At 47.1% G+C, this 72089-nt stretch overlaps 1 protein-coding gene across 1 annotated transcript; it reads right to left on the bottom strand.

The window, feature by feature from the left end:
- Nucleotides 1-43707: 43707 nt before the first annotated feature.
- Nucleotides 43708-47190, bottom strand: LOC139394357 (galectin-1-like). Its single transcript, XM_071142405.1, has 4 exons — nt 47176-47190; nt 46173-46252; nt 44781-44952; nt 43708-43877 (listed from the first exon to the last, which is right to left on the bottom strand). Exons 1-4 carry the CDS (start codon nt 47188-47190, stop codon nt 43731-43733), a joined length of 414 nt encoding a protein of 137 aa, XP_070998506.1. The 3' UTR covers nt 43708-43730.
- Nucleotides 47191-72089: the final 24899 nt, after the last annotated feature.

Here is a 72089-nt window from a genome sequence, read left to right as displayed (position 1 = left end):
TTTGCTATGACATCAAATGTAAATGTGTAGGTAGATAGAAATGTCTTCTGTTTTACTTACTAAGTACCGTTACCATCCGGGTAAGTAAGACGGGTTGCCCAAATGAGTAGGTTCCATGAATCAGTAGATTAATTAAGCATTCAGATCACAGTAATGATTACTGTGTTGTTAAAACATAATGAGATGAGCTCGTTAGCGCTCTGAACACCTGTGAGTGTGAGGGGAGCAGTCGACTCCAGACAGAGAGCAGAGGGGGTGAGGGGAGCAGCCGTTTCAGACAGAGAGCAGGGGAGCAGTCGACTCCAGACAGAGATCATAGGGGTGAGGGGAGCAGTCGACTCCAGACAGAGAGCAGAGGGGTGAGGGGAGCAGTCGACTCCAGACAGAAAGCAGAGGGGTGAGGGGAGCAGTCGACTCCAGACAGAGAGCAGAGGGGGTGAGGGGAGCAGTCGACTCCAGACAGAGAGCAGAGGGGGTGAGGGGAGCAGTCGACTCCAGACAGAGAGCAGAGGGGGTGAGGGGAGCAGTCGACTCCAGACAGAGAGCAGAGGGGGTGAGGGGAGCAGTCGACTCCAGACAGAGAGCAGAGAGGGTGAGTGGAGCAGCCGTTTCAGACAGAGAGCAGAGGGGTGAGGGGAGCAGTCGACTCCAGACAGAGAGCAGAGAAGGTGAGGGGAGCAGTCGACTCCAGACAGAGAGCAGAGAGGGTGAGTGGAGCAGCCGTTTCAGACAGAGAGCAGAGGGGTGAGGGGAGCAGTCGACTCCAGACAGAGAGCAGAGAGGGTGAGGGGAGCAGTCGACTCCAGACAGAGAGCAGAGAGGGTGAGTGGAGCAGCCGTTTCAGACAGAGAGCAGAGGGGTGAGTGGAGCAGCCGTTTCAGACAGAGAGCGGGGGTCAACTGACCTCATCACTACCCTAACCCTACCTCATCACTACCCTAACCCTACCTCATCACTACCAACCGACCTCATCACTACCCTAACCCTACCTCATCATTACCCTAAACCGACCTCATCACTACCTTAAACCTACCTCATCACCACCAACCGACCTGATCACTACCCTAACCCTACCTCATCACTACCCTAACCCTACCTCATCACTACCACCCGACCTCATCATTACCCTAACCCTGCCTCATCACCACCAACCAACCTCATCACTACCCTAACCCTACCTCACATTACCCTAAACCGACCTCATCACTACCTTAAACCTACCTCATCACTACCAACCGACCTCATCACTACCCTAACCCGACCTCATCACCACCAACCGACCTCATCACTACCCTAACCCTACCTCATCATTACCCTAACCCTACCTCATCACTACCCTAACCCAACCTCATCACTACCAACCGACCTCATCACTACCCTAACCCTACCTCATCATTACCCTAACCCTACCACATCACTACTCTAACCTGACCTCATCACTACCAACCGACCTCATCACTACCCTAACCCTGCCTCATCACTACCCTAACCCTACCTCATCATTACCCTAAACCGACCTCATCACTACCCTAAACCTACCTCATCACTATCAACTGACCTCCTCACTACCCTAACCCTACCTCATCATTACCATAACCCTACCTCATCACTACCCTAACCCGACCTCATCACTACCCTAACCCTACCTCATCACTATCAACTACCTCCTCACTACCCTAACCCTACCTCATCACTACCCTAACCCTACTTCATCACTACCCTAACCCTACCTCATCACTACCCTAAATCTACCTCATCACTACCCTAACCCGACCTCCTCACTACCCTAACCCTACCTCATTACTACCCTAACCCTACTTCATCACTACCCTGACCCTACCTCATCACTACCCTAAATCTACCTCATCACTACCCTAACCCGACCTCATCACTACCCTAAACCTACCTCATCACTACCCTAACCCTGCCTCATCACTACCCTAACCCTACCTCATCACTACCCTAACCCGACCTCATCACTACCCTAACCCGACCTCATCACTACCCTCACCCTACCTCATCACTACCCTAACCCGACCTCATCACTACCCTAACCCTACCTCATCACTACCCTAAATCTACCTCATCACTACCCTAACCCGACCTCATCACTACCCTAAACCTACCTCATCACTACCCTAACCCTGCCTCATCACTACCCTAACCCTACCTCATCACTACCCTAACCCGACCTCATCACTACCCTAACCCGACCTCATCACTACCCTAACCCTACCTCATCACTACCCTAACCCTACCTCATCACTACCCTAACCCGACCTCATCACTACCCTAACCCGACCTCATCACTACCCTAACCCGACCTCATCACTACCCTAACCCGACCTCATCACTACCCTAACCCGACCTCATCACTACCCTAACCCGACCTCATCACTACCCTAACCCGACCTCATCACTTCCCTAACCCGACCTCATCACTACACCAACTGCACATAAAGACCATACATTCATGCATTTTACAGAAAATAATGATTGAAAAGGAAATTGCTTCGATGTGATGAATTCTGTCAATTGTTCCAGGAGAAAGTTACCCGAGACACTGTTTGGTAATACTTCATAAGAACAGGCACAGATATGCTTCCAGAGGGAAACAAACCCAGTCTGTCTGTATCCTAAATGAAACCCTATTCCGTATATAGTGCACTACTTTTGACCAAAATGGCACCCTATTCCATATATAGTGCACTACTTTTGACCAAAGGGTCTCATTTGGGACACATCCATACTCTCTCCCTGAGCTGTCACCCCAACTGTCACTTCCTGTGTCTTCAGCCGTTGTGATGCCAGATTACTCCTTCATGTATAACTACCTCATAGCCTGTTGTGAAACAGCACCAACCAACTTGAGCCATGACGGGCCAGCTAGCTGCTCTTCAGTAGGGTAGACGTGACCTATATGCATAGCCTAAGGAGGAAGCCGTATCACTTGATATTACGTCTGGTGAAGAGGGCATTAGCTACATCCTGTAGTACACAAGTCCGTACAGGTTAGCGTTTACACCCCCCCCCCTTTCTTTCTTCCCTGTTTCAGTGCTAGCACAGACAGGGCCACACACGGTAACATCCACCGTTGGTTGGTAGCAGTGTTGGCATAATGAATGTTTCCTTAGGAAAGACCCAGCTAGCATGGTTGAGAGCGCCTGTCAGGTTACATTAAAGGGTATGTGCTATAGTTGTGGTGTGGAAAGGGGGGGACCCCCTGTTGTGTATCTCTCGCTGTCACAACCTGTAATTATATAATGATATTGCGTCTCTCTGAGAGTCTGACAGCACCGTAGATGGTCAGCGAGGAACCAGGAGGACTTCCAGGTCAGGGGACCACGAAGTCAAGCCTTTTACTGAAGACCTCCATGGCTAGACCTGGTTGTCTCTCCAATAAAGAGAAGCGGAGAAAGGACAACATTCTAATGAGATACGTCTGTGTTGAGAGAACAGCTGAGGTGATTTGCCACAATACAGACTTCGTTAGGCTACATACAGTCAGTATAGAGGTGCAGTCCAGGTCTGAATGTTGGTCAAATGTACAATTCTCATGACTCAATCAAATATAGCAGGCTGAAAAGACCACTTGGTGTACATTAGCCAAATATTATATGTAGTCATAGCCATCAGGGGAACATTCTGTGTAGTCATAGCCATTATGGGAACATTCTGTGTAGTCATAGCCATTAGGGGAACATTCTGTGTAGTCATAGCCATTATGGGAACATTCTGTGTAGTCATAGCCATTATGGGAACATTCTGTGTAGTCATAGCCATTATGGGAACATTCTGTGTAGTCATAGCAGTTAGGGGAACATTCTGTGGAGTCATAGCCATTAGGGGAACATTCTGTGTAGTCATAGCCATTATGGGAACATTCTGTGTAGTCATAGCCATTATGGGAACATTCTGTGTAGTCATAGCCATTATGGGAACATTCTGTGTAGTCATAGCCATTATGGGAACATTCTGTGTAGTCATAGCCATTAGGGGAACATTCTGTGTAGTCATAGCCATTAGGGGAACATTCTGTGTAGTCATAGCCATTATGGGAATATTCTGTGGAGTCATAGCCATTAGGGGAACATTCTGTGTAGTCATAGCCATCAGGGGAACATTCTGTGTAGTCACAGCCATTAGGGGAACATTCTGTGTAGTCATAGCCATTAGGGGAACATTCTGTGTAGTCATAGCCATTAGGGGAACATTCTGTGTAGTCATAGCCATTAGGGGAACATTCTGTGTAGTCACAGCCATCAGGGGAACATTCTGTGTAGTCATAGCCATTAGGGGAACATTCTGTGTAGTCACAGCCATTAGGGGAACATTCTGTGTAGTCACAGCCATTAGGGGAACATTCTGTGTAGTCATAGCCATTATGGGAACATTCTGTGTAATCATAGCCAACAGGGGAACATTCTGTGTAGTCATAGCCATTATGGGAACATTCTGTGTAGTCATAGCAGTTAGGGGAACATTCTGTGTAGTCATAGCAGTTAGGGGAACATTCTGTGTAGTCATAGCAGTTAGGGGAACATTCTGTGTAGTCATAGCAGTTAGGGGAACATTCTGTGTAGTCATAGCAGTTAGGGGAACATTCTGTGTTGTCATCGTCATCAGGGGAACATTGTGTGTAGTCATAGCCATTAGGGGAACATTCTGTGTAGTCGCAGCCATTAGGGGAACATTCTGTGTAGTCATAGCCATTAGGGGAACATTCTGTGTAGTCATAGCCATCAGGGGAACATTCTGTGTAGTCATAGCCATCAGGGGAACATTATGTGTAGTCATCGTCATCAGGGGAACATTCTGTGTAGTCATAGCCATCAGGGGAACATTCTGTGTAGTCATAGCCATCAGGGGAACATTATGTGTAGTCATAGCAGTTAGGGGAACATTCTGTGTAGTCATAATCATCAGGGGAACATTCTGTGTAGTCATAGCCATCAGGGGAACATTCTGTGTAGTCACAGCCATTAGGGGAACATTCTGTGTAGTCATAGTCATCAGGGTAACATTCTGTGTAGTCATAGTCATTAGGGGAACATTCTGTGTAGTCATAGCAGTTAGGGGAACATTCTGTCTAGTCATAGCAGTTAGGGGAACATTCTGTTTAGTCATAGCAGATAGGGGAACATTCTGTGTAGTCATAGTCATCAGGGGAACATTCTTTGTAGTCATAGCAGTTAGGGGAACATTCTGTGTAGTCATAGTCATTAGGGGAACATTCTGTGTAGTCATCGTCATCAGGGGAACATTCTGTGTAGTCATCGTCATCAGGGGAACATTCTGTGTAGTCATCGTCATCAGGGGAACATTCTGTGTAGTCATCGTCATTAGGGGAACATTCTGTGTAGTCATCGTCATCAGGGGAACATACTCCTCGGAGTGTGGTGTCAGGAAAACAACCTCACACTCAACGTCAACAAAACTAAGGAGATGATTGTGGACTTCAGGAAACAGCAGAGGGAACACCCCCCTATCCACATCGATGGAACAGTAGTGGAGAGGGTAGCAAGTTTTAAGTTCCTCGGCATACACATCACAGACAAACTGAATTGATCCACTCACACAGACAGCATCGTGAAGAAGGCGCAGCAGCGCCTCTTCAACCTCAGGAGGCTGAAGAAATTCGGCTTGTCACCAAAAGCACTCACAAACTTCTACAGATGCACAATCGAGAGCATCCTGGCGGGCTGTATCACCGCCTGGTATGGCAACTGCACCGCCCTCAACCGTAAGGCTCTCCAGAGGGTAGTGAGGTCTGCACAACGCATCACCGGGGGCAAACTACCTGCCCTCCAGGACACCTACACCACCCGATGTCACAGGAAGGCCATAAAGATCATCAAGGACATCAACCACCCGAGCCACTGCCTGTTCACCCCGCTATCATCCAGAAGGCGAGGTCAGTACAGGTGCATCAAAGCTGGGACCGAGAGACTGAAAAACAGCTTCTATCTCAAGGCCATCAGACTGTTAAACAGCCACCACTAACACTGAGTGGCTGCTGCCAACACACTGACACTGACTCAACTCCAGCCACTTTAATAATGGGAATTGATGGGAAATGATGTAAATATATCACTAGCCACTTTAAACAATGCTACCTTATATAAATGTTACTTACCCTACATTATTCATCTCATACGCATACGTATATACTGTACTCTATATCATCGACGGTATCCTTATGTAATACATGTATCACTAGCCACTTTATACTATACTATGCCACTTTGTTTACATACTCATCTCATTTGTACATACTGTACCCGATACCATCTACTGTATCTTGCCTATGCTGCTCTGTACCATCACTCATTCATATATCCTTATGTACATATTCTTTATCCCCTTACACTGTGTACAAGACAGTAGTTTTGGAATTGTTAGTTAGATTACTTGTTATTACTGCATTGTCGGAACTAGAAGCACAAGCATTTCGCTACACTCGCATTAACATCTGCTAACCATGTGTATGTGACAAATAAAATTTGATTTGATTTGATTTGATTTGATTTGTTTGAACTGCAGATGGTTGATTATACACTGAACATTTTCTCTTGAATGTTTTTCCCGTGCTTATCAATGGTTAGTCTCCACACCCGGCGTACTTCTGGAGGTGATGGATCTACCTGTCTGTCAGCCAGCCAAGACTGAAAGGTGTCCTTCATTAAAACCCCTGTCCTGTCCTGTCAGTTCTTCCTGTGTGACAGGATACGTCCCAAATAGCAGAAGTAGTGCACTATACCGGGGACAGGGTGCCCATTCAGACAAAGCCAGTCTGTTGTAGTGTTTCACTGTAAATGTTTGATGACATGGGTAGCTGGTAGCTGCTAGGGGGTTGTACATATTTGATGACATGGGTAGCTTCTTGGGGGCTGTACATATTTGATGACATGGGTAGCTGCTAGGGGGCTGTAAATGTTTGATGACATGTGTAGCTGGTAGCTGCTAGGGGGCTGTACATATTTGATGACATGGGTAGCTGGTAGCTGCTAGGGGGCTGTAAATGTTTGATGACATGGGTAGCTGGTAGCTAATAGGGGGCTGTAAATGTTTGATGACATGGGTAGCTGGTAGCTGCTAGGGGGCTGTAAATGTTTGATGACATGGGTAGCTGGTAGCTGCTAGGGGGCTGTACATATTTGATGACATGGGTAGCTGGTAGCTGCTAGGGGGCTGTAAATGTTTGATGACATGGGTAGCTGGTAGCTGCTAGGGGGCTGTGCATATTTGATGACATGGGTAGCTGGTAGCTGCTAGGGGGCTGTAAATGTTTGATGACATGGGTAGCTGGTAGCTGCTAGGGTGCTGCTGACGGTACCTTGTTCAGGAGGATCTAGACTAATCCAGCGAACACATTGTCTTTAGTCTCTGAATGACTGTAATGGCTTGGACTGATTTACACGTTCATTCGTCACAGGCAGGTGTGACAGAGAGGCAGTTTACTCTGGTGTGTGTTCGTGTGTGTGTGTGTGTGTGTGTGTGTGCGTGTGATGTGTGTGATGTGTGTGTGTGTGTGTGTGTGTGTGTGTGTGTCTGTGTGTCTGTGTGTGTGTGTGTGTGTGTGTGTGTGTGTGTGTGTGTGTGTGTGTGTGTGGGTGTGTTGTGTGTGTGCGATGTGTGTGATGTGTGTGATGTGTGTGATGTGTGTGTGTGTGTGTGTGTGTGTGTGTGTGTGTGTGTGTGTGTGTGTGTGTGTGTGTGTGCGTGTGATGTGTGTGATGTGTGTGATGTGTGTGTGTGTGTGTGTGTGTGTGTGTGATGTGTGTGTGTGTGTGTGTGTGTGTGTGTGTGTGTGTGTGTGTGTGTGTGTGTGTGTGTGTGTGTGTGTGTGTGCGTGTGATGTGTGTGATGTGTGTGATGTGTGTGTGTGTGTGTGATGTGTGTGTGTGTGTGTGTGTGTGTGTGTGTGTGTGTGTGTGTGTGATGTGTGTGATGTGTTCAGTCTCTGGATGATTTATTCAAAGAGCCCGGTGTGATTTCGACAGAGTGAGTTTTTACTCTTGACGTCGTTAACGATGATTTTGCCACGTGATACTTTCTCCTTCTTCAAATAGCCCGGCCTCGAAAGAAAATATTTATTTCATTTAATCAATAAATCTCTTCACTGATTATGTACATTTGACAATATTTATTGACTGTTGTTGACCCGAAATACATTTGTGATGAATTAATTGTTATTATTATTCATGTTTGTGTTGCACAATAAATATGACACAACACGAAGAAATATGAAACATAAAACATTATATGACATAATAATGTAGTAATCCATACAGCCCCGTTGACGTTAACGGGGCCGTTAACGGGGCCCGGTTCGACTCGCCTTTTCCCATCAGTTCCCTTTGTCTCGCTCACATTGAGGGAGAGTTTGTTGTCCTGGCACCACACTGCCAGGTCTCTGACCTCCCCCCTACAGGCCGTCTCATCGTTGAGGGAGAGGTTGTTGTCCTGGCACCACACTGCCAGGTCTCTGACCTCCTCCCTACAGGCCGTCTCATCGTTGAGGGAGAGGTTGTTGTCCTGGCACCACACTGCCAGGTCTCTGACCTCCTCCCTACAGGCCGTCTCATCGCTGAGGGAGAGGTTGTTGTCCTGGCACCACACTGCCAGGTCTCTGACCTCCTCCCTACAGGCCGTCTCATCGTTGAGGGAGAGGTTGTTGTCCTGGCACCACACTGCCAGGTCTCTGACCTCCTCCCTACAGGCCGTCTCATCGTTGTCGGTGATCAGACCTACCACTGTTGTGTCGTCAGCAAACTGAAATGACGGTTGTTGGAGTTGTGTTTGGCCACGTGCGGTCGTGGGTGAACAGGGAGTGCAGGAGGGGACTAAGGGGGTTGATGTTATTCTGCCTGCCTGTGTGTGTTCTGTTGGCTGTTCTATATTCTCTAGGGGTTTGTTATTCTGCCTGTGTGTGTGTTGTTGGCTGTTCTATATTCTCTAGAGGCTTGTTGTTATTCTGCCTGTGTGTGTTCTGTTGGCTGTTCTATATTCTCTAGGGGGTTGTTGTTATTCTGCCTGTGTGTGTTCTGTTGGCTGTTCTATATTCTCTAGGGGGTTGTTGTTATTCTGCCTGTGTGTGTGTTGTTGGCTGTTCTATATTCTCTAGGGGGTTGTTGTTATTCTGCCTGTGTGTGTTCTGTTGGCTGTTCTATATTCTCTAGGGGGTTGTTGTTATTCTGCCTGTGTGTGTGTGTGTGCTGTTGGCTTCTTGTGTCTTGTTGTTTTAGCCAGAACTTCACCATATCAGGAAGTACTTGCTAATCAACCCATAGGGTTCTGGTCTAAAGTAGTGCACTATAAAAGGAATTAGGTTCGATTTGGGATGCGCGTATGTTAATTAGAACCCCACCAATTCAACAACACATTTGCATAATACTCTTCGCTAAATGCCATTCAGCAATCCATTCCAACATTCACAGGGCACAGCTAATGCATTGAAATCACTGGCAGTGTAAAGCACCGCCATTTATAATAAATGATTGGCTCTATGCAATCTTTTTTGTTGTTTTGTTTAAGAAGTGACTCTTCTCCACTCTGTAATCCAGCTCTAATGTGACCCCACTCTGTAATCCAGCTCTAATGTGACCCCACTCTGTAATTCAGCTCTAATGTGACCCCACTCTGTAATCCAGCTCTAATGTGACCCACTCTGTAATCCAGCTCTAATGTAACCCACTCTGTAATCCAGGTCTAATGTCACCCCACTCTGTAATCCAGCTCTAATGTGACCCCACTCTGTAATCCAGCTGTAATGTGACCCCACTCTGTAATCCAGCTCTAATGTGACCCCACTCTGTAATCCAGCTCTAATGTGACCCCACTCTGTAATCCAGCTCTAATGTCACCCCACTCTGTAATCCAGCTCTAATGTGACCCACTCTGTAATCCAGGTCTAATGTCACCCCACTCTGTAATCCAGCTCTAATGTGACCCCACTCTGTAATCCAGCTCTAATGTGACCCCACTCTGTAATCCAGCTCTAATGTGACCCCATTCTGTAATCCAGCTCTAATGTGACCCCACTCTGTAATCCAGCTCTAATGTGACCCCACTCTGTAATCCAGCTGTAATGTGACCCCACTCTGTAATCCAGCTCTAATGTGACCCCACTCTGTAATCCAACTCTAATGTGACCCCACTCTGTAATCCAGCTCTAATGTGACCCCACTCTGTAATCCAGCTCTAATGTGACCCCACTCTGTAATCCAGCTCTAATGTGACCCCACTCTGTAATCCAGCTCTAATGTGACCCCACTCTGTAATCCAGCTCTAATGTGACCCCACTCTGTAATCCAGCTCTAATGTGACCCCACTCTGTAATCCAGCTCTAATGTGACCCCACTCTGTAATCCAGCTCTAATGTGACCCCACTCTGTAATCCAGCTCTAATGTGACCCCACTCTGTAATCCAGCTCTAATGTGACCCCACTCTGTAATCCAGCTCTAATGTGACCCCACTCTGTAATCCAGCTCTAATGTGACTAAAAGGAGTAACATCATGCTATTAGTCAAGTGTTTTTATTGTCTAGTTGAGCCATTTCTGACCATCTGAATCTCCTCACCATTGGAACTACTCTGTCTGCGTCCCTGTTCTCGGGTGACCACATTTGAAATGCCCAAATGCGGGACAAAGGGCTGATTTGGCGGGACATTCGCGAGACAGTTTATAATTTTTTTGGGGGGGGGCAGCACTCCCCCTCCCTCCTTTCCCTCCGACCGTAAATTAATTTAGGAAAAACCTATTAATAAACATACAAGCGTAAAAACATATTTAAGAAAAGAAAACCCCATTGATATAAAGTAAACAACCTGCCTCCCACCCACAGCCAGCCAAGGTCATGGCGATGGTACTGCCGTGATGAAATGAGCATAGTTGATCAAAGTAGAAGAGGGCTAGGCAAATAAAATAAAAATCCCTGCAATTAATCCAAACCCCCATGCATAATACATCAAGTCTTGGACCTCACAGTGTGTCTGTGTATCGCTGGTCCTGGATCTGTCTGGGAGTCTGTTAGTCTTGTGTTGAGTCTCCGGCCTAGCTGTGTCTGTCTATCGCTGGTCCTAGATGTGGATCTGGGAGTCTGTTAGTCTTGTGTTGAGTCTGTGTATCTCTGTGAGTCTAACCCCAGCTGTGTATCTCTGTGAGTCTAACCCCAGCTGTGTATCTCTGTGAGTCTAACCCCAGCTGCGTATTTGTGTATCTCTGTGAGTCTAACCCCAGCTGTGTATCTCTGTGAGTCTAACCCCAGCTGCGTATTTGTGTATCTCTGTGAGTCTAAACCTAGCTGTGTATCTCTGTGAGTCTAACCCCTGCTGTGTATCTCTGTGAGTCTAACCCCAACTGTGTATCTGTGTATCTCTGTGAGTCTAAACCTAGCTGTGTATCTCTGTGAGTCTAACCCCAGCTGTGTATCTCTGTGAGTCTAAACCCAGCTGTATATCTGTGTATCTCTGAGAGTCTAAACCTAGCTGTGTATCCCTGTGAGTCTAACCCTAGCTGTGTATCTGTGTATCTCTGTGAGTCTAACCCTAGCTGTGTATCTGTGTACCTCTGTGAGTCTAAATCTAGCTGTGCATCTCTGTGTATCTCTGTGAGTCTAACCCCAGCTGTGTATCTCTGTGAGTCTAACCCCAGCTGTGTAGCTGTGTATCTCTGTGAGTCTAACCCTAGCTGTGTATCTCTGTGTATCTCTGTGAGTCTAACCCTATCTGTGTATCTCTGTGTATCTCTGTGAGTCTAACCCCAGCTGTGTAGCTGTGTATCTCTGTGAGTCTAATCCTAGCTGTGTATCTCTGTGTATCTCTGTGAGTCTAACCCTAGCTGTGTATCTGTGTACCTCTGTGAGTCTAAATCTAGCTGTGCATCTCTGTGTATCTCTGTGAGTCTAACCCCAGCTGTGTATCTCTGTGAGTCTAACCCCAGCTGTGTAGCTGTGTATCTCTGTGAGTCTAACCCTAGCTGTGTATCTCTGTGTATCTCTGTGAGTCTAACCCTATCTGTGTATCTCTGTGTATCTCTGTGAGTCTAACCCCAGCTGTGTAGCTGTGTATCTCTGTGAGTCTAACCCTAGCTGTGTATCTCTGTGAGTCTAACCCTAGCTGTGTAGCTCTGTATCTCTGTGAGTCTAACACCAGCTGTGTATCTCTGTGAGTCTAACCCTAGCTGTGTATCTCTGTGAGTCTAACCCTAGCTGTGTAGCTCTGTATCTCTGTGAGTCTAACCCTAGCTGTGTATATCTGTGAGTCTAACCCTAGCTGTGTATCTCTGTGAGTCTAACCCTAGCTGTGTATCTCTGTGAGTCTAACCCTAGCTGTGTATCTCTGTGAGTGTAAACCCAGCTGTGTATCGCTGTGAGTCCAACCCTAGCTGTGTATCTCTGTGAGTTTAACCCTAGCTGTGTAGCTCTGTGTATTTCTGTGAGTCTAACCCTAGCTGTGTATCTCTGTGAGTCTAACCCTTGCTGTGTAGCTCTGTGAATCTAACCCTAGCTGTGTATCTCTGTGAGTCTAACCATAGCTGAGTATCTCTGTGAGTCTAACCCTAGCTGTGTAGTTCTGTGAGTCTAACCCTAGCTGTGTATCTGTGAGTCTAACCCTAGCTGTGTATCTCTGTAAGTCTAACCCTAGCTGTGTAGCTCTGTGTATTTCTGTGAGTCTTACCCTAGCTGTGTATCTCTGTGTATCTCTGTGAGTCTAACCCTAGCTGTGTAGCTCTGTGTATCTCTGTGAGTCTTACCCTAGCTGTGTATCTCTGTGAGTCTAACACCAGCTGTGTATCTCTGTGAGTCTTACCCTAGCCGTGTATCTCTGTGAGTCTAACCCCAGCCGTGTATCTCTGTGAGTCTAACCCTAGCTGTGTATATCTGTGAGTCTAACCCTAGCCGTGTATCTCTGTGAGTCTAACCCTAGCTGTGTATATCTGTGAGTCTAACCCTAGCTGTGTATATCTGTGAGTCTAACCCTAGCCGTGTATCTCTGTGAGTCTAACCCTAGCTGTGTATATCTGTGAGTCTAACCCTAGCTGTGTATATCTGTGAGTCTAACCCTAGCTGTGTATCTGTGAGTCTAACCCTAGCTGTGTATATCTGTGAGTCTAACCCCAGCTGTGTATCTGTGAGTCTAACCCTAGCTGTGTATATCTGTGAGTCTAACCCTAGCTGTGTATATCTGTGAGTCTAACCCTAGCTGTGTATATCTGTGAGTCTAACCCCAGCTGTGTATCTGTGAGTCTAACCCTAGCTGTGTATATCTGTGAGTCTAACCCCAGCTGTGTATCTGTGAGTCTAACCCTAGCTGTGTATATCTGTGAGTCTAACCCTAGCTGTGTATATCTGTGAGTCTAATCCCAGCTGTGTATCTGTGAGTCTAACCCTAGCTGTGTATATCTGTGAGTCTAACCCTAGCTGTGTATATCTGTGAGTCTAACCCTAGCTGTGTATATCTGTGAGTCTAACCCTAGCTGTGTATATCTGTGAGTCTAACCCTAGCTGTGTATATCTGTGAGTCTAACCCTAGCTGTGTATATCTGTGAGTCTAACCCTAGCTGTGTATATCTGTGAGTCTAACCCTAGCTGTGTATCTCTGTGAGTCTAACCCTAGCTGTGTATATCTGTGAGTCTAACCCTAGCTGTGTATATCTGTGAGTCTAACCCTAGCTGTGTATATCTGTGAGTCTAACCCTAGCTGTGTATATCTGTGAGTCTAACCCTAGCTGTGTATATCTGTGAGTCTAACCCTAGCTGTGTATCTCTGTGAGTCTAACCCCAGCTGTGTATCTCTGTGAGTCTAACCCCAGCTGTGTAGCTGTGTATACCTGGGACAGAGCGAGAGGTGTTGTCCCAGGATTTTCCCCCTCATAAATGTTTAATGTCTGTCTGTAACAAACGCTGTGAGTTGCTTTCCTTCATTCTCCCTTGTCCTTCCTGTTCTGTCTCAGGAAGTGAATCTGAGATGATATAGTGCTTGTCCACAGAAGGCTCCAGAGCTGCACCCAGAAGGCCTAGCAGAACATTTGTCCTCCGCTCATGGTCAACATGATGTTTTCCTTCCCTCTGTTACTGACATAAACAGGGTTCTGACTGACGCCTCAGACCAGAGAGTTACTGCAGTCAGGGAAGCCCATCTGACATTTAGTGCCTCGGATATGAGCTGTGGTCGATTAAACTGGACATGTCTGCTTTATGGCTCTGCTTTCCACTACGGCTCTTTGTGCTAGCTGCTTCAGTTCAACACTATGACCTCTCTGTTACTCTGTGCTAGCTGCTTCAGTTCAACACTATGACCTCTCTGTTACTGTGTGCTAGCTGCTTCAGTTCAACACTATGACCTCTCTGTTACTGTGTGCTAGCAGCTTCAGTTCAACACTATGACCTCTCTGTTACTGTGTGCTAGCTGCTTCAGTTCAACACTATGACCTCTCTGTTACTGTGTGCTAGCAGCTTCAGTTCAACACTATGACCTCTCTGTTACTGTGTGCTAGCTGCTTCAGTTCAACACTATGACCTCTCTGTTACTGTGTGCTAGCAGCTTCAGTTCAACACTATGACCTCTCTGTTACTGTGTGCTAGCTGCTTCAGTTCAACACTATGACCTCTCTGTGGCTGTGTGCTAGCTGCTTCAGTTCAACACTATGACCTGTCTGTTACTGTGTGCTAGCAGCTTCAGTTCAACACTATGACCTCTCTGTTACTGTGTGCTAGCTGCTGACCTCTCTGTGGCTGTGTGCTAGCTGCTTCAGTTCAACACTATGACCTCTCTGTTACTGTGTGCTAGCTGCTTCAGTTCAACACCATGACCTCTCTGTTGCTGTGTGCTAGCTGCTTCAGTTCAAAACTATGACCTCTCTGTTGCTGTGTGCTAGCTGCTGACCTCTCTGTTGCTGAGTGCTAGCTGCTGACCTCTATGTTGCTGTGTGCTAGCTGCTTCAGTTCAACACTATGGCCTCTCTGTTGTTGTGTGCTAGCTGCTGACCTCTATGTTGCTGTGTGCTAGCTGCTTCAGTTAAACACTATGGTCTCTCTGTTGCTGTGTGCTAGCTGCTCATCTCTCTGTTGCTGTGCGCTAGCTGCTGACCTCTCTGTTGCTTGTGTGCTAGCTGCTGACCTCTCTGTTGCTGTGTGCTAGCTGCTGACCTCTCTGTTGCTGTGTGCTAGCTGCTGACCTCTCTGTTGCTGTGCGCTAGCTGCTGACCTCTCTGTTGCTGTGAGCTAGCTGTTGACCTCTCTGTTGCTGTGTGCTAGCTGCTGACCTCTCTGTTGCTGTGTGTTAGCTGCTGACCTCTCTGTTGCTGTGTGCTAGCTGCTGACCTCTCTGTTTCTGTGTGCTAGCTGCTGACCTCTCTGTTGCTGTGTGCTAGCTGCTGAAAAAACATTCCCCCTCATTTCTCATGTTTCATACCTCGCATCTCATACCTCATACCTCATATTTCATACCTCATATCTCATACCTCATATTTCATACCTCATATCTTATATTTCATACCTCATACCTCATATCTCATACCTCATATCTCATACCTCACAACTCATACCTCATATTTCATACCTCATACCTCATACCTATATCTCATATTTCAGACCTCATATCTCATATTTTATACCTCATATCTCATACCTATATCTCATATTTCATACCTCATACCTCATATCTGATATCTTATATTTCATACCTCATACCTGTTACCTCATTTCTCATGTTTCAACTTTGCATCTCATACCTCATATTTCATACCTCATATCTTATATTCATTACCTCGTACCTGTTACCTAATTTCTCATGTTTTATACCTCATACCTCATATTTCATACCTCATATTTCATACCTCGCATCTCATACCTCATATTTCATACCTCATATTTCGTACCTCATATCTCATACGTTATATCTCATACCTCATATATCATATCTCGTATCAGTGCATTTGCCAAGTGTATTTATTTATTCCTATTTGATTGTGTTTGGTAAGCTAAAGCTCATTAATTTGTTAATTAATCATAGCAAGTAATATGTAAAGTTTGTGCTCACAACACTTCATTTAACAGCTGTCCTGACATGAATAATGAATAGTCGAGCACAGGACATATTGTTTGAGACGTAATGTGCAGAAGAAATCAATGATCTTTGTGAAAAACCCTGGAGTACAGAACCACACCTATATTTAGGCATGCCTCAGCACTCCAACAGATGAAGATGCCGCATATCAACTCACACGTACACTGAATTAAATCAGCTGAAAATTGATCGCTGCAGCTGTGCATAGTCTATCGGTAAATAGCCCACCCAATTTTACCTACCTCATCCCCATACTGTTTATATTTAGTTACTTTTCTGCTCTTTTGCACACCAATATCTCTACCTGCACATGACCATCTGATCATTTATCACTCCAGTGTTAATCTGCAAAATTGTAATTATTCGCCTACCTCCTCATGCCTTTTGCACACAATGTATATAGACTCTCTTTTTTTTCCGACTGTGTTATTGACTTGTTAATTGTTTACTCCATGTGTAACTCTGTGTTGTCTGTTCACACTGCTATGCTTTATCTTGGCCAGGTCGCAGTTGCAAATGAGAACTTGTTCTCAACTAGCCTACCTGGTTAAATAAAGTGAACCGCACTGAGAAGTCGGAGTCCAAGGAGACCTCTGTCACAGCTAAGATTTAGTTGGTACCCCACAGCGATGCGTTATGTCTAGGGGTCCAAGGAGACCCTCTGTCACAGCTAAGATTTAGTTGGTACCCCACAGCGATGCGTTATGTCTAGGGGTCCAAGGAGACCCTCTGTCACAGCTAAGATTTAGTTGGCACCCCACAGCGATGCGTTATGTCTAGGGGTCCAAGGAGACCTCTGTCATAGCTAAGATTTAGTTGGCACCCCACAACCATGCGTTATGTCTAGGGGTCCAAGGAGACCCTCTGTCACAGCTAAGATTTAGTTGGCACCCCACAGCGATGCGTTATGTCTAGGGGTCCAAGGAGACCTCTGTCACAGCTAAGATTTAGTTGGCACCCCACAGCGATGCGTTATGTCTAGGGGTCCAAGGAGACCTTCTGTCACAGCTAAGATTTAGTTGTTACTCCACAGCGATGCGTTATGTCTAGGGGTCCAAGGAGACCTCTGTCACAGCTAAGATTTAGTTGGCACCCCACAGCGATGCGTTATGTCTAGGGGTCCAAGGAGACCTCTGTCACAGCTAAGATTTAGTTGGCACCCCACAGCGATGCGTTATGTCTAAGGGTCCAAGGAGACCTCTGTCACAGCTAAGATTTAGTTGGCACCCCACAGCGATGCGTTATGTCTAAGGGTCCAAGGAGACCTCTGTCACAGCTAAGATTTAGTTGTTACTCCACAGCGATGCGTTATGTCTAGGGGTCCAAGGAGACCCTCTGTCACAGCTAATATTTAGTTGGTACCCCACAGCGATGCGTTATGTCTAGGGGTCCAAGGAGACCTCTGTCACAGCTAAGATTTAGTAGGCTAGGGGTTCAAGGAGACCTCTGTCACAGCTAAGATTTAGTTGGCACCCCACAGCGATGCGTTATGTCTAGGGGTCCAAGGAGACCTCTGTCACAGCTAAGATTTAGTTGGCACCCCACAGCGATGCGTTATGTCTAGGGGTCCAAGGAGACCCTCTGTCACAGCTAAGACTTAGTTGGCACCCCACAGCGATGCGTTATGTCTAGGGGTCCAAGGAGACCCTCTGTCACAGCTAAGATTTAGTTGGCACCCCACAGCGATGCGTTATGTCTAGGGGTCCAAGGAGACCTCTGTCACAGCTAAGATTTAGTAGGCTAGGGGTCCAAGGAGACCTCTGTCACAGCTAAGATTTAGTAGGCTAGGGGTCCAAGGAGACCTCTGTCACAGCTAAGATTTAGTTGGCACCCCACAGCGATGCGTTATGTCTAGGGGTCCAAGGAGACCCTCTGTCACAGCTAAGATTTAGCTGGCACCCCACGGCGATGCGTTATGTCTAGGGGTCCAAGTAGAAAAACAATAAACAGGCTTTTACATTACACAGGCCATTCGCAGAAACTGTGCAGGATACTCGGACATAAATGAAAGTTGGACTCATTACAAATCTCCCATTAACTGGAATACTTTGTTACCCACCCTGACTAACCGGAGAATACATGAAACAAAAATATTCAAAACGTAGAATAAACTACTACAAAATAGTTAATAAACTACTACAAAATAGTTAATAAACTACTACAAAATAGTTAATAAACTACTGCAAAATAGTTAATAAACTACTACAAAATAGTTAATAAACTACTACAAAATAGTTAATAAACTACTACAAAATAGTTAATAAACTACTACAAAATAGTTAATAAACTACTACAAAATAGTTAATAAACTACTACAAAATAGTTTATAAACTACTACAAAATAGTTTATAAACTACTACAAAATAGTTTATAAACTACTACAAAATAGTTAATAAACTACTACAAAATAGTTAATAAACTACTACAAAATAGTTAATAAACTACTACAAAATAGTTAATAAACTACTACAAAATAGTTTATTTAAATGTTTTTAATTGTTTATTGCGTTGTAAGGTTGATATATAGAGCTGTAGCTGTGTGCCTCCAGACCTGCGGTAGCTCGTCCCCCTGTGACAGACAGACAGACAGACAGACAGACAGACAGACAGACAGACAGACAGACAGACAGACAGACAGACAGACAGACAAGACAGACAAGACAGACAAGACAGACAGACAGACAGACAGACAGACAGACAGACAAGACAGACAGACAGACAGACAGACAGACAGACAAGACAGACAGACAGACAGACAGACAGACACAGACAGACAGACAGACAGACAGACAGACAGACAGACAGACAGACAGACAGACAGACAGTAATGCTATATTATCTAAATAGACAGACTGACAGACAGGCTGTAATCTCCAGACCTGCAGTAGCTAGTGCCCCTGTGACAGACAGACGGACAGACGGACAGACAGACAGACAGTAATTATGCAGATCCTTTTTGGGGGTCTCCACACCCTTCCTCTCACACCCCTCTACCCCCCTCCTCATCCCCTCCTTTTCACATCTCTCTCTCTCTTTTTTTTTGGAGTCTGAGGCGGTTGTCATGGAAACATGGTGCATGCCAAGCACCCCCCCCCCCCTCCCTCCCCACCCACTTTAAATTAAATGAACGTGTGGCGTGATGTATTCCTTTTTTAGGGAGGGAGGTGAGGTGTTAATATTTCCTCCTGGTCTGATTTTTTTTCCATCTCCCCGTTTCCCTAAAAATACGTTGCCGTAGCAACGTTTCTGGATTATATTCAGGGAAGATTAACGAGACGGTATAAAAGGGGGAATGAATCACTTCAAATAGATAACTGTGTCGTTTGGTGCACATGGTTTTACATACGGTTAATGGTTATCATCACCAAAGCTTCTACTGGCAGACTGCACATCTATAGACATACAATAACCCTGCTTTGGCACGTTTACAATCAAATAAATATATATAATAATAATAATACGCTTCTTTGAAATTAGACGTCATTTAAGTATTTAATCCGTTTCCCCAATCGAAAAATGTCAAAATCTAAAGTTTTAATTCTTCATAGGAGACTTTGGCACGTTTTCAGTAGAAATAACCGTTTTCTAAAAAAGGCAATCGTTAAAAATCGACCATTTGTTTTAATATAATTAGGAATTGATAGTAATTTCAGAATAGTAGTTTTAAAAGGATCTCTATGCATTTGTCTCTTCTCTATAGGATGCCCAGAGAGATCTATGGGACACTATAGGACAGTGTTATTCTGCCTCATTAGTCTCCAGCCGTACACTCTTAGGGGGAAGAAGAGTTCTTCGGCTTCCCCACACAGGACTCCAGACTCACATTAAGCATCTCCAATCCGAAATTAAATCTAGAATCGGCTTCCTATATCGCAAAACAAAGCATCCTTCACTCACGCTGCCAAACAGACTTCGGTGACGTCATCTATAAAATAGCCTCCAACACTCTACTCAACAAACTGGATGCAGTCTATCACAGTGCCATCCGTTTTGTCACCAAAGCCCCATACAGCCCCATATTTATTTATTTATTTAACCTTTATTTAACTAGGTAAGTCAGTTAAGAACAAATTGTTATTTTCAATGACGGTCTAGGAACAGTGAAAGAACAAGAAAGAAAAATCATTTTTTTGATAGGATGTCCTCTGTGATTCTTAATGTAAACATTTAGGGCAGTAGTGTATCTATACAGGCACTCCAGTTATCAGTTCCTTCATAACACTGCAGCAGTGTGATGGCTCTCCAGTCCCGCTAACTGCCTGTTCAGGGGCAGAACGACAGATTTGTACCTTGTCTACCTTCCGGTTACTAGTCCAACCCTCTAACCACTAGGCTACCCTGCCGCCTCTACACTCTAACCACTAGGCTACCCTGCCGCCTCTACACTCTAACCACTAGGCTACCCTGCCGCCTCTACACTCTAACCACTAGGCTACCCTGCCGCCTCTACACTCTAACCACTAGGCTACCCTGCCGTCTCTACACTCTAACCACTAGGCTACCCTGCCGCCTCTACACTCTAACCACTAGGCTACCTGTCGTCCCTACACTCTAACCACTAGGCTACCCTGCCGCCTCTACACTCTAACCACTAGGCTACCTGCCTGCCCCTACACTCTAACCACTAGGCTACCTGCCGCCTCTACACTCTAACCACTAGGCTACCTGCCGTCCCTACACTCTAACCCCTAGGCTACCCTGCCGCCTCTACACTCTAACCACTAGGCCACCTACTGCCCCTACACTCTAACCACTAGAATACCCTGCCGCCTCTACACTCTAACCACTAGGCTACCTACTGCCCCTAAACTCTAACCACTAGGCTACCCTGCCGCCTCTACACTCTAAACACTAGGCTACCCTGCCGCCTCTACACTCTAACCACTAGGCTACCCTGCCGCCTCTACACTCTAACCACTAGGCTACCCTGCCGCCTCTACACTCTAACCACTAGGCTACCCTGCCGCCTCTACACTCTAACCACTAGGCTACCCTGCCGCCTCTACACTCTAACCACTAGGCTACCTGTCGTCCCTACACTCTAACCACTAGGCTACCCTGCCGCCTCTACACTCTAACCACTAGGCTACCTGCCTGCCCCTACACTCTAACCACTAGGCTACCCTGCCGCCTCTACACTCTAACCACTAGGCTACCTGCCGTCCCTACACTCTAACCCCTAGGCTACCCTGCCGCCTCTACACTCTAACCACTAGGCCACCTACTGCCCCTACACTCTAACCACTAGAATACCCTGCCGCCTCTACACTCTAACCACTAGGCTACCTACTGCCCCTACACTCTAACCACTAGGCTACCCTGCCGCCTCTATACTCTAACCACTAGGCTACCCTGCCGCCTCGACACTCTAACCACTAGGCTACCCTGCCGCCTCTACACTCTAACCACTAGGCTACCCTGCCGCCTCTACACTCTAACCACTAGGCTACACTGCCGCCTCTACACTCTAACCACTAGGCTACCCTGCCGCCTCTACACTCTAACCACTAGGCTACCCTGCAGCCTCTACACTCTAACCACTAGGCCACCTACTGCCCCTACACTCTAACCACTAGGCTACCCTGCCGCCTCTACACTCTAACCACTAGGCTACCCTGCCGCCTCTACACTCTAACCACTAGGCTACCTACTGCCCCTACACTCTAACCACTAGGCTACCCTGCCGCCTCTACACTCTAACCACTAGGCTACCCTGCCGCCTCTACACTCTAACCACTAGGCTACCTACTGCCCCTACACTCTAACCACTAGGCTACCCTGCCTCCTCTACGCTCTAACCACTAGGCTACCCTGCCGCCTCTACACTCTAACCACTAGGCTACCCTTTCTCCTCTACACTCTAACCACTAGGCTACCCTGCCGCCTCTACACTCTAACCACTAGGCTACCCTGCCGCCTCTACACTCTAACCACTAGGCTACCCTGCCGCCTCTACACTCTAACCACTAGGCTACCCTGCCGCCTCTACACTCTAACCACTAGGCTACCCTGCCGCCTCTACACTCTAACCACTAGGCTACCCTACCGCCTCTACACTCTAACCACTAGGCTACCCTGCCGCCTCTACACTCTAACCACTAGGCTACCCTGCCTCCTCTACACTCTAACCACTAGGCTACCCTGCCTCCTCTACACTCTAACCACTAGGCTACCCTGCCGCCTCTACACTCTAACCACTAGGCTACCCTGCCTCCTCTACACTCTAACCACTAGACTACCCTGCCTCCTCTACACTCTAACCACTAGGCTACCCTGCCTCCTCTACACTCTAACCACTAGACTACCCTGCCTCCTCTACACTCTAACCACTAGGCTACACTGCCGCCTCTACACTCTAACCACTAGGCTACCCTGCCGCCTCTACACTCTAACCACTAGGCCACCTACTGCCCCTACACTCTAACCACTAGAATACCCTGCCGCCTCTACACTCTAACCACTAGGCTACCTACTGCCCCTACACTCTAACCACTAGGCTACCCTGCCGCCTCTACACTCTAACCACTAGGCTACCTGTCGTCCCTACACTCTAACCACTAGGCTACCCTGCCGCCTCTACACTCTAACCACTAGGCTACCCTGCCGCCTCTACACTCTAACCACTAGGCTACCCTGCCGCCTCTACACTCTAACCACTAGGCTACCCTGCCGCCTCTACACTCTAACCACTAGGCTACCCTGCCGTCTCTACACTCTAACCACTAGGCTACCCTGCCGCCTCTACACTCTAACCACTAGGCTACCTGTCGTCCCTACACTCTAACCACTAGGCTACCCTGCCGCCTCTACACTCTAACCACTAGGCTACCTGCCTGCCCCTACACTCTAACCACTAGGCTACCTGCCGCCTCTACACTCTAACCACTAGGCTACCTGCCGTCCCTACACTCTAACCCCTAGGCTACCCTGCCGCCTCTACACTCTAACCACTAGGCCACCTACTGCCCCTACACTCTAACCACTAGAATACCCTGCCGCCTCTACACTCTAACCACTAGGCTACCTACTGCCCCTAAACTCTAACCACTAGGCTACCCTGCCGCCTCTACACTCTAAACACTAGGCTACCCTGCCGCCTCTACACTCTAACCACTAGGCTACCCTGCCGCCTCTACACTCTAACCACTAGGCTACCCTGCCGCCTCTACACTCTAACCACTAGGCTACCCTGCCGCCTCTACACTCTAACCACTAGGCTACCCTGCCGCCTCTACACTCTAACCACTAGGCTACCTGTCGTCCCTACACTCTAACCACTAGGCTACCCTGCCGCCTCTACACTCTAACCACTAGGCTACCTGCCTGCCCCTACACTCTAACCACTAGGCTACCCTGCCGCCTCTACACTCTAACCACTAGGCTACCTGCCGTCCCTACACTCTAACCCCTAGGCTACCCTGCCGCCTCTACACTCTAACCACTAGGCCACCTACTGCCCCTACACTCTAACCACTAGAATACCCTGCCGCCTCTACACTCTAACCACTAGGCTACCTACTGCCCCTACACTCTAACCACTAGGCTACCCTGCCGCCTCTATACTCTAACCACTAGGCTACCCTGCCGCCTCGACACTCTAACCACTAGGCTACCCTGCCGCCTCTACACTCTAACCACTAGGCTACCCTGCCGCCTCTACACTCTAACCACTAGGCTACACTGCCGCCTCTACACTCTAACCACTAGGCTACCCTGCCGCCTCTACACTCTAACCACTAGGCTACCCTGCCGCCTCTACACTCTAACCACTAGGCCACCTACTGCCCCTACACTCTAACCACTAGAATACCCTGCCGCCTCTACACTCTAACCACTAGGCTACCTACTGCCCCTACACTCTAACCACTAGGCTACCCTGCCGCCTCTACACTCTAACCACTAGAATACCCTGCAGCCTCTACACTCTAACCACTAGGCCACCTACTGCCCCTACACTCTAACCACTAGGCTACCCTGCCGCCTCTACACTCTAACCACTAGGCTACCCTGCCGCCTCTACACTCTAACCACTAGGCTACCTACTGCCCCTACACTCTAACCACTAGGCTACCCTGCCGCCTCTACACTCTAACCACTAGGCTACCCTGCCGCCTCTACACTCTAACCACTAGGCTACCTACTGCCCCTACACTCTAACCACTAGGCTACCCTGCCTCCTCTACGCTCTAACCACTAGGCTACCCTGCCGCCTCTACACTCTAACCACTAGGCTACCCTTTCTCCTCTACACTCTAACCACTAGGCTACCCTGCCGCCTCTACACTCTAACCACTAGGCTACCCTGCCGCCTCTACACTCTAACCACTAGGCTACCCTGCCGCCTCTACACTCTAACCACTAGGCTACCCTGCCGCCTCTACACTCTAACCACTAGGCTACCCTGCCGCCTCTACACTCTAACCACTAGGCTACCCTGCCGCCTCTACACTCTAACCACTAGGCTACCCTGCCGCCTCTACACTCTAACCACTAGGCTACCCTGCCTCCTCTACACTCTAACCACTAGGCTACCCTGCCTCCTCTACACTCTAACCACTAGGCTACCCTGCCGCCTCTACACTCTAACCACTAGGCTACCCTGCCTCCTCTACACTCTAACCACTAGACTACCCTGCCTCCTCTACACTCTAACCACTAGGCTACCCTGCCTCCTCTACACTCTAACCACTAGACTACCCTGCCTCCTCTACACTCTAACCACTAGGCTACACTGCCGCCTCTACACTCTAACCACTAGGCTACCCTGCCGCCTCTACACTCTAACCACTAGGCCACCTACTGCCCCTACACTCTAACCACTAGAATACCCTGCCGCCTCTACACTCTAACCACTAGGCTACCTACTGCCCCTACACTCTAACCACTAGGCTACCCTGCCGCCTCTACACTCTAACCAGTAGGCTACCTGTCGTCCCTACACTCTAACCACTAGGCTACCCTGCCGCCTCTACACTCTAACCACTAGGCTACCCTACCGCCTCTACACTCTAACCACTAGGCTACCCTGCCGCCTCTACACTCTAACCACTAGGCTACCCTGCCGCCTCTACACTCTAACCACTAGGCTACCCTGCCGCCTCTACACTCTAACCACTAGGCTACCCTGCCTCCTCTACACTCTAACCACTAGGCTACCCTGCCGCCTCTACACTCTAACCACTAGGCTACCCTGCCGCCTCTACACTCTAACCACTAGGCTACCCTGCCGCCCCTACACTCTAACCACTAGGCTACCCTGCCGCCTCTACACTCTAACCACTAGGCTACCCTGCCGCCCCTACACTCTAACCACTAGGCTACCCTGCCTCCTCTACACTCTAACCACTAGACTACCCTGCCGCCTCTACACTCTAACCACTAGGCTACCCTGCCGCCCCTACACTCTAACCACTAGGCTACCCTGCCTCCTCTACACTCTAACCACTAGACTACCCTGCCGCCCCTACACTCTAACCACTAGGCTACCCTGCCTCCTCTACACTCTAACCACTAGACTACCCTGCCGCCTCTACACTCTAACCACTAGGCTACCCTGCCGCCTCTACACTCTAACCACTAGGCTACCCTACCGCCTCTACACTCTAACCACTAGGCTACCCTACCGCCTCTACACTCTAACCACTAGGCTACCCTGCCGCCTCTACACTCTAACCACTAGACTACCCTGCCGCCTCTACACTCTAACCACTAGGCTACCCTGCCGCCTCTACACTCTAACCACTAGGCTACCCTGCCGCCTCTACACTCTAACCACTAGGCTACCCTGCCGCCTCTACACTCTAACCACTAGGCTACCCTGCCGCCTCTACACTCTAACCACTAGGCTACCCTGCCGCCCCTACACTCTAACCACTAGGCTACCCTGCCGCCTCTACACTCTAACCACTAGGCTACCCTGCCGCCCCTACACTCTAACCACTAGGCTACCCTGCCTCCTCTACACTCTAACCACTAGACTACCCTGCCGCCTCTACACTCTAACCACTAGGCTACCCTGCCGCCCCTACACTCTAACCACTAGGCTACCCTGCCTCCTCTACACTCTAACCACTAGACTACCCTGCCGCCCCTACACTCTAACCACTAGGCTACCCTGCCTCCTCTACACTCTAACCACTAGACTACCCTGCCGCCTCTACACTCTAACCACTAGGCTACCCTGCCGCCTCTACACTCTAACCACTAGGCTACCCTACCGCCTCTACACTCTAACCACTAGGCTACCCTACCGCCTCTACACTCTAACCACTAGGCTACCCTGCCGCCTCTACACTCTAACCACTAGACTACCCTGCCGCCTCTACACTCTAACCACTAGGCTACCCTGCCGCCTCTACACTCTAACCACTAGGCTACCCTGCCGCCTCTACACTCTAACCACTAGGCTACCCTGCCGCCTCTACACTCTAACCACTAGGCTACCCTGCCGCCTCTACACTCTAACCACTAGGCTACCCTGCCGCCCCTACACTCTAACCACTAGGCTACCCTGCCTCCTCTACACTCTAACCACTAGGCTACCCTGCCGCCTCTACACTCTAACCACTAGGCTACCCTGCCGCCTCTACACTCTAACCACTAGGCTACCCTGCCGCACCTCCACTCTAACCACTAGGCTACCCTGCCTCCTCTACACTCTAACCACTAGGCTACCCTGCCTCCTCTACACTCTAACCACTAGGCTACCCTGCCTCCTCTACACTCTAACCACTAGACTACCCTGCCGCCTCTACACTCTAACCACTAGGCTACCCTGCCGCCTCTACACTCTAACCACTAGGCTACCCTACCGCCTCTACACTCTAACCACTAGGCTACCCTACCGCCTCTACACTCTAACCACTAGGCTACCCTGCCGCCTCTACACTCTAACCACTAGACTACCCTGCCGCCTCTACACTCTAACCACTAGGCTACCCTGCCGCCTCTACACTCTAACCACTAGGCTACCCTGCCGCCTCTACACTCTAACCACTAGGCTACCCTGCCGCCTCTACACTCTAACCACTAGGCTACCCTGCCGCCTCTACACTCTAACCACTAGGCTACCCTGCCGCCCCTACACTCTAACCACTAGGCTACCCTGCCGCCTCTACACTCTAACCACTAGGCTACCCTGCCGCCCCTACACTCTAACCACTAGGCTACCCTGCCTCCTCTACACTCTAACCACTAGACTACCCTGCCGCCTCTACACTCTAACCACTAGGCTACCCTGCCGCCCCTACACTCTAACCACTAGGCTACCCTGCCTCCTCTACACTCTAACCACTAGACTACCCTGCCGCCCCTACACTCTAACCACTAGGCTACCCTGCCTCCTCTACACTCTAACCACTAGACTACCCTGCCGCCTCTACACTCTAACCACTAGGCTACCCTGCCGCCTCTACACTCTAACCACTAGGCTACCCTACCGCCTCTACACTCTAACCACTAGGCTACCCTACCGCCTCTACACTCTAACCACTAGGCTACCCTGCCGCCTCTACACTCTAACCACTAGACTACCCTGCCGCCTCTACACTCTAACCACTAGGCTACCCTGCCGCCTCTACACTCTAACCACTAGGCTACCCTGCCGCCTCTACACTCTAACCACTAGGCTACCCTGCCGCCTCTACACTCTAACCACTAGGCTACCCTGCCGCCTCTACACTCTAACCACTAGGCTACCCTGCCGCCCCTACACTCTAACCACTAGGCTACCCTGCCTCCTCTACACTCTAACCACTAGGCTACCCTGCCGCCTCTACACTCTAACCACTAGGCTACCCTGCCGCCTCTACACTCTAACCACTAGGCTACCCTGCCGCACCTCCACTCTAACCACTAGGCTACCCTGCCTCCTCTACACTCTAACCACTAGGCTACCCTGCCTCCTCTACACTCTAACCACTAGGCTACCCTGCCGCCTCTACACTCTAACCACTAGGCTACCCTGCCTCCTCTACACTCTAACCACTAGGCTACCCTGCCTCCTCTACACTCTAACCACTAGGCTACCCTGCCTCCTCTACACTCTAACCACTAGGCTACCCTGCCGCCTCTACACTCTAACCACTAGGCTACCCTGCCTCCCCAGTTCCATGTAGAACCCTTTGCATAGAGGGTTCTTTTTAATTATTTTATTTCACCTTTATTTAACCAGGTAGGCCAGTTGAGAACACCTCTATTTAACCAGGTAGGCCAGTTGAGAACACCTCTATTTAACCAGGTAGGCCAGTTGAGAACACCTTTATTTAACCAGGGAGGCCAGTTGAGAACACCTTTATTTAACCAGGTAGGCCAGTTGAGAACACCTTTATTTAACCAGGTAGGCCAGTTGAGAACACCTTTATTTAACCAGGTAGGCCAGTTGAGAACACCTTTATTTAACCAGGTAGGCCAGTTGAGAACACCTTTATTTAACCAGGTAGGCCAGTTGAGAACACCTTTATTTAACCAGGTAGGCCAGTTGAGAACACCTTTATTTAACCAGGTAGGCCAGTTGAGAACAAGTACTCATTTACAACTGCAACCTGGCCAAGATAAAGCATAGCAATTCGACACATACAACAACACAGAGTTACACATGGAATAAACAACAACACAGAGTTACACATGGAGTAAACAACAACACAGAGTTACACATGGAGTAAACAAAACATACAGTCAATAATACAGTAGAAAAAAAAGAAAACAAAAAAAGTCTATATACAGTGCACCTATAGGCCTACGGCTGGCCAATCACATCGCTCAGATCACCGTGTCTGCACATTTTCCTCATGCCATAGACTGTAAAAAGAGAGGCCTCGAATTCACAGCAAACTTGATAATGTCTAAAAACATGATTAGAGAGAGGCTACATGAATACAGTAAAAAGCTCAATGGATACAGTAAAAAGCTCCATGAATACAGTAAAAAGCTCAATGAATACAGTAAAAAGCTCCATGAATACAGTAAAAAGCTCCATGAATACAGTAAAAAGCTCCATGAATACAGGAAAAAGCTCCATGAATACAGTAAAAAGTTCCATGAATACAGTTAAAAGCTCCATGAATACAGTAAAAAGCTTCTTGAATACAGTAAAAAGCTCCATGAATACAGTAAAAAGCTCCATGAATACAGTACAAATCTCCATGAATACAGTAAAAAGCTCCATGAATACAGTAAAAAGCTCCATGAATACAGTAAAAAGTATATATCGAGGGATATGTCACTTTCTCTGGTCAGAGGAGTTACAACATTAATTGGTGCATGAGGTAAAAGTAATGCAGTGTGTGACTGAAGTTTCCCCCATCAGCTGGAAGACTGTGTCCCCCCTTTTCTCAGTAGAGAGAAGTGTCAAGTCTTAGTGGGTGGGAGAAGTGTCTTAGTCTTAGTAACCTGGTACCTCTAGAACCATCCTGATGGAGGAGAGAGTTAGGGAGTGTAACCTGGTACCTCTAAAACCATCCTGATGGAGGAGAGAGTTAGGGTGAGGGAGTGTAACCTGGTACCTCTAGAACCATCCTGATGGAGGAGAGAGTTAGGGTGAGGGAGTGTAACCTGGTACCTCTAGAACCCTCCTGATGGAGGAGAGAGTTAGGGTGAGGGAGTGTAACCCGGTACCTCTAGAACCATCCTGATGGAGGAGAGAGTTAGGGTGAGGGAGTGTAACCTGGTACCTCTAGAACCATCCTGATGGAGGAGAGAGTTAGGGAGTGTAACCTGGTACCTCTAGAACCATCCTGATGGAGGAGAGAGTTAGGGAGTGTAACCTGGTACCTCTAGAACCATCCTGAAGGAGGAGAGAGTTAGGGAGTGTAACCTGGTACCTCTAGAACCATCCTGATGGAGGAGAGAGTTAGGGTGAGGGAGTGTAACCTGGTACCTCTAGAACCATCCTGATGGAGGAGAGAGTTAGGGTGAGGGAGTGTAACCTGGTACCTCTAGAACCATCCTGATGGAGGAGAGAGTTAGGGTGAGGGAGTGTAACCTGGTACCTCTAGAACCATCCTGATGGAGGAGAGAGTTAGGGAGTGTAACCTGGTACCTCTAGAACCATCCTGATGGAGGAGAGAGTTAGGGCGAGGGAGTGTAACCTGGTACCTCTAGAACCACCCTGATAGAGGAGAGTTAGGGTGAGGGAGTGTAACCAGATACCAAAGTATTAAAACGATACTTTATGACACTTTGGTTCTGTATTTGGTCTTATCTCTGTGGTAACAGAGAATGTAACCCACACTCATATGAATGGTGATTTCGCTCCATAGAGAGTGCTGTTGCTGCCATCCAATATTGGTGGAATTAACGTCCTCTGCAACCCACACAGGGATTTGACATATCCTTCATATTGAGTTGCAGGAGAGATATCAGAGCAACTGGAGGGGAGGTTTTTCCCACTCATCTACACCAGGGGAGACTTCCCACTCATCCACACCAGGGGAGACTTCCCATTCATCCACACCAGGGGAGACTTCCCTCTCATCCACACCAGGGGAGACTTCCCTCTCATCCACACCAGGGGAGACTTCCCATTCATCCACACCAGGGGAGACTTCCCATTCATCCACACCAGGGGAGACGTCCCACTCATTTACACCAGGGGAGACTTCCCATTCATCCACACCAGGGGAGACTTCCCATTCATCCACACCAGGGGAGACGTCCCACTCATCTACACCAGGGGAGACTTCCCATTCATCCACACCAGGGGAGACTTCCCACTCATCTACACCAGGGGAGACTTCCCATTCATCCACACCAGGGGAGACTTCCCACTCATCTACACCAGGGGAGACTTCCCACTCATCTACACCAGGGACTTGTTTCATCTTCATCCTCCAAACCATCCCCTTCTGTACTTTATGGCCAATTCATCCTCTTCATCATCATGTGACTCTATGATATAGGGCTTGGCCAATTCACCCTCTTCATCATCATGTGACTCTATGATATAGGGCTTGGCCAATTCATCCTCTTCATCATCATGTGACTCCATGATATAGGACTTGGCCAATTCACCCTCTTCATCATCATGTGACTCCATGATATAGGACTTTCTCTGCCGCGCCAGAAGAACTGAACAGCTTTTCACCACCTCCTTCTCCTCTCAGCGGCCGACTGTCGACAGAAAACACAAAAATAAAATCCCTCCTCCAAAAAGAGAGAGTCCGAAATCGTGACGATGACGAGGTGGAGCGACGAAGAGAGTGACAGAAACGTAACAAACCAGAGAAATATGAACCTCATTTTTACCGCTGCCGCCTTTCTCCTCTCCTCCTCGTATCGTTTGGTCGCTTGTGTCTCTTCGATGCCGCAGACAGAGAGTCGTCTGCCGGGCGCTGTCTGTGTCTGGCTGCCCTGAAACACGAGAGACAGAAGGAAGGGTGGTACTATTGGGGGGTTTTAATAACAGCGACGAAGAAATGAGAGAGACAGGAGGAAGATGGTTCTATTGGGGGGGGGTTTTAACAACAGCGAAGAAGAAACAAGAGAGACAGAAGGAAGATGGTTCTATTGGAGGGGTTTTAACAACAGCGAAGAAGAAACAAGAGAGACAGGAGGAAGATGGTTCTATTGGAGGGGTTTTAACAACAGCGAAGAAGAAACAAGAGAGACAGGAGGAAGATGGTTCTATTGGGGGGGGTTTTAACAACAGCGAAGAAGAAACAAGAGAGACAGAAGGAAGATGGTTCTATTGGAGGGGTTTTAACAACAGCGAAGAAGAAACAAGAGAGACAGAAGGAAGATGGTTCTATTGGGGGGGGTTTTAACAACAGCGAAGAAGAAACAAGAGAGACAGAAGGAAGATGGTTCTATTGGGGGGGGTTTTAACAACAGCGAAGAAGAAACAAGAGAGACAGAAGGAAGATGGTTCTATTGGAGGGGTTTTAACAACAGCGAAGAAGAAGAGCGTCTCTCTGCGTTGATCTCTGACTGCTTTGTTATTACACATCAGGGAGAACGGGACTATCATTTTTCCGCCTTTTTGTGGATGGAAGTGGAAAAAGGATATGTTTTTTTGGGGGGAGTGGGTTTTCTTTGAGGAGGAGGACGACATCAGATATTTCCACTCAGACTCTGTCGCATTGCAGACTTCCCATGACACTTGTGGGGGTCGTGGAGTAAAACGGAGAACACCACCGTGTTTGTAGACGAAACGGTTTCGGATGCTACCAAACAGAAACATCAGCATATCAACGATGCTGACTTCAGACCAGTCTCCTGGTACCTGTCAGGGGTCATAGAGAGAGACCAGTCTCCTGGTACCTGTCAGGGGTCATAGAGAGAGACCAGTCTCTTGGTACCTGTCAGGGTCATAGAGAGAGGACATGGACAGTGCTGACTTCAGACCAGTCTCCTGGTACCTGTCAGGGGTCATAGAGAGAGGACATGGACGATGCTGACTTCAGACCAGTCTCCTGGTACCTGTCAGGGGTCATAGAGAGAGGACATGGACGGTGCCGACCTCAGACCAGTCTCCTGGTACCTGTCAGGGGTCATAGAGAGAGACCAGTCTCCTGGTACCTGTCAGGGGTCATAGAGAGAGACCAGTCTCCTGGTACCTGTCAGGGGTCATAGAGAGAGACCAGTCTCCTGGTACCTGTCAGGGTCATAGAGAGAGACCAGTCTCCTGGTACCTGTCAGGGGTCATAGAGAGAGACCAGTCTCCTGGTACCTGTCAGGGGTCATAGAGAGAGACCAGTCTCCTGGTACCTGTCAGGGGTCATAGAGAGAGACCAGTCTCCTGGTACCTGTCAGGGTCATAGAGAGAGGACATCAACGGTGCTGACTTCAGACCAGTCTCCTGGTACCTGTCAGGGGTCATAGAGACCAGTCTCCTGGTACCTGTCAGGGGTCATAGAGAGAGACCAGTCTCCTGGTACCTGTCAGGGGTCATAGAGAGAGACCAGTCTCCTGGTACCTGTCAGGGGTCATAGAGAGAGCACATCAACGGTGCTGACTTCAGACCAGTCTCCTGGTACCTGTCAGGGGTCATAGAGAGAGACCAGTCTCCTGGTACCTGTCAGGGTCATAGAGAGAGACCAGTCTCCTGGTACCTGTCGGGGTCATAGAGAGAGACCAGTCTCCTGGTACCTGTTAGGGTCATAGAGAGACACCAGTCTCCTTGTACCTGTCAGGGTCATAGAGAGAGACCAGTCTCATGGTACCTGTCAGGGGTCATAGAGAGAGACCAGTCTCCTGGTACCTGTCAGGGGTCATAGAGAGAGACCAGTCTCCTGGTACCTGTCAGGGGTCATAGAGAGAGGACATCAACGGTGCTGACTTCAGACCAGTCTCCTGGTACTTGTCAGGGGTCATAGAGAGAGACCAGTCTCCTGGTACCTGTCAGGGGTCATAGAGAGAGCACATTAACGGTGCTGACTTCAGACCAGTCTCCTGGTACCTGTCAGGGGTCATAGAGAGAGACCAGTCTCCTGGTACCTGTCAGGGGTCATAGAGAGAGGACATCAACGGTGCCGACTTCAGACCACTCTCCTGGTACCTGTCAGGGGTCATAGAGACCAGTCTCCTGGTACCTGTCGGGGGTCATAGAGAGAGACCAGTCTCCTGGTACCTATCAGGGGTCATAGAGAGAGGACATGGACGGTGCTGACTTCAGACCAGTCTCCTGGTACCTGTCAGGGGTCATAGAGAGAGACCAGTCTCCTTGTACCTGTCAGGGTCATAGAGAGAGACCAGTCTCCTGGTACCTGTCAGGGGTCATAGCCTACAAACCGTCCTGGACTTCAGACCAGTCTCCTGGTACCTGTCGGGGTCATAGAGAAAGGAGATGGAAGGCTCCAAGATCATTGAGCGGTTTATAGATCTGTATCTCTGTAGCCCTACAGCTGTTTGGGTAATAAATATAGGCAATAAGATACACTGTATATACAAAACGTATGTGGACACCCCTTTAAATTAGTAGATTTCAGCCATTTCAGCCACCCGTTGCTGACAGGTGTATAAAATCAAGCACACAGCCATGCAATCTCCATAGACAAACATTGGCAGTAGAATGGCCTTCATGAAGAACTCAGTGACTTTCAACGTGGCACCGTCACAGGATGCCACCTTTCCAACATGTCAGTTCGTCAAATTTCTGCCCTGCTAGAGCTGTCCCCGGTCAACTGTACTGTAAGTGCTGTTGTTGTGAAGTGGAGCAACAACGGCTCAGCCGCGAAGTGGTAGGCCACACAGGCACATAGAATGGGACTGCCTGTCACACCCTGACCATAGTTTGCTTTGTATGTTTATGTTTCAAAATGCAGTCTGGCTAGGTGCTGTAGAGAGACTCCCTCCCTGGGGAGTGGGAGCTGCAGCCTGGCTAGGTGGTGCTGTAGAGAGACTCCCTCCCTGGAGAGTGGGAGCTACAGTCTGGCTAGGTGCTGTAGAGAGAGTCCCTCCCTGGGGAGTGGGAGCTACAGTCTGGCTAGGTGCTGTAGAGAGAGTCCCTCCCTGGGGAGTGGGAGCTACAGCCTGGCTAGGTGCTGTAGAGAGAGTACCTCCCTGGGGAGTGGGAGCTGCAGCCCGGCTAGGTGGTGCTGTAGAGAGAGTTCCTCCCTGGGGAGTGGGAGCTGCAGTCTGGCTATTTGGTGCTGTAGAGAGAGTCCCTCCCTGGGGAGTGGGAGCTACAGTCTGGCTAGGTGCTGTAGAGAGAGTCCCTCCCTGGGGAGTGGGAGCTACAGCCTGGCTAGGTGCTGTAGAGAGAGTACCTCCCTGGGGAGTGGGAGCTGCAGCCCGGCTAGGTGGTGCTGTAGAGAGAGTTCCTCCCTGGGGAGTGGGAGCTGCAGTCTGGCTATTTGGTGCTGTAGAGAGAGTCCCTCCCTGGAGAGTGGGAGCTGCAGTCTGGCTAGGTGCTGTAGAGAGAGTTCCTCCCTGGGGAGTGGGAGCTGCAGCATGGCTAGGTGGTGTAGAGAGAGTTCCTCCCTGGGGAGTGGGAGCTGCAGTCTGGCTAGGTGGTGTAGAGAGAGTTCCTCCCTGGGAGTGGGAGCTGCAGCCTGGCTAGGTGGTGTAGAGAGAGTTCCTCCCTGGGGAGTGGGAGCTGCAGTCTGGCTATGTGGTGTAGAGAGAGTCCCTCCCTGGGGAGTGGGAGCTGCAGTCATGACATCAAGGTGGTATAACTATTCACCATATGCCCACGTCACCCTCCCTCAACCTTGGTTCCCGGTAACCAAACATCCAGTTTGATGTCACACATACTTACCAACCTGGCTAAATTACACCTGATCTCTTCAGTAATTCACCTGGCTAAATTATACCTGATCTCTTCAGTTAGCCACCTGGCTAAATTATACCTGATCTCTTCAGTAAGCCACCTGGCTAAATTATACCTTATCTCTTCAGTAAGCCACCTGGCTAAATTATACCTGATCTCTTCAGTAAGCCACCGGGCTAAATTACGCCTGATCTCTTCAGTAAGCAACCTGGGTAAATTATTCCTGATCTCTTCAGTAAGTCACCTGTCTAAATTACACCTGATCTCTTCAGTAAGCCACTTGGCTAAATTACACCTGATCTCTTCAGTAAGCCACTTGGCTAAATTATACCCAATCTCTTCAGTAAGTCACCTGTCTAAATTACACCTGATCTCTTCAGTAAGCCACCTGGCTAAATTACACCTGATCTCTTCAGTAAGTCATCTGTCTAAATTACACCTGATCTCTTCAGTAAGTCACCTGGCTAAATTACACCTGATCTCTTCAGTAAGTTACCTGACTAAATTACACCTGATCTCTTCAGTAAGTCATCTGTCTAAATTACACCTGATCTCTTCAGTAAGTCACCTGGCTAAATTACACCTGATCTTTTCAGTAAGTTACCTGACTAAATTACACCTGATCTCTTCAGTAAGTCACCTGGCTAAATTATACCTGATCTCTTCAGTAAGCAACCTGGCTAAATTACATCTGATCTCTTCAGTAAGTCACCTGGCTAAATTACACCTGATCTCCTCAGTAAGTCATCTGTCTAAATTACATCTGATCTCTTCAGTAAGTCACCTGGCTAAATTACACCTGATCTCCTCAGTAAGTCATCTGTCTAAATTACACCTGATCTCTTCAGTAAGCAACCTGTCTAAATTACATCTGATCTCTTCAGTAAGTCACCTGGCTAAATTACACCTGATCTCTGCAGTAAGTCACCTGGCTAAATTACACCTGATCTCTTCAGTAAGTCACCTGTCTAAATTATACCTGATCTCTTCAGTAAGCCACCTGGCTATACTACACCTGATCTCTTCAGTAAGTCACCTGTCTAAATTACACCTGATCTCTTCAGTAAGTAATCTGGCTAAATTACACCTGATCTCTTCAGTAAGTCACCTGGCTAAATTACACCTGATCTCTTCAGTAAGCCACCCGCCAGCCTAACCAGACGGTGTTCTCATTATTAGTGTCAAACAGGTTGAGACCAGGTGATATATTTTATTAGTACCTCTATTTAAACAGGAGACCATTCACATTCACCCTGTCCATGGGTTGTGTCCCAAATGGCACCCTATTCCCATTTGTAATGCACTATTTTTGACCTGGGCTTATATATAGAACTCCTCCTGTCCCCTGGTCTCACCCATATGGGCTCTGGTCCTAAAGTAGTGCACTATATAGGGAATATGGAGCCATTTGGGCTGCCTGGAAGACACACAGGAGGGGTTGAATGACTGGTCTGGGGGGGTAGCAAGTATCCTTGTGGTTAGAGAGGTGAGCCAGCAACGGATGGTTTCTGGTATCAAATCCTAGATGCCATTGCCTGTCGTTGTGCTCTTGAAGAAGGCACTTACTTACACCCCCCCCCCCCCCCCCTTCACTGTCTGCCTGTATGCCTGCCTGTCTTTATGTCTTTATGCCTGTCTGTATGTCTGTCTGTCTGTCTGTATGTCTTTATACCTGTCTGTATGTCTGTCTGTCTGTCTGTCCTTATACCTGTCTGTATGTCTGTCTGTCTGTATGTCTTTATGCCTGTCTGTATGTCTGTCTGTCTGTATTTTTTTATACCTGTCTGTCTGTCTGTCTGTCTGTCTGTCTGTCTGTCTGTCTGTCTGTCTGTATGTATGTCTGTATGTCTTTATACCTGCCTGTCTGTCTGTATGTCTTTAATCCTGTATGTATGCCTGTCTGTCTGTCTGTCTGTCTGTATGTCTTTATGCCTGTATGTATGCCTGTCTGTCTGTCTGTATGTCTGTATGCCTGTCTGTATGCCTGTCTGTATGCCTGTCTGGATGCCTGTATGTCTTTATCCCTGCATGTCTGTCTGTATGTCTGTCTGTATGCCTGTCTGTATGGCTGTCTGTATGCCTGTCTGTATGCCTGTCTGTATGTCTGCCTGTATGCCTGTCTGTATGCCTGTCTGTATGTATGCCTGTCTGCCTGTATGCCTGTCTGTATGTCTGCCTGTATGTATGCCTGTCTGCTTGTATGCCTGTCTGTCTGTGTGTGTGTGTGTCTGTCTGCCTGTATGCCTGTCTGTCTGTGTGTGTGCATGTCTGTCTGTGTGTGTGTGTGTGTGTGTGTCTGTCTGTGTGTGTGTGTGTCTGTCTGTGTGTGTGTGTGTCTGTGTGTGTGTGTGTGTGTCTGTCTGCCTGTATGCCTGTCTGTCTGTGTGTGTGTGTGTCTGTCTGTGTGTGTGTGTGTCTGTCTGCCTGTATGCCTGTCTGTCTGTGTGTGTGTGTCTGTCTGTCTGTCTGTCTGTCTGTCTGTCTGTCTGTCTGTCTGTCTGTCTGTCTGTCTGTCTGTATGTCTTTATGCCAGTCTGTCTGTATGTCTTTATGCCTGTCTGTCTGTATGTCTTTATGCCAGTCTGTCTATATGTCTTTAAGCCTGCCTGTATGCCAGTCTGTCTGTGTTTGTGTGTGTGTGTGTGTGTCTTTCGGAAGACTTGGATTTAAAACAGAAGACACATTTCGGTGGGAACAATTGACCAATAGAGTGATGTTAATGAATACCGACCCCTTGGCGTAGTGTGTTTGTCAATGCAGAGCATTAACCAAACATTTTCTTCTGTAGGTTCAATTATTTGAATTCCATGTCATTCTGTTTTTTTCTGTGAGCTAAATGGGCATATTTGCAGATAAGCAGCAACGCGGAAGCATCACCATCATGGGACTTCATTGTTCTATTCTGTGTTGTTACAGCCTTCAACCCACATAATGCATAGTGCATTTAATGTAAAAATAACTCAACAAAAAATACATTGAAAACCGTGATTATTTTGCTATAATTGAACTAAAACCGAACCATCCACAAAAAGCACTAATCGCTCAGCAATAGTGTGTGTGTGACCCTGGCTACTCACTGCAGCCTTTACAGCCTGTCCGTCTGCCAGGCTCCAGGTGGAAGAACACTCTGGTCTGTCAGCCAGGCTCCAGGTGGAATAACACTGTGGTCTGTCAGCCAGGCTCCCAGTGGAATAACACTGTGGTCTGTCAGCCAGGCTCCAGGTGGAATAACACTGTGGTCCGTCAGCCAGGCTCCTACTGGAATAACACTGTGGTCTGTCAGCCAGGCTCCAGGTGGAATAACACTGTGATCTGTCAGCCAGGCTCCAGGTGGAATAACACTGTGGTTTGTCAGCCAGGCTCCCAGTGGAATAACACTGTGGTCTGTCAGCCAGGCTCCTACGGGAATAACACTGTGGTCTGTCTGCCAGGCTCCCAGTGGAATAACACTGTGGTCTGTCAGCCAGGCTCCTACAGGAATAACACTGTGGTCTGTCTGCCAGGCTCCCAGTGGAATAACACTGTGGTCTGTCAGCCAGGCTCCTACAGGAATAACACTGTGGTCTGTCTGCCAGGCTCCCAGTGGAATAACACTGTGGTCCGTCAGCCAGGCTCCAGGTGGAATAACACTGTGGTCTGTCAGCCAGGCCCCTACAGGAATAACACTGTGGTCTGTCTGCCAGGCTCCCAGTGGAATAACACTGTGGTCTGTCAGCCAGGCTCGCAGTGGAATACCACTGTGGTCTGTCAGCCAGGCTCCTACAGGAATAACACTGTGGTCTGTCAGCCAGGCTCCAGATGGAATAAAACTCTGGTCTGTCAGCCAGGCTCCTGGTGGAATAACACTGTGGTCTGTCAGCCAGGCTCCCAGTGGAATAACACTGTGGTCTGTCAGCCAGGCTCCAGGTGGAATAACACTGTGGTCTGTCAGCCAGGCTCCTACAGGAATAACACTGTGGTCTGTCTGCCAGGCTCCCAGTGGAATAACACTGTGGTTTGTCACCCAGGCTTCCAGTGGAATAACACTGTGGTCTGTCAGCCAGGCTCCAGGTGGAATAACACTGTGGTCTGTCTGCCAGGCTCCCAGTGGAATAACACTGTGGTTTGTCACCCAGGCTTCCAGTGGAATAACACTGTGGTCTGTCAGCCAGGCTCCAGGTGGAATAACACTGTGGTTTGTCAGCCAGGCTCCAGGTGGAATAACACTGTGGTCTGTCAGCCAGGCTCCAGGTGGAATAACACTGTGGTCTGTCTGCCAGGCTCCCAGTGGAATAACACTGTGGTTTGTCACCCAGGCTTCCAGTGGAATAACACTGTGGTCTGTCAGCCAGGCTCCAGGTGGAATAACACTGTGGTCTGTCTGCCAGGCTCCCAGTGGAATAACACTGTGGTTTGTCACCCAGGCTTCCAGTGGAATAACACTGTGGTCTGTCAGCCAGGCTCCAGGTGGAATAACACTGTGGTTTGTCAGCCAGGCTCCAGGTGGAATAACACTGTGGTCTGTCAGCCAGGCTCCCAGTGGAATAACACTGTGGTCTGTCTGCCAGGCTCCCAGTGGAATAACACTATGGTCTGTCAGCCAGGCTCCAGGTGGACTAACACTGTGGCTGCTTTGACTGCTTTCTTACAGGATAGTTCTGTCATTGTGTCATCAGGCAGTTGGGGTTATTATGGGATAGACAGACGGAGAGAGGGAGGGGGAGAGAAAGAAGGAGGGAGAGGGTGGGCGAGAGAGAAAGGGAGGAGAGGGAGGGAGAGAGGGAGAGAGAGAGGAATCGGGAAATAGAGAGGGAGAGAGGGGAGAGAGAGAAAGGGGGAGATAGAGATAGAGAGGGAGTGAGGTAGAGGGAGAGAGGGGAGAGAGAGCTGGTCGGTCACCGGGGTCAGCAGACCACGCTGTCATTAGAATGCAGACCTAACTTAGTTCTTGTCTGTTCTCTCCTCTCCTCCTCCTCTCATTGACTAGAGTACAGAGAGAGAGCAGAGGGAGAGGGATGGAGTGAGAGTGGAGAAAGGTGAGAGAGGGACGAAAAAGAGCAGAAAGAGGAGAAAGGATAGAGAATAAGGAGTTAAAGAGAGGAGAGAGAGTAAAGAAGGGTGGGCCTGATAGACCAATGTTGTTACTAAGGGGAATAGGGCGGTATTTTTACCCAAAACATATTTGCACCCAACAAATAAACTCAAAGCTTCCTAGATCAAAGAAGAATGCTGTTCCGTGTGTAAAACGTTCCAATGCTGAATTATTCCATGTCGCTAGTTGAGAGGGGGGAGAGGAGGAGAGGGGGATACAGGGGGATACAGAGAGGGGGATACAGAGAGAGGGAGAGAGGGAGAGAGAGACAGGGAAGAGAGAGAGTGAAAAAGAGAGAGAGAGAGGGAGAGAAGAGAGAGGGAGGGAAGGGGTACAGAGAGAGAAAGAGAGGGAGAGAAGAGAGAGGGAGGGAAGGGGTACAGAGAGAGAGAGAGGGGGAGAGAAGAGAGAGGGATGGAAGGAAGGGGTACAGAGAGAGAGAGAGGGGGAGAGAAGAGAGAGGGATGGAAGGGGTACAGAGAGAGAGAGAGAGGGAGAGGAGAGGGAGGGAAGGAAGGGGTACAGAGAGAGAGAGAGAGGGGAGAGAAGAGAGAGGGATGGAAGGGGTACAGAGAGAGAGAGAGGGAGAGAAGAGAGAGGGAGGGAAGGGGTACAGAGAGAGAGACAGGGAAGAGAGAGAGTGAAAGAGAGAGAGAGAGGAAGGGAAGGGGTACAGAGAGAGAGGGAGAGAGAGAGGGAGAGAAGAGAGATTGAAAAAGAGAGAGAGAGAGGGAGAGAAGAGAGAGGGAGGGAATGTGTACAGAGAGAGAGAGGGAGGGAATGTGTACAGAGAGAGAGAGAGAGAGAGAGGGAGAGAAGAGAGAGTGAAAAAGAGAGAGAGAGAGGGAGAGAAGAGAGAGGGGGGGGAAGGGGTACAGAGAGAGAGAGAGAGGGAGAGAAGAGAGAGAGAGAGAGAGAGAGAGAGAGAGAGAGAGAGAGAGAGAGGAGAGACAGAGACAGAGAGAAGTGGGGTACAGAAACAGAGATCTGCCATATTTATTTGCTATAGTTTCTTTGCCCTGTTCTGTTTTATGTCAACTCTTCTTCTTCCGTCCTTGTCTTCTGTGATCAGTCAGATGACAGACTAAAGCGTTCACCTCAACCTTCATTCATATAGTAAGGATGGCCTCCATCTTATGGGCTCCTAACCAACTGTGCTATTTTGTTTGTTTTTTCCACATAGTTTGTAACTTATTTTGTACATAGTGTTGCTACCGTCTCTTATGACCTGAAAAGAGCTTCTGGACATCAGAACAGCGATTACTCACCTCCAATTGGACAAAGATTATTTTTTTCAATGAGTCCGACGCGATGGATATACTGCTTCTCCGAGACCAGGTCCAAATCCCTGTCAATCGCGTGAAGAAAAGACGGTTGAGATCAGAGTGCCTTGTGAGAATTCTTGGGCGAGTGTTTAAACCGCCTCTACCATCCGTTCTATTGACCAACATGCAATCACTGGAGAATAAACTGGAAGAGCTCAGTTTGAGACTGTCCTACCAACGGCACATTAAAAGCTGTAATATCTTATGTTTCACCGAGTGGTGGCTGGAACCATGACAAGGATAAAATACAGTTGGCTGGGTTTTCCGTGCATCGACAGAACAGCTACGTCTGGTAAGACGAGGGGTGGTGGCGTGTGTCTATTTGTCAATAACAGCTGGTGCCCGATGTCTAATATTAAAAGGGGTCTCAGGGTATTGCTCGCCTGCTGTTGATGGATGCCTTGGCCTCATTCTCAACTGGCCAAGGCATCCATATATTGTCCCTTTGGGAGTTTGGGAGAGTGGACAGGACAGGACAGGACAGGACAGGATTGGGTCTAAGGAACATAAGGCATCTAAAGGACATTCCTTTTTGGTGATAGGAGAGATTATTCGTATAGCTTGGATTCTCACGTGGTCTTTTTATACCTTGACGCTCTATACCTCAGTGGATCCCCACCTTCCACTTCACTCTCAGGAATATCTGTTTCCGTGTGTAGGAGTACACCAGATAGCACTCTACTCACTCTCAGGAACATCTGTTTCCGTGTGTAGGAGTACACCAGGTAGCACTCTATTCACAGAGGGCTATTCAGGAAGTCTTTACAGTGTTTGATCTGATGAAGATGTCGTTTTGTAGAGTCAAGGTGAACCAGCAAGACACACACGGAACATTCCAGAGAAGTGGGAGTCACTCAAATGGATTGATATTTTTTTTATTTTAAAGCTATATATCGAAAGCCTTGAAGCTTGGGAGTTCAACTTTGGGGACACTTATATTCTAAGAAAATAAGATTTAAAACTTTTTTTAAATGTATGGAATAGGGCTACAATGTTACCATGGAACTAAAGACACGGCGTTCGCTACTTGAGGATGCTGAACTTTATTGATGACATGACATGCGTCCATTATGTTTTACTTCATTCAATGTATACAGAAAATAACATTTGGAAATCATCTTAAAAATTACTCCATGCTTCTGGAGTCAACGGCTATTCTGTTGTTGACCCAATCTGTCGACATGGTCAGTCATAATGTAATCATTTGGGCTACTACAATATCAGAACATGAGCGATTAGGTCAGTAATAATGTAATCATTTGGGCTACTACAGTATCAGAACATGAGAGATTAGGTCAGTCATAATGTAATAATTTGGGCTACTACAGTATCAGAACATGAGCGATTAGGTCAGTAATAATGTAATCATTTGGGCTACTACAGTATCAGAACATGAGAGATTAGATCAGTAATAATGTAATCATTTGGGCTACTACAGTATCAGAACATGAGAGATTAGGTCAGTCATAATGTAATAATTTGGGCTACTACAGTATCAGAACATGAGCGATTAGGTCAGTAATAATGTAATCATTTGGGCTACTACAGTATCAGAACATGAGCGATTAGGTCAGTAATAATGTAATCATTTGGGCTACTACACTATCAGAACATGGACTGATATTTCATCCGGCCAAGATGTGTGTGTGTGTAATACGTCTGTATTTGTAAAGGAATATAATTAGTTGACAGTATTCTAACCTCGTCCCCAGTTCATGTAAGATGTGTGTGTAATACATCTGTATTTGTAAAGGACTGTAATTAGTTGACAGTATCCTAACCAGTATCCTAACCTCGTCCCCAGTTGTCCCTTGTGTTTACTGTTTGTCAGAATATTGTTACAACAAAACATACCATGGTCACCCCATATTTTCATTTACTATTTGATACAGGCCATTGATCCTGTCTTACTGCCCATTGGTCTAACTCTACATGTAGCCCCGCCCACTTGCTTGTGTGTCATTGGGCCGGAATGCACCGGAAATTGGAAGACAAACGAGACAAATTGGCCGTGCCGTTGTTGCCAGGCTACACAAGGTGGATATTATAGGTCTCTTTAGTAGATCTTAAAGGCGGTGAGCTTTAAGTCTCCTCTGACACGAACGTAGGTAATGACGTCCAGGACGGTACGGTTGAGGAATTTGATCTCATGCCCATTAGGCATCTCCACTTCAAACACGTCTCCGGTCAGCTTCAGGACAATCTGAGAGAGAAGGGAGAGAGGAAACCCGTCACTATGACAACACATTGACTTACTCTCTTACTCTCATTGTTACATCACTATATTCTACGCCTAGTTCAACTCTGACTTGACTAGGTAATTAGAGGGTAAATACATTTATTCCCAAGATTATTCATTCATCTAGTAATTAAAGGCTGTACTGATAATGCAGTCAGTATGACAGAACTCATAACTACATTGAACAATGCAGTCAGTATGATAGAACTCATAACTACACTGAACAATGCAGTCAGAATGACAGAACTCATAACTAACTACACTGAACAATGCAGTCAGTATGACAGAACATATAACTAACTACACTGAACAATGCAGTCAGTGTGACAGAACTCATAACTACACTGAACAATGCAGTCAGTATGACAGAACTCATAACTACACTGAACAACGCAGTCAGTGTGACAGAACTCATAACTACACGGACCAACGCAGTCAGTATGACAGAACTCATAACTAACTACACTGAACAATGCATTCAGTGTGACAACTACGAAGTTAGAGGTAGTGAATCAGCAAAAAAAGCCTTCTAGTCTTCGTGTACAGCTGGCATACGTTCAGTCTTTGCGCTAAGCTAGCTAGCATACGTTCAGTCTTTGCGCTAAGCTAGCGCTAACACAAGTTAGCATTGGCACGCAAAACTACCTTTTTAACTTCCGTCATACTGGACTCAGACATAAAAATGGTATCCACAAGTTAATCCGATTCATCCCTTTAAGAAATACCACAATGACATTCTTCTCAAATATTATATTTTCATTTATTTAAACATTTGTATAGATAGATATATATATATATATATATCCGGGACTAACGTCCTCCGTCGGTCCAGTCAGGACTCTCTTCCCATCCCAACAATTGTCCCACCTTGACAGTAGAACCCCTTTGGAGGTCACTGTGTTTCTCTCTCTCCTCGTGACCCCAGCAGCCGTCAATCTTTGAGTTGCACACAAGCACAGCACCGTCCGTGTCATCCTCAAAACGTGGGTTGAAGTGCAGTGCCAGGTGATCTTCGTCACAGCCCAGTTCTATCTGGAACCTTGAGGTTCGTTCAAACGAGGGAGATAATTCGCTGTCAAAATGTTGTTTTGTGCTAAGCCCGCAAACGTTCGGTAACATTAGGAAACAGTCCGAGAAGGGTAGTTGTGAGGCGAACGTAAGTGTCTGTTTTGGGTCGAAACTGCCGATACAAATAATAATTTGTCCATGTAGGGTTTCTATTGCATGTAGTAGGAATATAAAGTTATTAGCAGTATGACCACGGTAATCATCGCTGTTTGTTGTTGTACCCCAACATTTTGGAATGTTCATTCAAATCGTTCAACTGAAATCGTTGCTAGGTAACGTGTTCGCCGCAAACAGAACCCTTCTTGGACCTGAGTAATAGGAAGTCACATGACAAATCATTCCAGAAACCCCACTACATGTCTGCACTTCTCTGACATGGATTGGTTTCACACATACAGTATACCACACATATACTATACATACAGTACACCACACATACAGTATAGCACACATACAGTATACCACACATACAGTATACCACACATACAGTATACCACACATATACTATACATACAGTACACCACACATACAGTATAGCACACATACAGTATACCACACATACAGTATACCACACATACAGTATACCACACATACAGTATACATACAGTACACCACACATACAGTATAGCACACATACAGTATACCACACATACAGTATACCACACATACAGTATACCACACATATACTATACATACAGTACACCACACATACAGTATAGCACACATACAGTATACCACATATACAGTATACCACATATACAGTATACCACACATACAGTATACCACACATACAGTATACCACACATACAGTATACCACGTGCAGTATACCACACATACAGTATACCACATATACAGTATACCACACATACAGTATACCATATACAGTATACCACACATACAGTATACCACGTGCAGTATAGCACACATACAGTATACCACATATACAGTATACCACACATACAGTATACCACACATACAGTATAGCACATATACAGTATACCACATATACAGTATACCACATATACAGTATACCACACATACAGTATAGCAACACTAAACCGTTCTCCGTTCTCTAGTCTTTAGAACAAACATTTGTGGAACTGTTGGTTTGTTTTTCAACTCTTCTTCTAAAATAATGTGATGTGTTCTCTGCGTGTGATTTCCAGACCAGGCCAGTTAAATGTACGTACCCCTTCGCCTCAGGCAGAATCCTCCCCTCCACTTTCAACTGGTCTCCAGCTCTCAGCTTCACATTCTTCAGCTCAAGTACCTGTTATGAAGAAGCGTACAGTTGACTGTCTTTGGACGTATAAGGTCAAAGGGGATCGTCTTTTATTAAATGTGTCACGTTGTGTTTGCTTCATGCCATTCGATCATTTATCTCTGGCTTTGTAAGCACAATTTACAGTTTATGTCCCATTAATATTGTATAGTAATGTACATAATAGTATTCAGTGTCACACCCTGACCTTAGAGAGACTTTTTTATGTCTCTATTTTGGTTTGGTCAGGGTGTGATTTGGGGTGGGCATTCTATGTTCTGTTTTCTATGTTTTTTGTGTTTCTATGTTTTGGCCGGGTATGGTTCTCAATCAGAGGCAGCTGTCTATCGTCGTCTCTGATTGGGAATCATACTTAGGCAGCTGTAACGGTTTTCTTCCGCTGAAGGAGAGGAGGACCAAAATGCAGCGTGGTTAGAGTTCAACATGTTTAATAGAGACAATAAACTTGAACACTACAAAAAAACAAAATAACAAATGTGATAAAACCGAAACAGTCCTATCTGGTGCAATGACACAAAGACAGAAGACAATCACCCACAAAATACCCAAAGAACATGGCTGCCTAAATATGGTTCCCAATCAGAGACAACGATAAACACCTGCCTCTAATTGAGAACCAATCTAGGCAACCATAGACTTCCATAAACACCTAGACCACAAAACACCCCATAAACATACAAAACCCCTAGACCAGGAAACACCCCATAAACATACACAACCCCTAGACCAGGAAACACCCCATAAACATACACAACCCCTAGACCAGGAAACACCCCATAAACATACACAACCCCTAGACCAGACAAAACAAATAAATCCCCCTTGTCACACCCTGACCTAACCAAAATATGAAAGAAAACAAAGATAACTAAGGCCAAGGCGTGACAAGCACGAAGGTTATTAAGACTTACCATTGTCTTTGCCATGTTGTCACTGGTGGTGGTGGGGAAAAAACAGTCCTGAATCTAGTGTGGGATGGAACGAGAGAAGCCTCTATGCTGAGATACACAGAGATTTAAAAGGTAAGGTTATAAGTCCAGCCCCCTTTCACATATCACTAACGGATTAGCATGATGAGGGGGGTCAAGAGGTACTTCATGATGATTCAATCCACAGATGTTTGATTATCCCACTGAGCCTAGAGCCCAATGCTGGGCTTTAACAAGGAGCTTGGTGACAGTAGAGACAGCTTAGCTCTAGGTGTTTATGGAAATCTCTGTACAGCGCTGATGATGTCACGCATACTGAACAACCTGCTCTTTGATCAGTAATCAACTGTGATTGATCAGTAATCAACTGTGATTGATCAGTAATCAACTGTGATTGATCAGTAATCAACTGTGATTGATCAGTAATCAAGTGTGTTTGATCAGTAATCAACTGTGATTGATCAGTAATCAACTGTGTTTGATCAGTAATCAACTGTGCTTGATCAGTAATCAAGTGCCACAATGTTGAGCGAGATAATATTTTTTCCACACACAGGACAACACTGTGGACCAATAGACTACTGGATCACACAGGACAACACTATGGACCAATAGACTACTGGATCACACAGGACAACACTATGGACCAATAGACTACTGGATCACACAGGACAACACTATGGACCAATAGACTACTGGATCACACAGGACAACACTATGGACCAATAGACTACTGGATCACACAGGACAACACTATGGACCAATAGACTACTGGATCACACAGGACAACACTATGGACCAATAGACTACTGGATCACACAGGACAATACTATGGACCAATAGACTACTGGATCACACAGGACAACACTATGGACCAATAGACTACTGGATCACACAGGACAGCACTATGGACCAATAGACTACTGGATCACACAGGACAACACTATGGAACAATGGTGTGTGTGTGTGTGTGTGTGTGTGTGTGTGTGTGTGTGTGTGTGTGTGTGTGTGTGTGTGTGTGTGTGTGTGTGTGTGTGTGTGTGTGTGAGAGAGAGTGAGAGAGAGAGAGAGAGAGAGAGAGAGCATGGCAAATGTAATGACTGGTTCAGGGTATCAATCAGGGTTATAGTCATGGTAATGATCAGGGTTATGGTAATGATCAGGGTTATGGTTCACGGTAATAATCAGGGTTATGGTAATGATCAGGATTATGGTTAATGGTAATGATCAGGGTTATGGTAATGATCAGGGTTATGGTCCATGGCAATGATCAGGGTTATGGTAATGATCAGGGTTATGGTAATTATTAGGGTTATAGTAATGATAAGGGTTATGGTAATGATCAGGGTTATGGTAATGATCAGGGTTATGGTTCGTGGTAGTGGTCAGGGGTATGGTAATGATCAGGGTTATGGTAATGATCAGGGTTATGGTAATTATCAGGGTTATGGTAATGATTAGGGTTATGGTAATGATTAGGGTTATAGTAATGATAAGGGTTATGGTAATGATCAGGGTTATGGTAATGTTCAGGGTTATGTTAATGTTCAGGGTTATGGTAATGATCAGGATTATGGTTAATGGTAAGGATCGGGGTTATGGTAATGATCAGGGTTATGGTAATGATTAGGGTTATGGTAATGATTAGGGTTATGGTAATGATCAGGGTTATGGTAATGATCAGGGTTATGGTTCGTGGTAGTGGTCAGGGGTATGGTAATGATCAGGGTTATGTTAATGATCAAGGTTATAGTAATGATCAGGGTTATGGTAATGATCATGGTTATGGTAATGATCAGGGTTATGGTGATCATCAGGGTTATGGTAATGATCATGGTTATGGTAATGATCATGGTTATGGTAATGATCAGGGTTATGGTGATCATCATGGTTATGGTAATGATCATGGTTATGGTAATGATCATGGTTATGTTAATGATCAGGGTTATAATGGTCGTGCACCAGTCATTTCGTAATTGTTGCCCTCTCACTGGTGTCACTGCTGACACGGATTGCAAACCATTCAGATCGCTACAGATAAACCTAGATGATTCATCTGTATTCTAACCATTACTGTAAATTATACTGAAATATAGATTTTAATATTTCATACCTTGAAAACAATATTGATGTAACATTAAATACATTATTATTTTGTAGTAAAATATAGCAAAGGCTTTGTGATCAAATTCATCAGGGATTATTTCTTGTTACATCTTGCAGAGTTGCTCATTCAAATTTCACCCAGTCCAGCTCAGGGAATAGGTGACTTCATGAACAATCAGCACATTAAAAAAAACCAAAATAACAACAATAGCTATGGGCTTGTGTCAACACATTTTTGTGATCTTGCAATAAATTTGCATTACGTATTACTTGAGTAATTTACCTTTTGCATCAAACCTACAATAGCATGAACTCAATTAGACAGGCTTGAGCAGAGACTTCACCAGGAAATTAGCTGAAAATATTCAATATAATTCATTAGAGAATACGCACGCTCCTTCACTAAATGCTGATGTAGTTTTTCCTCACATACAGGACCAGAACCAGACAGAAAACAACGGCACATTAATTCATGTTTTACAATTCTTTAAATTAGGTGCAAAAATAGCATTATATGAAAAGTGAATTGGCACTGATTATATCACAAACCGTTGTTTGTGAAGTTTCTTCATGTCAATAAACCAATCAGCCAATAACAGACCAGTTGTTTTTTCATGTGACCTGCATCAGCCAATAACAGACCAGTTGTTTTTTCATGTCACCTGCATCAGCCAATAACAGACCAGTTGTTTCTTCATGTCACCTGCATCAGCCAATAACAGACCAGTTGTTTTTTCATGTGACCTGCGTCAGCCAATAACAGACCAGTTGTTTATTCCTGTCACCTGCATCAGCCAATAACAGACCAGTTGTTTCTTCATGTCACCTGCATCAGCCAATAACAGACCAGTTGTTTATTCCTGTCACCTGCAGTGTCACCAGTTTGTCTGGTTAATAAAGCTCTGTAATTGTTGACAGATGGAATCCATGTTTGCAATGAGATTGTCCGCTTGGTGGAACAGTGTGGTGATGGACCGGTGTGGTGATGGAACGGTGTGGTGGTGGAACGGTGTGGTGGTGGAACGGTGTGGTGGAGGAACGGTGGTGGAACGGTGTGGTGGAACGGTGTGGTGGAACGGTGTGGTGATGGAACGGTGTGGTGATGGAACGGTGTGATGATGGAACGGTGTGGTGGTGGAACGGTGTGGTGATGGAACGGTGTGATGATGGAACGGTGTGGTGGTGGAATGGTGGTGGAACGGTGTGGTGGTGGAACGGTGTGGTGGTGGAACGGTGGTGGAACGGTGTGGTGGTGGAACGGTGGTGGAACGGTGTGGTGGTGGAACGGTGGTGGAACAATGTGGTGGTGGAACGGTGTGGTGGTGGAACGGTGTGGTGATGGAACGGTGGTGGAACGGTGTGGTGTGGTGGTGGAACGGTGTGGTGGTGGAACGGTGTGGTGGAGGAACGGTGTGATGGTGGAACGGTGTGGTGGTGGAACGGTGGTGGAACGGTGTGGTGGTGGAACGGTGTGGTGATGGAACGGTGTGGTGATGGAACGGTGGTGGAACGGTGTGGTGTGGTGGTGGAACGGTGTGGTGGTGGAACGGTGGTGGAACGGTGTGGTGGTGGAACGGTGGTGGAACGGTGTGGTGGTGGAACGGTGTGGTGATGGAACGGTGTGGTGATGGAACGGTGGTGGAACGGTGTGGTGGTGGAACGGTGTGGTTGTGGAACGGTGTGGTGATGGAACGGTGTGGTGATAGAACGGTGGTGGAACGGTGTGGTGGTGGAACGGTGTGGTGGTGGAACAGTGTGGTGGTGTGTGTGTGTGTGTATATGTGTGTGTGTGTGTGTGTGTGTGTGTGTGTGTCTAACGACGAGTCTGCTGATACCTAAAGAACCTTAGAGACGATATCACTGAGAAGATACTACTGAGAAGATACTACTGAGAAGATATTACTGAGAAGATACTACTGAGAAGATACTACTGAGAAGATATTACTGAGAAGATATTACTGAGAAGATACCACTGAGAAGATACTACTGAGAAGATATTACTGAGAAGATACTACTGAGAAGATACTACTCAGAAGATACTATTGAGAAGATACTACTGAGAAGATATTACTGAGAAGATACTACTGAGAAGATATTACTGAGAAGATACTACTGAGAAGATACTACTGAGAAGATACTACTGAGAAGAAACTACTGAGAAGATACTACTGAGAAGATACTACTGAGAAGATATTACTGAGAAGATACTACTGAGAAGATATTACTGAGAAGATATTACTGAGAAGATACCACTGAGAAGATACTACTGAGAAGATATTACTGAGAAGATACTACTGAGAAGATACTACTGAGAAGATATTACTGAGAAGATACTACTGAGAAGATATTACTGAGAAGATACTACTGAGAAGATACTACTGAGAAGATATTACTGAGAAGATATTACTGAGAAGATACCACTGAGAAGATACTACTGAGAAGATATTACTGAGAAGATACTACTGAGAAGATACTACTCAGAAGATACTACTGAGAAGATACTACTGAGAAGATATTACTGAGAAGATACTACTGAGAAGATATTACTGAGAAGATACTACTGAGAAGATATTACTGAGAAGATATTACTGAGAAGATATTACTGAGAAGATACTACTGAGAAGATATTACTGAGAAGATACTACTGAGAAGATATTACTGAGAAGATACTACTGAGAAGATACTACTGAGAAGATACTACTGAGAAGAAACTACTGAGAAGATACTACTGAGAAGATACTACTGAGAAGATATTACTGAGAAGATACTACTGAGAAGATACTACTGAGAAGATATTACTGAGAAGATATTACTGAGAAGATACCACTGAGAAGATACTACTGAGAAGATATTACTGAGAAGATACTACTGAGAAGATACTACTGAGAAGATATTACTGAGAAGATACTACTGAGAAGATATTACTGAGAAGATACTACTGAGAAGATACTACTGAGAAGATATTACTGAGAAGATATTACTGAGAAGATACCACTGAGAAGATACTACTGAGAAGATATTACTGAGAAGATACTACTGAGAAGATACTACTCAGAAGATACTACTGAGAAGATACTACTGAGAAGATATTACTGAGAAGATACTACTGAGAAGATATTACTGAGAAAATACTACTGAGAAGATATTACTGAGAAGATATTACTGAGAAGATATTACTGAGAAGATACTACTGAGAAGATACTACTGAGAAGATACTACTGAGAAGATATTACTGAGAAGATATTACTGAGAAGATACTACTGAGAAGATACTACTGAGAAGATATTACTGAGAAGATACTACTGAGAAGATACTACTGAGAAGATATTACTGAGAAGATACTACTGAGAAGATATTACTGAGAAAGCAGATTGATAACACACCATTGGCCTTATCATCACCTTCTGGGTTATGCTCGTCTGGTCCTCCTCTCCCCCTCCAGCAAAATGTCTCTCTAGTCAAAACTATACCAGACCTCTCTAACTAACACTATACCAGACCTCTTTAACTAACACTATACCAGACATTGAATATCCCTTTGAGCATAGTGAAGTTAATTACACTTTGAATGGTGTATCAATACACCCAGTTGCTTCAAAGATACAGGCGTCCCACCTAACTCAGTTGTCGCAGAAGAAGGAAACAGGCTCAGGGATTTCACCATGAGGCCAATGACTTTAAAACATTTATAGAGTTTAATGGCTGTGATAGGAGATCACTGACGATGGATCAACAACATTGTTGTTACTCCACAATACTAACCTAATTGACAGAATAAACCATTTCTGAGACATGCATCCTGTTTGCAATAAGGCACTGAAGTAACATGTGGCAAAGAAATGTACTTTATGATCTGATTACAAAGTGTTATGTTTGGGGCAAAACCAACACAAAACATCACTGAGTTCCACTCTTCATACTTTCAAGCATGGTGGTGGCTGCACCATGTTATGGAGTCATCTGCAAGGACTAGGGAGTTTTTCTGAAGGCACGGTAAATCAATCAATTGAACAAGTTAGATAACAGTCACCCCTGGTAGTTTGTGTTGGTGATTTACAAAGAGAAATAAAACCCATTCAGACGACCTGAAGACAGTTCAATAGTAAAGCTGTCTTTTAGTTTAATGCTCCAGCTGTATTTCCCCTTGGAGAGACATGTTAATTGGGCTACAATATGAGGGGTTTTCTATTAGCCCAGGACTAGAGCAAGACACGTTCAGAGAGAAAACAGGGAATTCAGTAGTATTATGTGAAAAACGATTGCTCTACAGGGGGCTCTTCAATAATGTAAACAAACTGATTTAATTATGTAAATTGGACTAAAGTGATTTAAAGTAATCTAAAGTACTCTAAAGTAATTTCTGCTAATCATTTTTCATACCATCAATTTCCGTTGTATCCAACATACCGAGACTTTCTATCACGTTTCAGGTAAGACCCAAATGCAGACTGTGTTGAAGTAACAATGTTTATAACAGCAACAGGGGCAGGCAAACAGCAGGTCAAAGCAGGCAGGGGTTGATAATCCAGAGTAGTGGGGCAAAGGTGCAGGATGGCAAGCAGGCTCAGGGTCAGGGCCGGCAGAGGTCGGTAATCCAGAGTAGTGGGGCAAAGGTACAGGATGGCAGGCAGGGTCAGGGTCAGGGCGGGACAAACAGAGAACACAGATATAAGTACACAGGGGATAATGGTGAAAATGGGAAACACCTGGAGGGGGGAGGAGACAAGCACAAGGACAGGTGAAACAGATCAGGGCGTAACACTTTCTTGGTGGTGACACACATTACATCACGTTGTCGAAGTGATCAACTCCTGATCTGTTGTAAGGAAAATCTTAATCATCAACCAGGATGGATAACGATTAGAACATCTTAATTAACAACCAAGATGGCTAACGATTAAAACATCTTAATCAACAACCCAGATGGGTAATGATTAAAACATCTTAATCAACAACCAAGATGGCTAACGATTAAAACATCTTAATCAACAAACAAGATGGATAACGATTAGAACATCGTAATCAACAACCCAGATGGATAACGATTAGAACATCTTTAATCAACAACCCAGATGGATAACGATTAGAACATCTTTAATCAACAACCCAGATGGCTAACGATTAAAACATCTTAATCAACAACCCAGATGGCTAACAATTAAAACATCTTAATCAACAACCCAGATGGCTAACGATTAAAACATCTTAATCAACAAACAAGATGGATAACGATTAAAACATCTTAATCAACAACCAAGATGGCTAACGATTAAAACATCTTAATCAACAACCAAGATGGCTAACGATTAAAACATCTTAATCAACAACCAAGATGGATAACGATTAAAACATCTTAATCAACAAACAAGATGGCTAACGATTAAAACATCTTAATCAACAACCCAGATGGCTAATGATTAAAAGATAGAAGAAACCACCTAACTAACGACCAAGGAACAGCAATGGAAGGAATTCTCCCATGTACTATAATCATTCAAATGATTATAACAGCTCCACTTGATCGTCCTCCACACAATCTACTGAAGAGGAGTTGTTATAAGCCTCTCACTTTGAACATGAATGTTCATTATATATGTTCATTATACAGTGGGGAGAACAAGTATTTGATACACTGCCGATTTTGCAGGTTTTCCTACTTACAAAGCATGTAGAGGTCTGTAATTTTTTATCATAGGTACACTTCAACTGTGAGAGACGGAATCAAAAACAAAATTCCAGAAAATCACATTGTATGATTTTTAATGAATTAATTTGCAATAAAACTGGCCTTCTTTAGACTAGTTGAGTATCTGGAGCATCAGCATTTGTGGGTTCGATTACAGGCTCAAAAGGCTTGTTAGTCTAAACTCGTCAGTCTATTCTTGTTCTGAGAAATGAAAACTGTTCCATGCGAGAAATTGCCAAGAAACTGAAGATCTCATACAACGCTGTGTACTACTCCCTTCACAGAACAGTGCAAACTGGCTTTAACCAGAATAGAAAGAGGAGTGGGAGACCTTGGTGCACAACTGAGCAAGAGGACACGTACATTAGAGTGTGTAGTTTGAGAAACAAGTCCTCAACTGGCAGCTTCATTAAATAGTACCTACAAAACACCAGTCTCAACGTCAACAGTGAAGAGGCGACTCCGAGATGCTGGCCTACTAGGCAGAGTTCCTCTGTCCAGTCTCAACGTCAACAGTGAAGAGGCGACTCCGGGATGCTGGCCTTCTAGGCAGAGTTCCTCTGTCCAGTGTCAACGTCAACAGTGAAGAGGCGACTCAGGGATGCTGGCCTTCTAGTCAGAGTTCTTCTGTCCAGTGTCAACGTCAACAGTGAAGAGGCGACTCAGGGATGCTGGCCTTCTAGTCAGAGTTCCTCTGTCCAGTGTCAACGTCAACAGTGAAGAGGCGACTCAGGGATGCTGGCCTTCTAGGCAGAGTTCCTCTGTCCAGTGTCAACGTCAACAGTGAAGAGGAGACTCAGGGATGCTGGCCTTCTAGTCAGAGTTCTTCTGTCCAGTCTCAACGTCAACAGTGAAGAGGCGACTCCGGGATGCTGGCCTACTAGGCAGAGTTCCTCTGTCCAGTCTCAACATCAACAGTGAAGAGGCGACTCCGGGATGCTGGCCTTCTAGGCAGAGTTCCTCTGTCCAGTGTCAACGTCAACAGTGAAGAGGCGACTCAGGGATGCTGGCCTTCTAGGCAGAGTTCCTCTGTCCAGTGTCAACGTCAACAGTGAAGAGGCGACTCAGGGATGCTGGCCTTCTAGTCAGAGTTCTTCTGTCCAGTCTCAACGTCAACAGTGAAGAGGCGACTCAGGGATGCTGGCCTACTAGTCAGAGTTCCTCTGTCCAGTCTCAACGTCAACAGTGAAGAGGCGACTCCGGGATGCTGGCCTTCTAGGCAGAGTTCCTCTGTCCAGTGTCAACGTCAACAGTGAAGAGGCGACTCAGGGATGCTGGCCTTCTAGTCAGAGTTCTTCTGTCCAGTGTCAACGTCAACAGTGAAGAGGCGACTCAGGGATGCTGGCCTTCTAGTCAGAGTTCCTCTGTCCAGTGTCAACGTCAACAGTGAAGAGGCGACTCAGGGATGCTGGCCTTCTAGGCAGAGTTCCTCTGTCCAGTGTCAACGTCAACAGTGAAGAGGCGACTCAGGGATGCTGGCCTTCTAGTCAGAGTTCTTCTGTCCAGTCTCAACGTCAACAGTGAAGAGGCGACTCCGGGATGCTGGCCTACTAGGCAGAGTTCCTCTGTCCAGTCTCAACATCAACAGTGAAGAGGCGACTCCGGGATGCTGGCCTTCTAGGCAGAGTTCCTCTGTCCAGTGTCAACGTCAACAGTGAAGAGGCGACTCAGGGATGCTGGCCTTCTAGGCAGAGTTCCTCTGTCCAGTGTCAACGTCAACAGTGAAGAGGCGACTCAGGGATGCTGGCCTTCTAGTCAGAGTTCTTCTGTCCAGTCTCAACGTCTACAGTGAAGAGGCGACTCCGGGATGCTGGCCTACTAGGCAGAGTTCCTCTGTCCAGTCTCAACATCAACAGTGAAGAGGCGACTCCGGGATGCTGGCCTTCTAGGCAGAGTTCCTCTGTCCAGTGTCAACGTCAACAGTGAAGAGGCGACTCAGGGATGCTGGCCTTCTAGGCAGAGTTCCTCTGTCCAGTCTCAACGTCAACAGTGAAGAGGCGACTCAGGGATGCTGGCCTTCTAGGCAGAGTTCCTCTGTCCAGTCTCAACATCAACAGTGAAGAGGCGACTCAGGGATGCTGGCCTTCTAGTCAGAGTTCCTCTGTCCAGTGTCAACGTCAACAGTGAAGAGGCGACTCAGGGATGCTGGCCTTCTAGTCAGAGTTCCTCTGTCCAGTGTCAACGTCAACAGTGAAGAGGCGACTCCGGGATGCTGGCCTTCTAGTCAGAGTTCCTCTGTCCAGTGTCAACGTCAACAGTGAAGAGGCGACTCCGGGATGCTGGCCTTCTAGTCAGAGTTCCTCTGTCCAGTGTCAACGTCAACAGTGAAGAGGCGACTCAGGGATGCTGGCCTACTAGTCAGAGTTCCTCTGTCCAGTGTCAACGTCAACAGTGAAGAGGCGACTCCGGGATGCTGGCCTACTAGGCAGATTTCTTCTGTCCAGTGTCAACGTCAACAGCGAAGAGGCGACTCAGGGATGCTGGCCTACTAGTCAGAGTTCTTCTGTCCAGTGTCAACGTCAACAGTGAAGAGGCGACTCAGGGATGCTGGCCTTCTAGGCAGAGTTCTTCTGTCCAGTCTCAACATCAACAGTGAAGAGGCGACTCAGGGATGCTGGCCTTCTAGGCAGAGTTCCTCTGTCCAGTGTCAACGTCAACAGTGAAGAGGCGACTCAGGGATGCTGGCCTTCTAGTCAGTTCCTCTGTCCAGTGTCAACGTCAACAGTGAAGAGGCGACTCAGGGATGCTGGCCTTCTAGTCAGTTCCTCTGTCCAGTGTCAACATCAACAGTGAAGAGGCGACTCAGGGATGCTGGCCTTCTAGGCAGAGTTCCTCTGTCCAGTGTCAACGTCAACAGTGAAGAGGCGACTCAGGGATGCTGGCCTTCTAGTCAGTTCCTCTGTCCAGTGTCAACGTCAACAGTGAAGAGGCGACTCAGGGATGCTGGCCTTCTAGTCAGAGTTCTTCTGTCCAGTGTCAACGTCAACAGTGAAGAGGCGACTCAGGGATGCTGGCCTTCTAGTCAGTTCCTCTGTCCAGTGTCAACGTCAACAGTGAAGAGGCGACTCCGGGATTCTGGCCTTCTAGGCAGAGTTCATCTGTCCAGTGTCAACGTCAACAGTGAAGAGGCGACTCAGGGATTCTGGCCTTCTAGTCAGAGTTCCTCTGTCCAGTGTCAACGTCAACAGTGAAGAGGCGACTCAGGGATTCTGGCCTTCTAGTCAGAGTTCCTCTGTCCAGTGTCAACGTCAACAGTGAAGAGGCGACTCAGGGATTCTGGCCTTCTAGTCAGAGTTCCTCTGTCCAGTGTCAACGTCAACAGTGAAGAGGCGACTCAGGGATGCTGGCCTACTAGTCAGAGTTCCTCTGTCCAGTGTCAACGTCAACAGTGAAGAGGCGACTCAGGGATTCTGGCCTTCTAGTCAGAGTTCCTCTGTCCAGTGTCAACGTCAACAGTGAAGAGGCGACTCAGGGATGCTGGCCTTCTAGTCAGAGTTCTTCTGTCCAGTCTCAACGTCTACAGTGAAGAGGCGACTCCGGGATGCTGGCCTACTAGGCAGAGTTCCTCTGTCCAGTCTCAACATCAACAGTGAAGAGGCGACTCCGGGATGCTGGCCTTCTAGGCAGAGTTCCTCTGTCCAGTGTCAACGTCAACAGTGAAGAGGCGACTCAGGGATGCTGGCCTTCTAGGCAGAGTTCCTCTGTCCAGTCTCAACGTCAACAGTGAAGAGGCGACTCAGGGATGCTGGCCTTCTAGGCAGAGTTCCTCTGTCCAGTCTCAACATCAACAGTGAAGAGGCGACTCAGGGATGCTGGCCTTCTAGTCAGAGTTCCTCTGTCCAGTGTCAACGTCAACAGTGAAGAGGCGACTCAGGGATGCTGGCCTTCTAGTCAGAGTTCCTCTGTCCAGTGTCAACGTCAACAGTGAAGAGGCGACTCCGGGATGCTGGCCTTCTAGTCAGAGTTCCTCTGTCCAGTGTCAACGTCAACAGTGAAGAGGCGACTCCGGGATGCTGGCCTTCTAGTCAGAGTTCCTCTGTCCAGTGTCAACGTCAACAGTGAAGAGGCGACTCAGGGATGCTGGCCTACTAGTCAGAGTTCCTCTGTCCAGTGTCAACGTCAACAGTGAAGAGGCGACTCCGGGATGCTGGCCTACTAGGCATATTTCTTCTGTCCAGTGTCAACGTCAACAGCGAAGAGGCGACTCAGGGATGCTGGCCTACTAGTCAGAGTTCTTCTGTCCAGTGTCAACGTCAACAGTGAAGAGGCGACTCAGGGATGCTGGCCTTCTAGGCAGAGTTCTTCTGTCCAGTCTCAACATCAACAGTGAAGAGGCGACTCAGGGATGCTGGCCTTCTAGGCAGAGTTCCTCTGTCCAGTGTCAACGTCAACAGTGAAGAGGCGACTCAGGGATGCTGGCCTTCTAGTCAGTTCCTCTGTCCAGTGTCAACGTCAACAGTGAAGAGGCGACTCAGGGATGCTGGCCTTCTAGTCAGTTCCTCTGTCCAGTGTCAACATCAACAGTGAAGAGGCGACTCAGGGATGCTGGCCTTCTAGGCAGAGTTCCTCTGTCCAGTGTCAACGTCAACAGTGAAGAGGCGACTCAGGGATGCTGGCCTTCTAGTCAGTTCCTCTGTCCAGTGTCAACGTCAACAGTGAAGAGGCGACTCAGGGATGCTGGCCTTCTAGTCAGAGTTCTTCTGTCCAGTGTCAACGTCAACAGTGAAGAGGCGACTCAGGGATGCTGGCCTTCTAGTCAGTTCCTCTGTCCAGTGTCAACGTCAACAGTGAAGAGGCGACTCCGGGATTCTGGCCTTCTAGGCAGAGTTCATCTGTCCAGTGTCAACGTCAACAGTGAAGAGGCGACTCAGGGATTCTGGCCTTCTAGTCAGAGTTCCTCTGTCCAGTGTCAACGTCAACAGTGAAGAGGCGACTCAGGGATTCTGGCCTTCTAGTCAGAGTTCCTCTGTCCAGTGTCAACGTCAACAGTGAAGAGGCGACTCAGGGATTCTGGCCTTCTAGTCAGAGTTCCTCTGTCCAGTGTCAACGTCAACAGTGAAGAGGCGACTCAGGGATGCTGGCCTACTAGTCAGAGTTCCTCTGTCCAGTGTCAACGTCAACAGTGAAGAGGCGACTCAGGGATTCTGGCCTTCTAGTCAGAGTTCCTCTGTCCAGTGTCAACGTCAACAGTGAAGAGGCGACTCAGGGATTCTGGCCTTCTAGTCAGAGTTCCTCTGTCCAGTGTCAACGTCAACAGTGAAGAGGCGACTCAGGGATGCTGGCCTTCTAGTCAGTTCTTCTGTCCAGTGTCAACGTCAACAGTGAAGAGGCGACTCAGGGATGCTGGCCTACTAGTCAGAGTTCTTCTGTCCAGTGTCAACGTCAACAGTGAAGAGGCGACTCAGGGATGCTGGCCTTCTAGTCAGAGTTCTTCTGTCCAGTCTCAACGTCAACAGTGAAGAGGCGACTCAGGGATGCTGGCCTTCTAGTCAGAGTTCTTCTGTTCAGTGTCAACGTCAACAGTGAAGAGGTGACTCAGGGATGCTGGCCTTCTAGTCAGTTCTTCTGTCCAGTGTCAACGTCAACAGTGAAGAGGCGACTCAGGGATGCTGGCCTACTAGTCAGAGTTCTTCTGTCCAGTGTCAACGTCAACAGTGAAGAGGCGACTCAGGGATGCTGGCCTTCTAGTCAGAGTTCTTCTGTCCAGTCTCAACGTCAACAGTGAAGAGGTGACTCAGGGATGCTGGCCTTCTAGGCAGAGTTCTTCTGTCCAGTGTCAACGTCAACAGTGAAGAGGCGACTCAGGGATGCTGGCCTACTAGGCAGAGTTCTTCTGTTCAGTGTCAACGTCAACAGTGAAGAGGCGACTCAGGGATGCTGGCCTTCTAGGCAGAGTTCTTCTGTCCAGTGTCAACGTCAACAGTGAAGAGGCGACTCAGGGATGCTGGCCTTCTAGTCAGAGTTCTTCTGTCCAGTGTCAACGTCAACAGTGAAGAGGCGACTCAGGGATGCTGGCCTTCTAGGCAGAGTTCTTCTGTCCAGTGTCAACGTCAACAGTGAAGAGGCAACTCAGGGATGCTGGCCTTCTAGGCAGAGTTCTTCTGTCCAGTGTCAACGTCAACAGTGAAGAGGCGACTCCGGGATGCTGGCCTTCTAGGCAGAGTTCTTCTGTCCAGTGTCAACGTCAACAGTGAAGAGGCGACTCAGGGATGCTGGCCTTCTAGGCAGAGTTCTTCTGTCCAGTGTCAACGTCAACAGTGAAGAGGCGACTCAGGGATGCTGGCCTTCTAGTCAGAGTTCTTCTGTCCAGTGTCAACGTCAACAGTGAAGAGGCGACTCAGGGATGCTGGCCTTCTAGGCAGAGTTCCTCTGTCCAGTGTCAACGTCAACAGTGAAGAGGCGACTCAGGGATGCTGGCCTTCTAGTCAGAGTTCCTCTGTCCAGTGTCAACGTCAACAGTGAAGAGGCGACTCAGGGATGCTGGCCTTCTAGTCAGAGTTCCTCTGTCCAGTCTCAACATCAACAGTGAAGAGGCGACTCAGGGATGCTGGCCTTCTAGTCAGAGTTCCTCTGTCCAGTGTCAACGTCAACAGTGAAGAGGCGACTCAGGGATGCTGGCCTTCTAGTCAGAGTTCCTCTGTCCAGTGTCAACGTCAACAGTGAAGAGGCGACTCAGGGATGCTGGCCTTCTAGTCAGAGTTCCTCTGTCCAGTGTCAACGTCAACAGTGAAGAGGCGACTCAGGGATGCTGGCCTTCTAGTCAGAGTTCCTCTGTCCAGTGTCAACGTCAACAGTGAAGAGGCGACTCCGGGATGCTGGCCTACTAGGCAGAGTTCTTCTGTCCAGTGTCAACGTCAACAGTGAAGAGGCGACTCAGGGATGCTGGCCTTCTAGGCAGAGTTCTTCTGTCCAGTGTCAACGTCAACAGTGAAGAGGCGACTCAGGGATGCTGGCCTTCTAGTCAGAGTTCTTCTGTCCAGTGTCAACGTCAACAGTGAAGAGGCGACTCAGGGATGCTGGCCTTCTAGGCAGAGTTCCTCTGTCCAGTGTCAACGTCAACAGTGAAGAGGCGACTCAGGGATGCTGGCCTTCTAGTCAGAGTTCCTCTGTCCAGTGTCAACGTCAACAGTGAAGAGGCGACTCAGGGATGCTGGCCTTCTAGTCAGAGTTCCTCTGTCCAGTCTCAACATCAACAGTGAAGAGGCGACTCAGGGATGCTGGCCTTCTAGTCAGAGTTCCTCTGTCCAGTGTCAACGTCAACAGTGAAGAGGCGACTCAGGGATGCTGGCCTTCTAGTCAGAGTTCCTCTGTCCAGTGTCAACGTCAACAGTGAAGAGGCGACTCAGGGATGCTGGCCTTCTAGTCAGAGTTCCTCTGTCCAGTGTCAACGTCAACAGTGAAGAGGCGACTCAGGGATGCTGGCCTTCTAGTCAGAGTTCCTCTGTCCAGTGTCAACGTCAACAGTGAAGAGGCGACTCAGGGATGCTGGCCTTCTAGTCAGAGTTCCTCTGTCCAGTGTCAACGTCAACAGTGAAGAGGCGACTCAGGGATGCTGGCCTTCTAGTCAGAGTTCCTCTGTCCAGTGTCTGTGTTCCTCTGCACATCTTTTCTTTGTATTGGCCAGTCTGAGATGTGGCTTTTTCTTTGCATCTCTGAAGAAGACCAGCCTCTTCACTGTCGAGACTGGTGTTTTGCGGGTACCATTTAATGAAGCCCCCCCCCCCCCACACACACACACACACAATTCCCCATTGCCTTTTTGCCACCGTATTTGCATTTCGGATTTTGTGTGAACTGTGAAGACTGGTGAACATTGTGTGAACTGTGACGACTGGTGAACATTGTGTGAACTGTGAAGTCTGGTGAACATTGTGTGAACTGTGAAGACTGGTGAACATTGTGTGAACTGTGAAGACTGGTGAACATTGTGTGAACTGTGAAGACTGGTGAACATTGTGTGAACTGTGAAGACTGGTGAACATTGTGTGAACTGTGAAGACTGGTGAACATTGTGTGAACTGTGAAGATTGGTGAACATTGTGTGAACTGTGAAGACTGGTGAACATTGTGTGAACTGTGAAGACTGGTGAACATTGTGTGAACTGTGAAGACTGGATGACATTTTAATCGCAAGGCTGAAGATATCGGCAATTAGTTATCATTTGAAGATTCCTAATCTGACGCCGAGGCCAAACAAATGCCTGATCAGCCTCTCCGGGAAACTCCTACGAGGTTTAAATGTCACCTTTTAGAATGCACTTTCATTTAAATCTTGTCAGGAAACGAGGGAGACATTTTTTTAAAGTCTTCACCTGATAAATGACAAGACAAGAAGAAGGGTAGGTAAACTACCACCAACACAGACATACTCTACAGCAGGGCTGTCCTACCCTGTTCCTGGACAGATACCCTGCTGTAGGTTTTAACTCCAGCCCTGTTCCTGGAGAGCTACCCTCCTGTAGGTTTTAACTCCAACCCTGTTCCTGGAGAGCTACCCTCCTGTAGGTTTTAACTCCAAACCTGTTCCTGGAGAGCTACCCTCCTGTAGGTTTTAACTCCAACCCTGTTCCTGGAGAGTTACCCTCCTGTAGGTTTTAACTCCAACCCTGTTCCTGGAGAGATACCCTCCTGTAGGTTTTAACTCCAACACTGTTCCTGGAGAGATACCCTCCTTTAGGTTTTAACTCCAACCCTGTTCCTGGAGAGATACCCTCCTTTAGGTTTTAACTCCAACCCTGTTCCTGGAGAGCTACTCCAACCCTGTTCCTGGAGAGATACCCTCCTGTAGGTTTTAACTCCAACCCTGTTCCTGGAGAGAGACCCTCCTGTAGGTTTTAACTCCAACCCTGTTCCTGGAGAGATACCCTCCTGTAGGTTTTAACTCCAACCCTGTTCCTGGAGAGATACCCTCCTGTAGGTTTTAACTCCAACCCTGTTCCTGGAGAGAGACCCTCCTGTAGGTTTTAACTCCAACCCTGTTCCTGGAGAGATACCCTGCTGTAGGTTTTAACTCCAACCCTGTTCCTGGAGAGAGACCCTCCTGTAGGTTTTAACTCCAACCCTGTTCCTGGAGAGATACCCTCCTGTAGGTTTTAACTCCAACCCTGTTCCTGGAGAGATACCCTCCTGTAGGTTTTAACTCCAACCCTGTTCCTGGAGAGATACCCTCCTGTAGGTTTTAACTCCAACCCTGTTCCTGGAGAGATACCCTCCTGTAGGTTTTAACTCCAACCCTGTTCCTGGAGAGAGACCCTCCTGTAGGTTTTAACTCCAACCCTGTTCCTGGAGAGATACCCTCCTGTAGGTTTTAACTCCAACCCTGTTCCTGGAGAGAGACCCTCCTGTAGGTTTTAACTCCAACCCTGTTCCTGGAGAGCTACTCCAACCCTGTTCCTGGAGAGCTACCCTCCTGTAGGTTTTAACTCCAACCCTGTTCCTGGAGAGATACCCTGCTGTAGGTTTTAACTCCAACCCTGTTCCTGGAGAGATACCCTGCTGTAGGTTTTAACTCCAACCCTGTTCCTGGAGAGAGACCCTCCTGTAGGTTTTAACTCCAACCCTGTTCCTGGAGAGATACTCTGCTGTAGGTTTTCAATCCAACACCAGCTGTAACTAACCTGGTTAAATATATCAACCAGCTAACTATTAGAATCAGTTGCGCTAGATTAGGGTTGGAGGAAAAACCTACAGGACGGTAGCTCTCCTAGAACAGGGTTAGAGAGTCCTGCTCTAGAGTCTAAATGCTAATGCGGCAAACCTGAATATTTAAGTGTTTGTCAGGGTGAATAAACTAGACATACCAGTAACATGGAAGGGGATCTACACACGATGAAAAGCAGGATGAATCTAGGATAATGAAACACTAATATACATTATCAACTGGGTGGTTTGAGCCCTGAATGCTGATTGGCTGAAAGCCACGGTATATCAGACCGTATACCACTGGTATGACAAAACGTGTATTTTTACTGGTCTAATTAGGTTGGTAACCAGTTCATAACAGCAACAAGGCTCCTCGGGGGGTTTGTGATATATGGCCAATATACCACGGCTCTGCGTTGCTTCGTGCCTAAGAACAGCTGTCACGTTCTGACCTTTATTTCCTTTGTTTTGTATTTATTTAGTATGGTCAGGGCGTGAGTTGGGTGGGCAGTCTATGTTTGTTTTTCTATTTTGGGGTTTGAGTTCAGCCTAGTATGGTTCTCAATCAGAGGCAGGTGTCGTTAGTTGTCTCTGATTGAGAATCATACCGGTGAACATTGTGTGAACTGTGAAGACTGGTGAACATTGTGTGAACTGTGAAGACTGGTGAACATTGTGTGAACTGTGAAGACTGGTGAACATTGTGTGAACTGTGAAGACTGGTGAACATTGTGTGAACTGTGAAGACTGGGTTTCACTGTTGAGTGGTGGGTGTTTGTTTTCCGTGTGTGTGTTTGTTGCCACACGGTACTGTTTCGGTTTTCGTTCATGTTCACGTTTATTGTTTTGTATTTCATAGTGTTCAGTTTATGTCTTTAAATAAACGTTATGGACACTTACCACGCTGCGCATTGGTCCTCCGAACTTTCTCGCTACTCCTCCTCAGTTTATGTCTTATAATAAACGTTATGGACACTTACCACGGTCCTCCGAACCTTCTCGCTACTCCTCCTCAGAAGAGGAGGAAGAATGCCATTACAACAGCCCTTTGCCGTGGTATATTGGCCATATACCACACCCTCCTCGGCTCTTATTGCTTAACTAAATGATGAGACGACAACAAATGTCATCGTTATGTATCAATTATTCACTCGTGTTTTCCTTTCTCATTCTCCATCGTGGTGGAGTGCTGTCGTTAGCAATGTCATTTCTCCATCTGAAATACATGACATCTTCTACCTCAGAGATAATTACACTCGTTAATGCACTTACTAATTGCCTGATCCTATTTCAAGACAGTCATTCTCTAAAAATAAATAATATATATTTAGTCATTTATTTTATTTCCCTTGTCATTCTATTTCTAAACATCGACTTACTTTGACTCCTTTCACGCTCTGAGGAGCATAGGTCATCCACACAAAATAATTCTATACATAGGTCTAGAATATAGAATAGCTTATTAAGATGCATATCCCTCTTGACGGGAAAGTAGGTGAGTAGATGAATTGAAGAATAGCTCGCCTAGCAGCTCTGCCTTTCAAGAAACCATTGACTACGTTCAATTGGAAAGGACAAATGAAAGGCTTCTAAATCATCTCTAGTGTTCCAACATGAACCACGGCCTAACTGAATAGAACCACGGCCTAACTGAATAGAACCACGGCCTAACTGAATAGAACCGCGGCCTAACTGAATAGAACCCCGGCCTAACTGAATAGAACCGCGGCCTAACTGAATAGAACCGCGGCCTAACTGAATAGAACCGCGGCCTAACTGAATAGAACCCCGGCCTAACTGAATAGAACCCCGGCCTAACTGAATAGAACCACGGCCTAACTGAATAGAACCGCGGCCTAACTGAATAGAACCCCGGCCTAACTGAATAGAACCCCAGCCTAACTGAATAGAACCACGGCCTAACTGAATAGAACCGCGGCCTAACTGAATAGAACTGCGGCCTAACTGAATAGAACCCCGGCCTAACTGAATAGAACCCCGGCCTAACTGAATAGAACCACGGCCTAACTGAATAGAACCACGGCCTAACTGAATAGAACCACGGCCTAACTGAATAGAACCCCGGCCTAACTGAATAGAACCGCGGCCTAACTGAATAGAACCCCGGCCTAACTGAATAGAACCACGGCCTAACTGAATAGAACCGCGGCCTAACTGAATAGAACCCCGGCCTAACTGAATAGAACCCCAGCCTAACTGAATAGAACCACGGCCTAACTGAATAGAACCGCAGCCTAACTGAATAGAACTGCGGCCTAACTGAATAGAACCCCGGCCTAACTGAATAGAACCCCGGCCTAACTGAATAGAACCGCGGCCTAACTGAATAGAACTGCGGCCTAACTGAATAGAACCCCGGCCTAACTGAATAGAACCCCGGCCTAACTGAATAGAACCACGGCCTAACTGAATAGAACCACGGCCTAACTGTATACACTGACTGTTACCCTTCTAACTCTAACCCGCTGACCTAAAATGGCGCCGGAGCAGAAGGCAGACGTTTTAGGAGCCCCCAACCGATTGTGTATTTTTGTTTGTTTATCTGCGTTGTTTTTAACTTATTTTTCTACTATTCTTGTTCATAATGTTGCCGCTACCGTCTCTTATGACCAAACTTCTAGACATCAGGACTGCGATTACTCACCACGGACTGGCAGAGTCCTTTTTGTTGTTTCGCGACTCTGAGGAGCCCGAGGCGGAGGATATACGGCTTCCTGGGGAACAGGCCCCGACCCCAGTGACCTGCGTAAAGAGGAGGCGGAGGATATACGGCTTCCTGGGGAACAGGCCCCGACCCCAGTGGCCTGCATAAAGAGGAGGCGGAGGATATACGGCTTCATCGGGAACAGGGCCCGACCCCAGTGGCCTGCGTAAAGAGGAGGCGGAGGATATACGGCTTCCTGGGGAACAGGCCCCGACCCCAGTGGCCTGCGTGAAGAGGAGTCGGAGAAAGGGAGGCCGGAGGGCGGTGTCACGACCTCAGATGGTGATTGTGGACTACAGGAAAAAGAGGACAGAGCATGCCCCCATTTTTATTGACAAGGCTGCAGTGGAGCAATTTGAGAGCTTCAAGTTCCTTGGTCCAAGCACACCCTGACAGTCGTTAAGCGGACGCGAAAAAACCTATTCCCCCTCAGGGGACTGAAAAGATTTGACATGGGTCCTCAAATCCTCAAAAGGTTCTACAGCTGCACCATCGAGAGCATCCTGATTGGTTGCATCACAGCCTGGTGTGGCAACTGCTCGGCCTCCGACCGCAAGGCACTACAGAGGGTAGTGCGAACGGCCCAGTACATCACCGGGGCCAAACTTCCTGCCATCCAGGACCTCTATACCAGGCGGTGTCAGAGGAAGGTCCTGAAAATTGTGAAAAACTCCAGCCACCCTAGTCATAGACTGTTCTCTCTGCTACCACACGGCAAGTGGTACCAGAGCGTCTAGGTCCAAGAGGCTTCCAAGAGCTTCTACCCCCCAAGCCATAAGATTCATGAACATTTATTCTAATGGCTACCCAGACTGTTTGTATAGGCTACCCAGACTGTTTGTATAGGCCCCCCCTCCCCTCTCTACACCACTGCGACTTTTTCAATCTTGCATAGTCACTTCAATTAACTCTACCTACATGTACATACTACCTCACCTAACCGGTGCGCTGGCACATTGACTCTGTACAGTAATACCCTGTATATAGCCTCCACATTGACTCTGTACCGGTACCCCCTGTATATAGCCTCCACATTGACTCTGTACCGTAACACCCTGTATATAGCCTCCACATTGACTCTGTACCGTAACCCCCTATACCGTAACCCCCTATACCCCCTATATAGCCTCCACATTGACTCTGTACCGTAATACCCTGTATATAGCCTTCACATTGACTCTGTACCGTAATACCCTGTATATAGCCTCCACATTGACTCTGTACCGTAATACCCTGTATATATTGTTATTTTTTACTGCTCCTCTTTAATTACTTGTTACTTTTATCTCTTATTCTTATCTGTATTTTTTTAAGCTGCACTGTCGGTTAGGGGCTCTTCAGTCAGCATTTCACTGTAAGGTCTACAACTGTTGTACTCGGCACATGTGACTACTAGAATTTGATTTGATTTGTTACTCTTCTTCTACCTCTAACCCACTGACTGTTACTCTTCTTTTGAATCTAACCAAGTGTAATTCTCTCTCCCTCTGCCCCTCTCTCTCTCTCTCTCTCCCTCTGCCCCCCTCTCTCTCTCCCTCTGACTCTCTCTCGCTCTCTCCTTCTGCCCCTCTCTCTCTCTCTCTCTCTCTCTCTCTCCCTCTGCCCCCCTCTCTCTCTCCCTCTGACTCTCTCTCTCTCTCTCTCTCCTTCTGCCCCTCTCTCTCTCTCTCTCTCTCTCTTTCTCTCTCTCTCCCTCTGCCCCTCTATCTCTCTCTCTCTCTCCCCCTCTGCCCCCCTCTCTCTCTCTCTCTCCCTCTGCCCCTCTCTCTCTCTCTCTGCCCCTCCCTCCCTCCCTCTCCCTCTCTCTCTCTCTCTCTCTCCCTCTCTGCATCTCTCTCTCTGTATCTCTCTCTCTGTATCTCTCTCTCTCTCTGCATCTCTCTCTCTGCATCTCTCTCTCTGTATCTCTCTTTTTCTCATAGATAGAGGGGATCAGTCAGAAATGACAATTATATTTGATCTGTCTGCGTCTCACCATGAAGGCACCCAGAGCAGAGCTACAAATCTAGTATAGCTGCCAAACTGGCTTCCTGAAGGCCTAGCGTTCCGTCTCTGATGTCTTCTGAAATGGCTCGTAGCGTTCTGGAGGTCAGAATCCTGTCACTCTACATGGGAATGAAAGGAGAGAGCAGGTTTTCTATTCTCCTCAAATAGCAGCGTGATCTTCCTGAATATTCCTGTGGCAGCATGGGGATGTGATGTTTTACTGCTGGTACTGTGTCACTCATACCATTCAGGATAATAGAGGTAGAAAATCACATGCGTTCTCTTTAAAAAATATATATATATATTAATAACAGATTGGTTGAAATATTCCCAAATATTCCCATACTCCCAAAATTATTTTTTACAATAGAAAACAAATTTTGCATTGTGGTAAATATGGTAATCACTCAATGCTCTCTCACACATTCTCACCAAAACAACACCTCCTGTGTATTTAAAAGGGTAATAGTTGGCCTATATATTTTTAATAATACTTGGCCTATTTTTTTCAGAGTGCACAACACTGACAACTGTCTTGTCTTATATTTCTAAGCAACAACGTCTCTCTCTCTTTCTTCTGTTCTCTGTCTGTCTGTCTGTCTGTCTGTCTCTCTCTCTCTCTCTCTCTTTCTCTCTCTCTTTCTCCCTCTATCTCTCTCTGTCTCTCCCTCTCCCCCTCTCTCTCTCTCTCTCTCTCTCTCTCCCCTCTCTCTCTACCCTCTCTCTCTCTCTCTCTCTCCCCTCTCCCCTCTCCCTCTCCCCCCCTCTCTCTCTCTCTCTCTCTCTCTCTCTCTTTCATACACACGCTCATCTACCACCCTCTGGGTGCTCCATTGTTTCCCCAGACATGGGAAAACTATTCCTTTCAAAAAAGGGCTTGAAGCAAAACAGGTGTTAAAGGCTTGTTCTGCAGAGCAGTGAATGAACCAGGGGGCCGTTTCTTTACATCTGATACACGGCCATATTGAGAGGAAACACGGAAATTAATAGCTTTCTTGTATTAACACACTTTTGACTTTCTAATACTTATTTTCTACTTGTTTCTTGTTTATTTTTAAATGCCAACAGGCCAAAAAATGTGACCAAGCTGGATTTACAAACGTTGCTTATTCTAACCTGGAATCAGCATCATCTCCAAAGAGTTTCAGGAAGTACATTCAATTCTATGTTTATTATAGTTACGTGTTTAAATTTCCTTTCCAAGATTGGACAATAAACCACTGTAGCAAACTGCAAAAAAAAAAATACTGTACCTACCAAGTACCCCGTCCACAGGCTCACTCACTCTCTCAACACGTCCCCAAAGCTGCAACAGTTATCACTGATTTAATCAACACAGCGATGGGCTTTCTTAATAAAAAAAGCATTTCAAAAAACAGCGCCCCCCTCCCCCATCCTCCACCCCCCACCCCCCCCCTCCCCCATCTTCCACCCTCAGGGAAATTGCAGCAACTGGCGTACTGTATTCGCAAAGCGAGAGAGTGAATTCATTTGTGGTGCTGAAATGGTCCTACAGTGCTACCTAGGGATGAAGACGGAATCCCTTTCATCTCTGAGCTCCGTGGAAACGGATAAAAAACTGTCAACATTCTCGGGAGATGATGGTGTGACTAGATCATGTGACTAGACCTCGTAGAACTCCCTCACAAACTAAAGTACATGAATAGAAAATGCTGAGAGTCAGCAAATTTATGCCGGTCTATAATATTATTACCATGCTGCAAACGGCCAAGCACAAATACTCTCATATATATATATATATATATATATACAGGGCAGGCTAATACAGTTTTTTTCTACAGGCATCATTTTACATTCAACATTCAACATTTTATTCATTTAGCAGGCACTCTTATCCAAAGCGACTTACAATTAGTGTATTCATCTTCAGATAGGTAGGTGGGACAACCTCATATCACAGTCATAGTCAGTACATTCATCTTCAGATAGCTAGGTGGGACAACCTCATATCCCAGTCATAGTCAGTATCTCCATCTACAGATAGCTAGGTGGGACAACCTCATATCACAGTCATAGTCAGTACATTCATCTTCAGATAGCTAGGTGGGACAACCTCATATCACAGTCATAGTCAGTACATTCATCTACAGATAGCTAGGTGGGAGAACCTCATATCACAGTCAGTACATTCATCTTCAGATAGGTAGGTGGGACGACCTCATATCACAGTCAGTACATTCATCTACAGATAGCTAGGTGGGACAACCTCATATCACAGTCATAGTCAGTACATTCATCTTCAGATAGCTAGGTGGGACAACCTCATATCACAGTCAGTACATTCATCTTCAGATAGGTAGGTGGGACAACCTCATATCACAGTCAGTACATTCATCTACAGATAGCTAGGTGGGACAACCTCATATCACAGTCAGTACATTCATCTACAGATAGCTAGGTGGGACAACCTCATATCACAGTCATAGTCAGTACATTAATCTACAGATAGCTAGGTGGGACAACCTCATATCACAGTCATAGTCAGTACATTCATCTACAGATAGCTAGGTGGGACAACCTCATATCACAGTCAGTACATTAATCTACAGATAGCTAGGTGGGACAACCTCATATCACAGTCATAGTGCATTCATCTTCAGATAGGTAGGTGGGACAACCTCATATCACAGTCAGTACATTAATCTACAGATAGCTAGGTGGGACAACCTCATATCACAGTCAGTACATTCATCTACAGATAGCTAGGTGGGACAACCTCATATCACAGTC

The sequence above is a fragment of the Oncorhynchus clarkii genome, unplaced genomic scaffold, assembly GCF_045791955.1.
Source record: "Oncorhynchus clarkii lewisi isolate Uvic-CL-2024 unplaced genomic scaffold, UVic_Ocla_1.0 unplaced_contig_1577_pilon_pilon, whole genome shotgun sequence".
Taxonomy (NCBI): domain Eukaryota; kingdom Metazoa; phylum Chordata; class Actinopteri; order Salmoniformes; family Salmonidae; genus Oncorhynchus; species Oncorhynchus clarkii.
Note: the sequence above shows the minus strand (reverse complement) of the source record. Positions and strands in the feature narration are given on the sequence as shown.

Bases quoted from the DNA above. Each gene is read 5' to 3' on its own strand.
- LOC139394357 (XM_071142405.1), bottom strand. The intron at 44,953-46,172 runs GTACGTACATTT...ACGAACCTCAAG, and splicing joins ATTCTGCCTGAGGCGAAGGG to GTTCCAGATAGAACTGGGCT. The intron at 43,878-44,780 runs GTGGGACAATTG...CTTCTCTCTCAG, and splicing joins AAAGGGGTTCTACTGTCAAG to ATTGTCCTGAAGCTGACCGG.